Source organism: Gossypium raimondii, chromosome 6 (assembly GCF_025698545.1).
Source record: "Gossypium raimondii isolate GPD5lz chromosome 6, ASM2569854v1, whole genome shotgun sequence".
Classification (NCBI taxonomy): Eukaryota; Viridiplantae; Streptophyta; class Magnoliopsida; order Malvales; family Malvaceae; genus Gossypium; species Gossypium raimondii.
The window spans coordinates 1,931,475-1,983,285 of NC_068570.1; the positions used below are offsets into that span (position 1 = coordinate 1,931,475).

General features: G+C 30.2%; 3 protein-coding genes and 1 long non-coding RNA gene across 4 annotated transcripts; 1 reads left to right on the forward strand and 3 right to left on the reverse strand.

The window, feature by feature from the left end:
- Positions 1–26,827: 26,827 nt before the first annotated feature.
- LOC128041645 (uncharacterized) lies at positions 26,828–27,682 on the reverse strand. The gene is made up of 2 exons (XR_008196564.1): positions 27,517–27,682; positions 26,828–27,374 (listed from the first exon to the last, which is right to left on the reverse strand). It is a non-coding gene; the product is annotated as an uncharacterized LOC128041645 (long non-coding RNA).
- A 5,032-nt stretch (positions 27,683–32,714) lies between these two features.
- Positions 32,715–33,738, forward strand: LOC105774187 (transcriptional regulator TAC1). The gene has a single exon (XM_012596580.2). It carries the CDS (start codon positions 32,817–32,819, stop codon positions 33,321–33,323), a length of 507 nt encoding a protein of 168 aa, XP_012452034.1. The 5' UTR covers positions 32,715–32,816; the 3' UTR covers positions 33,324–33,738.
- A 20-nt stretch (positions 33,739–33,758) lies between these two features.
- LOC105774186 (putative cyclin-A3-1) lies at positions 33,759–36,189 on the reverse strand. The gene is made up of 7 exons (XM_012596578.2): positions 35,481–36,189; positions 35,160–35,392; positions 34,998–35,073; positions 34,794–34,904; positions 34,550–34,699; positions 34,330–34,464; positions 33,759–34,240 (listed from the first exon to the last, which is right to left on the reverse strand). Exons 1-7 carry the CDS (start codon positions 35,838–35,840, stop codon positions 34,127–34,129), a joined length of 1,179 nt encoding a protein of 392 aa, XP_012452032.1. The 5' UTR covers positions 35,841–36,189; the 3' UTR covers positions 33,759–34,126.
- A 2,446-nt stretch (positions 36,190–38,635) lies between these two features.
- LOC105774703 (peamaclein) lies at positions 38,636–39,344 on the reverse strand. The gene is made up of 2 exons (XM_012597265.2): positions 39,176–39,344; positions 38,636–38,973 (listed from the first exon to the last, which is right to left on the reverse strand). The coding sequence occupies exons 1-2, from the start codon at positions 39,255–39,257 to the stop codon at positions 38,789–38,791; spliced, it is 267 nt and encodes an 88-aa protein (XP_012452719.1). The 5' UTR covers positions 39,258–39,344; the 3' UTR covers positions 38,636–38,788.
- Positions 39,345–51,811: the final 12,467 nt, after the last annotated feature.

Sequence of the window (51,811 nt, forward strand, 5' to 3'; positions counted from 1 at the left end):
CTACAATTAAAATTGTAGATGAACCTTTAGTTATTGTTGTTGGAATAGGTTCAATATAAATCTTCAAAGATCTTACCCTTCATTTTGTTTCACATGTCCTAGCTTTAAAATGTAGTCCATTGTCCCTTGGTAAACTCATGTTTTACAATAATTATAAGGTTAATTTTTTGGGGTTGGTATGTTTGTTGTCTAAGTTAGTTTTGGCACTTTTGGCAAGTGACTCATAATGTTTTTAAGGTTGGATTTTATCTTTTGACTATTAGTTAATTATTCTTGCTTATGCTAGTTTGATTACGTGAATTGGTTGATTAAGTGTTGATGCATGAAATGTTATGATTCAGTGATGTTTGAATGTGTTTAGATGGTTCAATTTGATGATTATATTTTGAGGTAAGTTTGGGTTTAATTTAGTAAGGTTTTGGACACTTAGAAGTGCAAAATTTTAACCATTTGGTCAGTCTTGAGACCGCTAGAACAAATTTCATTTAAATTTTGCATTCAAGTGCATAAGGTCTCGAGACATGTTCCAAAATCTCGAGACAAGTGGTCATTATCTCGAGACAATTGTTCCTAAGTCTCGAAACAGAAGAACATCAAAGCTAAATATATATTTCCTTGCTCCAATTCTCGAGATAGGAATCATTTGTCTCGAGACATTTAAACATCGAAGCAAAAATAGGAGAACGGGAAGACTGGTGTCACATCCTGAAAATTGGGCTAGATGAAATTGGAATAGCAGACCAAGAGATTGTCACTTTTTGACCTTTTATTTATAAACTCGTAAAATTATTTTAAGGATGAGTAATTGGCTTAATGATTAAAAACTAGTGTAATTCTCATTGAAACCTAAGTTCAAATCCCTTTGTGTGCGAAAATCTTATTTTTGTAAATTTTTGCTCCCTTCCTTAGGAGTGTCGTCCAAGCCTATAAAACCTCTAGGTTTAAATATCAATTTTTATCACAGAAATCAACCTTTTTCATTTTATTCTTTTCTCCTTGCCACCCAACCTTTCTTCCCCTCTATTCATCTCTGGTTTTCTTTCATAATTTCTTTCCGTTTTTCTGCCACTATTGTTGCCGCCCCTACATTCTTTTTTTTTTTGCATTCTTCACGAATCCATTGTCACATAATTGAATTGGAAAGGGTAAGTTAATTAGGGTAAATCTGATTTTACGTTTTTTATTCCTTTCATTCTCTGTTTCCTTGTGCTGGCAGAATAAGTAATCTTATAAATTAACTTTTGGCAAAGGCTCAGATCTGGATCTCTCGGATCTTCAGTGAAGAAAGTGGTCATCTGCATCTTTCGAGCGATCAAAAGTAGAGCAAGTGAAATTAGTTAGTTTTTATTCTTCTGTTTAAGTCGAATTCTATAGAATATCCTAGGATTGTTGCTAAACGATTTGGACTTGGTGTTAGGTACAAATCTAAACTAGTTGTAGTCGAATTTGGGGCTTTAGAGCGATGAATAACATCAGTTATTCGGAGTGTGGATTTTTCAGGTGTGTGTTCTAGCTAAAAGATGGAAAATCTAATGTGGATATTAGACCACACGACATGCCCACATGGGCGTGCGTCGCACACGGGAAGATGGCACGGTCGTGTGCCACTGTTTCGTTAAGGTTAAAGTAGGGCCACTGTAACAGCCTATTTTCAGTGAAATCAGAATAGTGATTACGAGACCACAAATCTGTAGTTGGAAATTTTAGTTTAATATTATTATATAGTCTATAGTATGATAGAAATATTGTATAAAAAATTTGTTAAAATTTTATAAAAAGGACTAAATTGCATAAAGTGCAAAGGTTGTGTTCTAATAGATAAAGGTATTAAATAACTATAAAATCTTAAATTGGAGGTCCTTATATAGTAATTAGCCATTAAGTTTGATTTGTGGTTAAGCATGAGTAGTCATCATTGGAAATTGAATAAATTATTAAGGTTAATTTTGGAAATTAGTGATTAAAGTTATAATAAATAAAATAAAATAAACTATTATCATCATCTTCCACCAAAAGAAGAAGAAGAAGAAGAAGAAAACCTAGCCATGGAAGCTAGAATTTGGGCAAGCTTATTTTGCTCAATTAGGTATGTATTTTCGTTCTGTTTTTGATGATTTCTATGTTTCCGGGATCGTAGTATCTTAATCTAGCTAAATCGTGGATTAATTTACAAAACTATTAAAGTATTTGAGTTTTTCTATTGATGAACATGTTTGAGTTTTGAAGTTTAATGATAGAAAATGAATGGTTGTTGTTAGATAAACAACTTTTGTAAAGAGATTTTTAGTGAAATTATCAATTAGTGGCTAAATTAAGAAAGATGATAAATTTATGGTAAAATTTATAAATTTGTGAAATATATGGGCTGCTATTAATATGTATAAAAATCAGCTAGGCTTGGGTAAGGATTAAATTGCATAAAATTCATTTTTCGAGCCTAGGGACTAAATTACAAAGAAATTAAAAGTATAGGGAAAAATGGTAAATTTTGCCAAAATTCCATGTTGGATTAAATTGAATGAGAATTATATTGAAATGAGTTAAATTCATTCGTATAGATCCTGTAAGACCTCGTACAGAGTTAGATTGAGGCAAAGAGAAAATATCTTATTAGTCGCCTTCGTATCTACGTACACTTGTCGAGATAAGTTCATGTAATTAAGTTGTACATTTATATGTTTTAAATTGAATTATTTGTTTGCGAATTGTATAATTGCCATGAATAAATACCGGTTGTATATTTAACAATTATCGAGCCCCGTTTGAATCTTAGGAATCTGTAGGATACAAATGACATGTCATTAGGGTCACCGATTTCAACTCTTATGAGCTTCCCGATACTTATCTCGTATGAGCTTTCCGTTATTCAGCTCAGAGGAGCTTACCGTTTACAACTCGTATGAGCATACATGTACATTAATTGACATATTACAATTCAGTACACTTCGTGTGTACTACTCGTCTATTGAACGATATTCTAAATGGTTCAATGGGCAAAGTTCTGTTACGAGATTATATAAGTTTGATATGAACTATTACTGATATTTACATGAAATACTGGAAACGTCAGTACTTGATGAATTCATCTGTGTGTGTTGGATCTTATATGTGATTTTCTTGGCTAATATGTTGGTGATCATGTGTTTAGGCTTTTGGCCAAATTGGTTGAGATATGCAATGTTTACTTACTTATTTCATGGATATATGGTAAGTTAAATTTTGTGTTATACGAACTTACTAAGCTTAAATGCTTACTCTGTGTTATTTTTTTCGTGTTTTATAGTAATTTGGAAGCTCATTTAGTTTGGAAGCTTGTTGGAGCTATATCACACTATCCATCGGCTCTTTTGGTACTTTCGATTATTTAAGTTAGGTTATAATATCATGTATAGGTTAATTTGGCCAATGTTGGCATATAATTGTTTTGTTGAGATTAGCCACTTATATGACTTGTGTTTGGTATATTTTGAAGTACATATATATGTGGCCTTACCATATTTGATGTATATTAAATATGATAAAATGATGAAAAGTAAAATGTGGTTTGAATATGCATATATGTATTTGGTCATTTAGGTAAGTTTGGATACTTGGTTGACATGTTTTTAAGTTTTCATTTGAGGTGCCTAAGGGCATATTGGTTGTATGTGGTGATATTTATTGTTTAAGACTTGATTTCTTGTTTTGAATGCCTTGTTATGGCTTGTTGATGTGCAAAAATGTTGAGTTAGTTTGGTGTCAAATTGGGTGAGAAAGTAGTTTGAAAAATGACCTATTTTAAATCGCGCAAGTCAATATGCTCACACAGCCTAGTACACGGGCGTTTGGCTTGGCCGTGTGGCTCACGTCAGGAGTTACACAGGCTGGGACACGACTGTGTGTCCCTATTTCGAATGTCCACACAGTTTAAGACACGGGCGTGTCTCTTGGCCGTGTGATTCACACGGCCTGGCTACACAGTCATGTGACCTCTACAGCTTTGAAAAATTTTAATGTTTTCTAAAAAATTCTTTGATTTGAGTACCTGATTTAGTCTCGACTTATTTTTAATGCGTATTTTGGGCCCCGAGGGCTCGTATAAGGGACAATATGTTTAATTTCGATTGGTTTCTGACATGAATGTTATATGATATGAAATGTCTATTTAATTGATCTGTAAACTCTGATAATGCTCCGTAACCTTGTTCCGGCGATGGATATGGGTTAGGGGTGTTATAGCCACACGACCTAGGGTAGGTTACACGACCTGACACACAACCATGTGACCATTGTTGGGAAAAAATATCATTTTGTACATGGTCACAGCGATTTACATGACCATGTACCTTAGTAACAAGTTTATACCTCCTCACACGACCGTGTGACCCCTATTTCACTATTTTTTTCTGTTTTATAATATACTTTGATTTAGTCCCTGTGGGATTCCCTATATGTTAGAGCCCCTTGTATGTATGATTGAGATTTCATTAATTGGTTGTATGATTGTGATTGATATGAAATTGCTTTTACGTAAGCATGTTTTGATTGCTACTATTAATATTGTTTTCATGAAAATCATGTCTTTGAAATTGCTAAATCGAAGCATGTTGACTATGCAATTGATATTGTTACTATTATTGTATTAACTAGCATGTTGTGCTAAATGATTGATATGATACTGTTACTGTTACCATATTGTTTAGCCTGATATGCTACATGAGTGGTATGCCATTATGCACTACGTGAGTTAAGGTTTGTGGGATGACGGTGGAGTTTCGTGAAGTATCGAAGGCAGTTAAAGTTCGCATTATTGTTGTCAATGCATTGTACCAAAGTACTGAGGAGACTGGACAATTTATTCGCATTATTGGCAGCTTTTATTTGCAAAAATCGTTGTGTGTTCACAACTATTGGTAGTGTATTATCCTACTTTACTGGTGGCTTGACCACAACATTGGTAGCAATGTTTGCACTTATACTGGCAGTTTATCTGTATTATTATTACTAGTGGTATATCCACATCAAGCGTTAGCTCGCATTGTTTGGAGTTTATGAGTTCTGGGGAACTCGTGGTGTGTAACGGATAAATGGGTAGGATTATTTCACCAATTCATTGAGCATGCCATATACAAATATTGTTGTGCCTTGATAAACTATATGAGTTGTATACAACGCCTTTTGTTATTTTGACTGTTTGTACATCTACTTTGTTTAGACTCATACTGAGCTTTCCTAAGCTCACCCTTTTAGTTTCCTACTTCTCAAGAAATACTCAAAACTAGGATCGAACTTGGCATGCGGACGATTCTCAAACATCGGACTATTTTTAAAATAAATAATTTCTCTTTATAAGTTTTCTACTAGTTTTTGGATTGTAATTTATTAGACTGGACTCTGGCTTGGTGATTTTGTTTTGGGGGAGTATTTTATCCATGCATCATATATTTGAATAGTTCTGACATAAAAATCGGTAAATGCATGCTATTTGGACTAAGTAAGATCTAAAATGGTTTATTTATACTGTAATATGTGTGTTCATGGTTTTACGAAAAGAGTCGTTGACGATATGATTTTGCAAAGACATTTACTTTTATTAAAATAATAAATTCTAAAGATGGAATGATCTATAAAATGAACGTTTTAGCCTAACCTAATAAACAACTGTGTTTTCCAAAGGTTAGATGAGTTAGGAGTTTTCTTCAAAAAGCGTTTAGAGTTTGTTAGCCATTCCGGTGGCTAATGTAGCCTTCATGATTCGATCATAACGTTTAGGCCAGGTTGGAGAGGTTACAACTGGTCTCGAGACCTTGTTTGGAGACATAAATGACCTTGTCTCAAGACACGACATGTAGCATCTCGAGACATGTTAAAATTGAAGCTAAAAATCCCAAAGTTATTTATGACTTGTTTTAAGACATGGAGACCTCTGTCTCGAAACATGAAGACGCCTTTTTGGAGACATAAATTTGAAATTTGACATTTGAGTTTAGATTTGAGTCCTAACTTTGAAATTAACCTATATAATCCCCGTAAAGTGATGAAATGAAATCAATGTGTATAAATGCATACATATGAATTATTTTGATGATTGAATTAAATGTATTTGTGTTATAATAGCTTGATTTGCTTTGGCGACATAATGTGACACCACACTCTTGGGTCTAACGATCGAGTAGGGTATGGGGTGTTACATATTTACTTAAAAGAGAAATACATAACTAGCCAAAATTTTCAAACTTTTCACAATATGGTTCAAGCACAATTTCATATTGAAAATTTCAATTTTAACATTGTTCCAATGTTCTTGTTCACATTCATTCTTAACATTGTTCCAAACTTTATCCTTAAGCCATAAAAAAAAATCTTCTTTGGATATTCTATAACCAAAAAAGGCATCAAAGCTTTTCTCATAAAACAAAATAGTTTTTGTTACTAGTGGTGTCACTTTTCTTAAAGAAATGTCATATTATGACCACACTTCTCTTCAGGGAAGAGTAGTAACAAAGAAGCTCATTTGTGGGAGTGAGACACTATTATTGAAGGAATGTCGCCACAGTGACCATTCATAGTTGAGGTTCCAACTTTAGTCGCAATACCACAACCATTGCAAACAACTTTGGTCCCAACACTACAATTGTTTATCTCATCTCGTGCATCTCAAAAATATGTAAACTTGAAGACCAAGACTTATTCGCAAGTGTACGAAATCAAGTAATAGTATACTTTATTAGAAAAAATAATTTTCGGAATTCTTTCAAAGATCATACCCTTGGGAAGAATTATTTGTTAAATCCTTTGGTAATTTGAAGACTTTGACACTAGTAAAACAAAGTACCAACCTAGTAGAATTGAGAGCTATCTATGCTATAAAAAAAAAAAACATTGTCATGAAATCAAACCTAAACACTTAGATAACTCTAATGCTAATAATCAAACTCTCAACTAACAATTTCACTAACAAGCTTTAATAATGATTGATTGATCGGTTTAATAACTATGAAACAAAATACTAAATTGATTCGATTTATGGTTACTAACACTAGGTCCTTTTGATCACTCAACTCACCTTGAATCTTAAAGTTTGTCACTAAATCACATCTTTCCCTATTAATTCAACATATACCAAGTCTCTCAACTTAAAGGACACTCGACAAGGTTAAATTGGTCTATTTTTTACTAAGGTCAGTCTTTGTTTTTCTTAGTCTAAATGCGTACCTTAAGTTAAATTATGTTAATAAATTCAATGGTCGTTAATATTTTTTAATAAGGATATGGGATGAGATTGCTTGGGATTGAAGCTAGACTCTCATGCCTCACAGCCTAATACTCTTGCCACCAAATTAAGAGGTTACCGACAGATTGTTAAAATATTAATCTACAAATAGGAAATTATATAAAATTACTTTAATTTTATATAAATGATAAAATATAATATTTTAAAAAATAACATAAGGACCAATTTGAAAACAAATATCTATAATATTGACGCAATAATCAATCTTTTCTCATAACAATGATGGACTTAAATCCTTATAATTTTGCTCACATTAGGAGTTGCATATTTCAACACCAATTATAAATTCATAAATATCTCACAAACTATGGTCAATATCTTATATTATGAAAAATATTTACATTTTAATATACTATTTTTACCAAATTATTGGAAAGATAACATTAATTAAATTACTACATTTCTTAATATTATCATAACCCAGACCGTTAGACTTAAAAATCATAATAATACCCTCACAATTTTACTAATGTCTTAATCATTGATTTAAATATATATTAAAAACTCTTTATTGGCCTGATAGTTAGGATGTTCACCGTCTCAAGTGAGTGTGATTCGAGTTTAAAATTCAATTAGGGCAATGTCCTCTTCTTATATAATTCACCAAAAAATCATTTAACACAAATCTTTAGCTTTTTGTCAATCTTTAGTAGTTTCGACTCGATCCAATTTGTTTATTAAAAAGAATAAGTTTAAATAAATTCTTTTATTTTTAAATAGAAAAGCTGACTATTTGAGCATGAATTTATTTTAACTTTGACTCTAAAAAATTTTTAATTTTATTTTGACCCCTCCCCAAATAAATTTCCTAATTTCGCTATGGGTATTTTTTTTTTTTATAATTGTAGTGTCTTTATTTGTTGTACAAATTGAAACTAGTCCTTCAAGTGAGGTGTGGATATAAGTAAAAACCTTTTAATAATGAGAATTTCAGAATTAGAGGGAGCAAAGTCATCTCAATTCTTAATGAAAGTCAAGCACATGTAAAAGTGAAAGGTAAAAAGCAATTTTCATGGTTAGGAGTAAACCACGACTTTGATTTATTTATTTTTATTTGGATTTCGTGTAATGGATGGAACTTTGTTTTGTTGCCAAGATTCGGAGCATGATATTTTGAGAAATCCCCCATGAAAATGATGTTTTTGTCTCTCACTACCATTACCTTATACCCGACCGGATCTTCATCCGGTCCAAATATACTCTTATGGTTTTCAATCTCCAAATGTAGAACAAGTCATGGCTTGGCGCTTCATCTCATTACAGATTTTGACTAATTTATATGTTATTGTATAAAAAGAAAAGGAGCTACCAACTTGTCATATATAGAAGTGTCGTTGTCCGAAAACAAACAAAGATTGTGGTTGCTTTGCAATTTGATGCTGACTCCATGTATTGGGCTATAATGGACCTTGGGTCGATGATGGTTGATTACCATTCCGACTATGAAAACCTGACTACAACCCCTGCCCTAGCCAATGAAAGTTCACTCATATTTGGGCTATATAATGGGGCCGAACTTCGACAAAGTTAATAAGGATTTTCCTAGTGAATTAAAGTTGTTTTAGTTTCACATTGTTTAAAGTTTGGATTGTCGATACCATTTTTAAATTAGAAAAAAGGGGATCGACTTTGAAAATGAAAAGGGGAGTCGCCACCGATCTTTTATTGAGGTGTGACCGGTTCACCATTAAAATGATTTTGGTCTGCGAAATTTGAGAAAACAAGTTCGGGAGTCGGTTACGCACGAGGAAATGTTAGCACCCTCGTAACACCCAAAATTGGTACCAAATTGATTGTTCAAGGTCTTATTATCCAAATTTTGAAAAGATTTTAAAATATGATTCTTTGAAGTTTAAATTTGAATAAACCAAATAAGACGCACTCATTTTGAAGAAATAAATTACCACACTCAGTGAGTTAGAGTGCAACAATTCAATCATCAAAATTAAGTATGTCTTTTTAATTTTTTAAATTTTAAAATTCATGTGTTTGGTCATTTGGGTCAATCGAGAAATCAAAATCCAGTAAGTTAGGGTTCAATTTCTCAAAATTCCTAAACACCAAATATTACCTTTATTGTAAAATCAAGACAACAAAATGTCATATCCAGTAAGTTAGGATCCGACATCTCGAAATCTACAAAGTTTTATTTTGAAATTATAAGGTTTTAACAAAATAAGCACTCGGCTATTTAAATTCACTGAGAAGAATTGAAGCCCTGTAAGTTAGGGCACAATTTTCTCGTGAATTATGAATATTGAGTATTGTAATATCTAGAAAAAGATTTCGAAACTTAAACCATATTAAATGCAAATTTTTTTTAACGAATGAAACACAGTGGAATAATATACAATACTAAGCGATAATTTGTAACCAAAATGCATTCTAATGAACTACGAATAATTAGCAAATACAAACAAGCAATACAATACACCTAAGAGCAATTCTCACATCATATATTATGTTAACATTTAAAAGCTAATGAATCTAAAGTCAATCAAAACACCAAATAAATTAACACACATGCAAATTTACAAGATTTTAAAATAACTTAAGATGTATGAAAGAAAGGAAATTATAATTCAAATAAATTTAAAATAAATAACATATACATATATAAGAATTTGAAATAAATCAAAATTATAGTTAAAAATAAATATCAAATGAAATAATAGTATCCAAATAAATTTAAAAATAAATATTATAATTAAAGAAAATAACATATATTTATTAATTTAAATAAATAATACTTGTAGAAATAAAAAAATTCAAAATGGATAGTAACATATAATAATACATAAAAATGAAATAATTAAGTGAAATATAACAAAGTAGTTTTAAAATGAAATAAATTACGTATGTATTAAAATAAGTGGAAAAATATAATAATATGAGATCAATAATATACATTTATATATAAAATAAACATAATTTGATATAAATTATATATACATATGTATATAAAATAGTATTATATTATATAAAACAAATTAAGCAGTACTAATGATGATACATTGATTTTTTAAAAAATAATATATATAATTTTAGAAGAAACTTAAAACTAATAATGTATAGAATGAAATACTGTAAAAAGAAGAAAAGTAAATATATAAACAAACCTTAATAATAATAATAATAATAATAATAATAATAATAATAATAATAAAAAGTTAAAAATGAAATTGGAATTTAAATAAATTAAAAATAAAACACTGCAAGTATAAATAAAAGGGAATATAAAGATAAACCAAATTGGTAATCGACTTAAAAAAAGGAGGGACTAAAAAAGTAATTAAACGCATGACCTGGGCATTCAATCCTAACAATGAAAACAATACCGCATAACTGTGGATCAAATTGAAAACAAAATAAAATATGCAATTCAAATTAAAAAATTGAAGAAAATCAAATCAAAACACCACAAAACAAGAGGGACTCGTCATGCAAATTGACCAATGAACAGAAGCATGTGGATCCTGCTCCGGGTCGGGTCACCAGGCGGGTCTGAGCTTCCAAACGGCGTCGTTTTTCAATGCATATATAACCTAAAACTAATGCATTAAGCCATTTTGATAGATTTGCTAAACCTAAACAACCCTCCTCTGTGCGCCACTCTGCGTTCTGAGAGCATTAGAATGGTCTTCGATCTCAGCCCCTTCTCCGATGATGACGGAGAGAACCAGGATCGCGCCATCAGGTAACTCCTTTCTCTAATTTTACTTTCTCTTTTATTTTACACTAGCTATAAACAAAAGAATAAAAGGAAAATAGAAAGAAAAAAAAACTAAGAGAAACTTAAAAAAAAAAACTTTGCGAAACTTAGTTTTCTTTGAATCTTTTTTCCTTGTTTCTGTATTCAATCTGTGTAAAAAAGGAAGAAGAGGCCCCTGTTACAGAAAATGAATCGGCTTTTTATAGCCAAAGCCAAAAGAAAAGAAAAATACATAATAAAAAAACAAAAATCCCTTCTCCTCTCTGTTCTTTTTTTTCTTTTTGCTCTTTTTTTTTGTTTTCTTTTTGTTGTTGGTTGTTTGTTTGTTTGCTGTGCAGGTACGGCGTACGGAGGCCAGCTAGAGGCGCGTGGAGGCACTGCATGCGTGGAGAGTGGCTCGGCACGCGCAGAGGATGGCCTTGGTGGCTGCGGCGCTGGAAGCTGTTGCTGCTAGGGTTTCTTTGAAACTGTTTTGGGCTTGTATTGGGCTAACGGTTTGGGTAGTTTAGGTTAAATGATTTGGGGTTATTGGGCTAGGCTAGTGAGTTAAAACGATTTGGGCCACGTTGGGCCCATGTATTTGGACTGTGGACTTTTAGATTTTGGTTTGGTTTATTTTATTTTTTTATATTTTTGTTTATTTATTTCTTATTTGGGCCTGGCAATATTGGGCCATTACATGGATGGTTGGATTTTGAGGCATATTGATTTCTTTGTGTAGGGTGATTTCAGATTCAAATCATTTTGAGTTTTACTCCTTATAGATACATGTCTTATTTGTTTGGGTCATGTTGAGTTTATGCTGTGTTAGGTTCAAATTGTTTTCAGTTTGGATTAAACAAGTCAAGGTTGTTGACTTTTTATGATCAAATAAGTTGCACTAGGTTTAGGTTCGAGGTAGTCAAGTTGGATTTTTGGATTTGGGTTAGAATTGGCAATTCTAGATACTAGTATATGTTAAATGAATTAATGTAGAGGTGTTCATGGGTCGAGCCTAGTTCGAGCAGAGCTTAAGTATGACATTAATATATTTTATGATTACCCAAGTCCGACTTGACTTGAAATGAGTTTAAAATTTTGCCCAAGCCCGTCCATATTTGTAAATGACTAACCAAATTATTTATATTATTTATTAAAAAATTATATATAAACAACTTGACATTTTTTAATGTTTTTTTATACAATGCCTATAACTATCCATTACCCCTCCCTAACCCTTAAACAAAAGGATAAACACGCTTCAACGCGCTCGAATCTATATTCTCTTACACTAGCAACAATATCGATGTCAATTGAATTAAGACTCAATCGACCATTTTTTAATGTTTATATGATATAGTATTATATATTACTATACTATCAAAAACTCTTCTCTATATATGTTTTTGAAATCATGAGGGTTCGCCTTTTATAATACAGTCTTTTGGTGAGACTAGTCGAAGTCACAAATCACAAGATTCGATGGTTGTTGAAAGGATGATAGAGCAAGGGTATAACAAGTCTCAACAATTTTTTTTTCTTGGAAAAATGCATTTTAAATATCTAATTTTAAATTTACATAATTACCCTTCTTTCAATCTTTAAGAACATAGCTGATTTGACAAAATCGTAACTATCTTCAATGCTGAATATAGCGTTGGGATAGCTTTTATACACTGTTATAGGTACATTTTTCTTGCATTTTTTTCTTTAAACGACAGCTAGGTCAAATGAAAATTCTGTGAACTCGTTGAAAATGAAAGCAATCTTAGTTTTACATTAACCTCTCACCAACTTTTACTCCCACAGGAAGAAAAGTTATTCAAAAGTGGCTGTCGTTGGCTACTCTTTCAAAACTTATGATTCGGATCAATTTTATATTTAAGTTAGTTCCAAGTTCTAATAGTTTGAAGTCCAGTCATTTGAATTCAATGCTTGAGGTTTTTGGATATGTAGAGTTATCGCAGATTCGAATCATTTTTAGTTCTCATCATTGCGGGTTTGTGTTATTTCAGATTACTTATTTGGGTCATTTTATGTTCCAGTTATTTTTAATTTAGGTTGTTTTGTATTCAACTTAAACGGATTTCAAGTTGTTGACTTTTTATGACCAAATAGATAAGATCAAATTTGGGTTTAAATTGATCGAGTCGAATTTTATAGTTTAGATCAAATTTGATCATTCTAGATACTGGTATATATTTTATGTATTTAGACAAAATATACTCATAATTATGTTTAAATATATGTATTAAATCCATGAGGTGGATACAACTAGTTTAAGGGGGAAAAAACACACATGCACGAATTTGGAGTCTCAAAAACACCATGGAGATTTCATCTTCTTGAATAAATTACAAGTTTCTTTAATTTTTTTTACCCTACTTCCGAGACCACTCCGCTTTACGGCTCTCTGCCCAGGGATAGCACCAAGGGGGCAGGCAGGGCCCTAGCCCCACCCCTCAAATGACAAATTGTTATTTTAGTCCATTAAAATTTTTAAAAGTATAAGTTAATTTAAAAATAAAAATACACTTTGGCCCTTTGAAGGTGAATTTTTTTTAGTTTAATTCCTTTAAAATTCTAAAATAATTATCATATACAATGATAAAATTATACTTTAAGCTTTTTAAAAGTTTATAATTTAATTTTGATCCCCAAAGATAAATTTTTAGTTTCGTCTCTGCATCCATACTCTCAACCCAAAACTTATATAGATAATAATCTCGTGAAGTTGAAATGAAGATGTAGAACAGCTATCGGTATAGCAACACATTCATGTTGAATATGGAAATAAGAAAGTAAGACTTAAAAAGTAAGAAGAGCTAGCTAGCAATAGCATGCTATATATTTGACTACCAAGGCTATATTGATTCCATTCACCGCCAAACATCAATAAAAACATGATCTTATACCATATAATTTTCTTGCATGTTTTCCTTCAACAAAGGCCAGGAACAATAGTGTTACATGCCAAATACAACCAATAAAATGTTCATTAGATAAATTAAAGATAAAAACAAAAAACAAAAACATATATTATTAATCATGCAATACTCATTCAGTAATAATAAGTTTAACATAAAATCATAAGAAATTTAAGGTTGATGAATATAAATCGTCAATAAATGATATTGTGACCGACCCCACTTCTACTAGGTCCAGAATAAGCTCGAACAACCTTCAATGTCTCCACTGTAGTAGGAGTAAATCGATGCTTGAGAGGCCTAGAAGCCTCCACCTCCATTATAAGTGAGAGTATGAGAACAATAATGGCGACCACGAAAACGATACGTTGAAAATTCTTCATCGTTTTTCTTTGATTAATCACTGCTAGCTCTTGTGGTTGCTACTGCTAAATCGGTGCTTGGGCTAGTTTGTTACAATTGCTCTCTTGGGGGGTATAAATAGGGGTAGAAGGCAACAAAAAGGACTTGCCCTTTTCTGCCTCTTGTTTGAATTATTGAAGAATACTTGAATTTTTATGGATTATTATTAATATTAAGAAAGAATGTCTAACATTCTTTTGATTTTTTCATGCAACTTGGCGATTTCATATGTAACGGAACTTCAACTCAAATCTTCTTTTCTATATTAAATTATAGCTTCATCGTCAAATTTTTCTTTTTAAGGTCTATTTAGTTTTAATTCCTATATTACGTTGAAATTTAGGATTTAATCCTTTTATTTAATTTAATATAAATTTACTTTTATAATGTTATTAGTAAATTTAAATTGATAACATTGTTAGTTCTTGTAGTTAAAGTGATTATGTGAATTTTTTTTTAAATATGTAAATTTATTATTGTATATAATTAAAAAGAGTTTACGTTATCACTTTAATTGTAGCAACTAATACAGTTTTCAATTTAGACCTACTAATAACATTACAAAAGTAAAGTAATCAAATTATGCTAAATTAAGGTAAATAGGTTGTTGGTAAAGGTTAAGGCCTTGGACCTTGAAGGCTTGAGTTTGAGTCCCAACATTTGTGTTTGTGATGTGTGGGTCTTTTTCTATCTTGTACATATTCCTTGTGTAAGTTTTATCTAGTTCCTTTTTGGATTTTTTTGGTTTTTCGTTCGTTATATATTATATTGGTTAATTCTACATACTATTGTAATTGCTCGGACATGTATTTGTACTTGCAATTGTACCATCTTGTATTAGTGAAACTTTTAAAAAAAAAGTAAGCCAAATCACCAACATCTTTTGGGTGTAGTCATAAGATGCATTGCACTCCCAATGAGAACGAAAACTTGAACCTTGGGGACAACATTATTAGAAGGAACAATCACGAATCCTAAACATATATCGTAAAGCAGACATGAAAGATACCAAAAAATAAATGGATTAAATCTCAAATTTTAATATATTATAGGATTAAAACCATAATTAGGTCTCTTTTTAATATAAGATAAATAGGTTGAAGAATTATTCCCCCATACAACAAGCAGGCACCCAAGATTATGGCTAAACCTCATAGATTTTGTTTCACATTTTTAATATTGCATCAATCTTCTCACATTACACTTTGGGTAAAGACCAAATTTTACAATAAAATAATATATGGTTATGGATTTGATCCCGTGACCACCAAGGCAAGATGTCAACTGCCGCTGCTGCCTATAGCTATAGTTTTGGTATAATGGTATATCATTACGTGTGAAACCGCATGTATGAGCCATGTTTTCCAATCCGGCAACTACGGCATGTGGTCAGCTCAGCCGAGGGGGTGGTCCAATCATTCTCTGATAGTCTCCGAAGGTTTATTTAATGTGGGATTGTTGCTATTGCAGCTCACAAGCTCTGTTGAGAATGTTGAAATCTATTGTTTATTAAGAGACATGATTCGTGATCTACTTTATATTAGATTTTAGCATCGAATTAACTGAGATTGGAGAATAGTGGCTTACATTTAACAACCTCATGAGTCACGATGGAGGAATAGTAGGTTGAGGCAACATGCAAAATAATATTGGTAACCTGTATAAATAGTCACTCAATTATTAGTGTGTTTTTTATTTTTGTCATTTAGGTTTAAAAAATATTTTTTAGTCACTAATGTTGTCGAAATTTAATATTTTAGTCATTCATCCATTAAATCACTAACGAAGTCTTGACATGACCCTTTTTCATTGGTATAATAACAAATTTAGCTCTCCAATATTTACATATTCTATAATTTGGTTGTAATTCTAAAAAATCAACAAATTTAATCATCAATTTTTTACATTATGTCAACTTAGCCTTGATTTTTAAAAATTCTAAAATAAATATTAAGAAAAATTCAACAATAAAACAATATTTTTAAAAAATCAAGACTAAATTGGCATAATGTAAAGTCGAGGGCTAAATTTTGATTTAAAATTTTAATAGTCAAGTATGACTGTATATGTACATGAGTCGAGATATGGATTTTCTCATCGAAATTGATATGCTAAGAATGAATGTAACTTGAGATAGTTTATGAATTTACATTGACATTTTGACATGTTGTGACCGAGGAGTAAGGATATGAAATTTGAAACTTATAGACAAGAAGCTTATGCTTTGTGTTGACATTAATATGAGAAACTTTGAGTATATGAATTTGTTATGATACACGTCATTAATATGTTATATGTGCTTAATTATGATAAAATGACCTTGTAAATTTGGTAGAATGGTTAAGATACATTTAGTATGTCAATAAAAGTTGTTTAATGTTGTACGCGTTATATGGAGATTTGGAGCTTGATTTTCTACCCCGGTTTGGCATTCCTACGTGGACCAAAGGGAACATTCTCTTTTGAGAACTTTGGTTGTGTTTAGTTGGAGCACTTCTAGTGCAACATTTTTGGTTGTGCTTGGTTAGAACGCACATATAGTGTATTGTATGTATATATATGGTTGTGTTTGGGTGGATCCTCCAGTGTCCTAGTTCCATTTTACTAAGATTACGGAGGGCCAAAAGTAAGATTTTAAATCCATAAGATGATAAGAATGACAAAATTATGAATATATATATATATATATATGCAAAAAGGGAAGTGTAATCTTATAAGATTACATTTATGTTTGAATTGCTTGCTATTTCACCTTTAATATTCCTATGCTATTCATTTATTTTGATCTTGTCCATTGGATAAATTACGAACTTGCTAGCTTCCTCAATAGGCAAGGTAAGTATGATATTTTTCATTTGGACTTATTAAGTATTTATGCTTATCCTAATTTGTTATTTTTGTGCGTAGATTTTGTACAATTCGTGAAGCCTCACTCAACCTTCGAATCACTACACCATCTTCAAGACTATAAGAATATGAAACTAGGGTATATTTAGATGTGGCATGTACCTAAAGAGTCTATTATGCCATGATTGTAAGTATATATATATATATATGCTTCATGTTACTTTGATCTTTATGTTTGATGTTATTTATGATTGAGCTTGGAAGCTTTGCTTAATGTTTGACTACTCTATCCTCTTTTGATCACTAGTGGGTATCCATGCCTACTCTTCTATTGTCATTGATGATTATGAATTGAAGTGTTTTAAGATGGTTCTAAAGTCATTAACAATTCTTTTGAGTTCATTAAGAAATTTCTATGTTTGAAGTAAGTTGAGAATGGATTTTCGATGTTGCCAAGCACGTGCTTGCATGTTAATGAGATGTTTTGGGAGTCTTTTGGTGTGTTTTCATCTTGTTTTTAGGGTCTCCTGCTTTAAGTATCGAGACTTGCATGTTTTTAGACATATTATTTGCTCCAAGAATATAAGATCTCGAGACACATACCTTATGTTTCAAGACATAAAACATCGAACCTAAAAAGTTACAATAAAATAATTAAATCCCGAGACTAACAAATTAAATTTACATTCTACAAGCTAAGTCGGATCGTGACAACTTAATTAACAGGTTTATTTATTTGTATATATCCTATTAATTTACTTCACATATCTTATTCCAAATTAACTAGTGAGATATTGTAAAGAAAGTAAATCAAGTGTAGAAACTGTTTGTGACACACATTTTTGTCATATAACATATTCAATATAATATATTAATTAAGACAACCTATTGACAAGTGCCACTCCAACTTGCCAGGATTATCCAAGTATTAGTGAAGCCAATCCATCATCCATATAAATCAGGCTGATTTGATTAGCCTATAGGGTTGATTTTTGGTGATATATGTTGGGAAAGATACTCTCCGTACGTATCCATGTTACAATTGAATGTGAGTTTATGGTTCCATGTGATATTGGTGATTCTATAGGGTGGACTTTGAACTTTGAAGCAAGCATTCATTTTCCTCACTTAGCCCTTTCACAAGATGATGATCAGTCCATGTGTTTACTTGGGCCATTGTCAAACATTCCACAATTAGATAAAATCGTTTATGTTATATGCCATAAATGCACATATATCATGTTTTTCTCTCTCTCTTTTTCATTGTTTAAATATAAAGATAACACAATTTTAAATAATAATATAAGTTCTTCAAAAATAAAAATACAGTAGTATTGTTGATTAAGTCTTAACTCGATTGGTACTGGTATTGTTGCCAATATGCCAGTGCAGGAGGACATGGGTTCGAGTGCACTGAAGTGCATTACCCTCCTATTTAAGGGTTGGGAGAAGCTATGGGTAGTTTTAGGTATTGTATCAAAAAGAGAAGATGTGATAAGAACCTATAATGAGATTAATAAGGACTAAATTCACCAACAGGCATAGCACAGGAACTTTATATCCTATTATGGTCGGTAACATTGATTTTATACGAGGGTATAAAATTCCAACATGAAAAATGTTTATTCAACTTTAGCATCAATTTACACAATATTTGGCCACGAATAAACCCTATATGTGGTACATGTTGACAGCCAATATTGATTACAAAGAGATTTTGAAGAACCTGAATTTGCTACTCTATAATATTATTGCATATTCAATGTGAAGAAGAACAACTTTTTTAATGTCCATTTTTGTTGAATTCTCTATAAAACGAGACAGCAAAAAAATTTGAAATGCTTAGCCAATAAATCCTAGTGGTCGGCCATAAATTCAAAATAATTATTAATATATTCTCAAGTAAAAGGGGGAATGTTTGAAAATTTTGACCAAGCTCGTGCATTTGTTTGAAAATGTCCCATATCTAGTTGGATTTGTTTAATGTTTTACTTTGGAAAAAACCCTTGTAATAAAACCATTTTTCAAACCAATTTGAAAAATATGACATAGAGAATTACCCTGATAATTATACTTTCATTCAATTACTTTATCTTATCCAAACAGACCTTTCATTCAATAAAATGTTATCGTGTTGTTAACTATCAATGTATCAATTTATATACGGACAATGTATTAAACAGGCTAAATTATGATTTTGGGTCTTCTACTATACTTAAATTTAGAATTTGATCCATGTGCTTTAATTCGCTTAATGTGATTTCATTATTTATATAATATCATTAGTTAGTAATTAAAATGTTTATGTTGATTTTCTCATTCTAACACAAAAAGAAATCATGTTGGCATGGTTAGTTAAAATGGGTATTGACTAATGATATCATAAAAGGAGAAGGATAAAATTATGCTAAATCAAAGTTTAGTGTCTAAATCTCAAATTTGAGATTAGTGAAGGGACTAAAATCAAAATTGGACCTATTAAATACAATCTTTATAAATTGACAAATGATAACGGCCGGCGATTTCATTTGAGCTTATACACATAAATTAACTAAACCCATAGTTTCAAAATAAATAAATAAATAAATAAAAAGTAAAGCTCCTACAATACATGTTCGTATCCACCGTCTATTACTCGGAGAAAGACAGTTCAACAAAGTCCAATTTTTCATCAAAAGTCAACAACAAATGCATCAAAAAACTCACTCTAGCATTAAATGTTATACAATATACTCTTCTTTTTTTAATGAAAGGTCTCATTCTTGCATTACTACCTCAACTATGTTGAAATTTGAAGTTCTCAAAGCATCCTCGTCTAAGCAATCGATCAAACCCTTAATAATGTCAAAGTATTGTCCTTGTGGTCTAGGTTTTATCTCCCACCTCAACTGAGAGTAGAGGTGCTCATGGGCTCGTTCGAGTTTGGGTTGGACCCATGCAAGGTGTTTAGATCAATTATTCAAGCCTGGGCCCGGCTCGGTCCGAAAAATGGGCTTACTTTTTTGCCTAAGCTCGTCCCAATTTAAGAAAGGTAAACCCGAGCCCGACCCAATCCTCCCATATTTTATTTTTTTAGATTAATTTTTATTTAAAAATATTTTTCTTAAAAAAAGCATAATACACTGAATGCACTAAAAAACGCTAAAATAAAAGTATTCTCACATTTTAAAAATACATTAAAAAGTATTTATATTAAAAAACACTACCATAAATATAATAAATATTTTATTATATTAAAAAATAAATAAATATAATAAATATATTATTGTATTAAATATAATTTTAAAATTTTATATTTTTGGGTTGGGTTATTAGTTGGGTAAGTTTTTTTTTTAGGTTTTGGATAATGGGTTTAATTATTATTAGGTTAACGATTTAATATAAGTATAAATATGTATATAACTATTATTTAACATATATAATTAATATAATATTTTTTATAACATAATATATTCGAGTCAGACCAAGCTCGAGCCAAAAACATCTTACCCAAAGCTCGGCCTTTATAGAAAAATGGGCCTTAAATTTTACCCAAGCCCATTTTTCGAGTCTCATATTTTGTCCAAACTCTTCCATTTTTCAAGTGAACCTTCAAGCCTAGATAGGTGGCCCATCACATAAGCAAGTCTAATCGAGAGTCGTGTACAGTTCACGGAAGGCACGTGCCTCGGTCGGTGGATATTTTGCATAACATAATTATATAAATACCTACATGCAGGCATACTCGAACCACCAACCTAGGGCATATAGGCAACTTACTTACAAGTACAGTACCACTTAAGCCACCTAGCAAACAACACTTTGAAGACTTCTCTTGAAGGAGTCCTTCCACAACAAGTATTATTAGTTTATAAAAATTGATGACACTATTAGTTATTTCTATTAAGGAAATAACATGATTTTTTTTTATTCAGTTACACAATAAGGGTCAATCACATGTCAGTGTAATGCTTGAAGGTTTTTTTTTAAAGAAAAGAAAAGAAAAGGAATAGTCGATTGAGTCTTAGCTTTTAGGGATTGTGTCAAAAAGATCAGATATGATCACTTAAACTGTATCAATTTGAACCTATTAATAACATTAAAAAGGTAAAAGTATCAAATTATATATATCAAAAGTTAAAGTAAGAGGATCAAAACCGAAATTAGACCAAAACTGCAAAATATAAAAATTCAATCAACCCAACCGCGTACCAGATGTGTAAACACACGCGTCGTGTACGAAAAAAGGCGTGTGAAACCAACCATGCAAACCAAAAAGGCTTATACACTTCGTTTAATAAAATGTTAGCTTAGCCTTGGATTTTCTTCCCAATTTAGAAATTTTCTTGCATTATTTTCCCTGTGATTTCATGTAATATAATCTAACAGTACCGGATTTGTAAAGTCAAATTCCAACAACACTCAAATTTCAAAGTAAAGCCCCTCTTTTTTTCTTATACCAAAATGTGTTAGAATTCAGAGTCTGCTTGTAAAGGTCCCCACTTTCACAAAGCTCTTCACCGTCATGGCTTGGAGAAGATCCCTTATATATAGCTAGCTAGCAATACCATTTGCAATAATTCAACAATTACACAAGTTCAAAACAAATCAATAGAGATACAATCATGTCGATGAAGAAGAACAGCTCAACATCATGTTCATCAATGAACCGTGTTCTTTTGGTGCTGGTTCTTTCGGTGGTGTTGGTTTCATCGGAGTTCGCTGCCGTCAATGGCCGACCCCTTCGATCGATGTCGGGCAATGCCGGTATTAAACAAGGTGGAGGTGATGATGGAGTGGTTGTGTCAGCAAACAAGTCTAGGACTAGTCGTGTTTCGTTTAGGGGTTTGGCTGTTATATTAGCCTCAGGGCCAAGCGGAAAGGGACGTGGACATTGATTTTTTAAGCATTTATTTCACATGCACAGATTTGCAAGCTGTAGCTTCTTCTTTTTTTGTTCTTTATCTAGGACATCATATATTCTTTTAGAAGAGATGTCATGAAATTATACTTGTAATTTTTATGTTTAAAAATGTAGAAATCATTTACTTCTTTAATCACGATTTCCTTTTCAGCTTGTATGGTTGAAGTCCCTGAGTTCATGTTGCTGCCAGTTTAACTCAATATTGATACTGAAATCTATTTGATAAAATGATGTTTTAAGAGAAAGAAGACTGCAAATGAGCCATCGGTAGTTAGTGGTTGCAATGAAGCGGAATGAATTGACATACTTCATATATATCGGATGCATCTACTCCATTCTGTTCTTATCCAAATCAATTCAATATCTATCGAGTAGTTCCTAATTTAATTTTAAACCATTGATGTAAGCTTAAAAAAGAAAAATTCTATCCTGTTCCCTCCGAGAAAGCAAGAAGTCAAGTATTTGTATTTGAAAGGAGAGGCCGCAAGAGATATACAAATTGAATTTTTTTATCCACCCCAAACCACCATTGAAGTCAAATATTATGTCATCACCTCTTAGCTTTGACGTCGCCAATGTATATTTCACTGCTTCCATCCTTTGACCATGTATTATTTTAGACTTTGTTAATCAGATTATTTATTAGATTAGAAAGAAAACCGGTCCTTTCTATTTAAAGTTTCATCTATTTTTATTGTTAAAAATTAGCACGGCTAAAAAATTAACTAAACTGTTACATGTAACACCATGTGTACATCATTCTAACCTATAGAACCAATTTTTTACAAAAGAATCGGTTTACTCTTTCTAATGTACAAAGACTAATTTACCTATTTTTTTAATAAAAGAAGTAAAATGCAATATGACTTCTCCTACAAAAACTTCTATAGTGCTTTTACCACAAAAAAAAATTATTTGTTATCTATATAATAATTGTATATAAAAGAATCTCCTTTTGCAAAATCCTATTTTTTTTTTAACATTATAGGAAAGCAGTTAAATTTTTATTTTGATCTCTTTACTATGCTTAAATTGGATTTAATTGTTATATTTTAATTTCTATCATAATATGGTTCCTATATTTATATTATACATTAAGTATTTGACTGAGTTGGTGTCATGAGTCAATCAGCACCAGCTCAATTGGGTAATTACAAAATATATACTTACTTTACAGAGTTATATTATTTTGACAATTTTTTTTCATTTTGTATCTATTATATAGAAAAATAATATATATATATATATATATATAATAAGATTTAAATCAAGTCATTGTAGTTTTAAATTTTATACTTTTCCATTCAACCAAAACCTTAATTATAATTTATAACAATTTTATAAATATATTTATTATATAATTTTATTTTTACTCATAACATGGATATATTATAATATAATTTTATAATATTATTAATTAATTTGGTTAACTATGTTTGTTTAAAGGCTGTAGAAGCTACATGGAAGGGCCTATTGAGGCTTTGGCTTTAAGCATTACGCTTTTCTCTAATGCCAAGATTCCATAATATTAATTCCTGCAAACCTTGGGGTATGAGATTTGGGTATGGAGACCCTATTTGTTGTTTCTGCTAATGTAGTATTACAATTATATTAATAGTTTAATCAGAATTAATCATTATAAGTATTAAATAATTACAAAAAAAAATTATGCATGAATTATATATAGTAAAATTGGAGTTGGAATATTCGAAAGTCTTAAAACGTAAGCTATATACTAACATAAGCAAAGCCTCATTCACCTGTAAATGTTACACCTGTAGGTAATAAGGTAAAAAGTTTTGGCAAAGCCCATGGCAGCAGCACCTTGATAACTGGTCCTATCAAATCCAAATGGAGCATATTTAGATCCTTCTTGCAAGGTCCTCGGGGACTTGACCAATGCTTGATCATAGGAGTTATTATTTTGGTATAGTTTTGGTATTAATCTCTATACTATGTATATCTTCAAAATGATTAATTTTAGTTTTTATTTTATTTTAAAATTTCAGTTCTTATCAAAAGGTAATTATCAAATTCATTAAGTTTTACTATTTCTAAAATTTAATTTAGGAAACATATTATTACATGTGTAATCTCGTATCGAATCTTTGGATTTAATGGCTGTCATTTGCATCAAGACTAAAATCTCAAATTTTGAAAAAGTAAAGAAACTAAGAATGATTTAATTGAAAAATAAAGACTAAAATCTACAATTTTATACATAATACAAAAATTAATTGTTACGATTTGAGCCGAGACTTAAATTTTAAATTTCTAAAAATACAAAAATTAAATTCAGAGCAGGAACACAGTTATTTTAGCCAAAACAAAGGCGCAATTCGGGGTTAAGTAGACATACTGTTGGGAGGCAAATATTGGTTAGAAGTGAAGCCAAAAATGCTGTAAAACCCAATTAAAGAAGCAAGTTTTGTCTCTCATGCCATCAAACACGTCTTAAAAGGGTAAACATTGCACTGCTAATGCACGCCTAAGCCTAAGGAAACAAAATGAAAAGAAACCCACTAATGAGTAACAGTAAAAAATTTATACTCAACTACCATTATAATATTATGTATATATAACACGCCTGAGACATTTGCTTTCATGCCAAAGTCCCCCATGTTATGTAATTTTAAAATAAAGAAATGAAGTCCCAGAAAGGAGGTCTGATAAATGTGCATTGCTTTCAGCAGACATTAAGAAGTTCTTGGTTTTGAGATTTTAAAATTTCTGGGGAAAATACAAAAAAGGGGGTGTGGGGTAAGGGGGTAAAGATGTGAAGAAATGATTAGGCCAATTGGAATCTCTAAAGCTTTGGCCCTCATTCACAGTGTCATATTATCCATGTCCGTACTGCTTTTGGATGGTCAATAAAGATGGAAAACATATTTGGTTCTCGATGCAACGGCCATAAGGGTGGGTTTTTCTCTCTCACCGCAAAAATCTATGCATTCGCCATGCCTTTGCGTACCGTCAGCTCTACCAAATGGATTCCCTTTTAAGGCAGAGAGGTTCTCCCTATTAACTTCTCAGTTTTCTGATCGTAGCTTCAATGCAGATTGATTGATTGATTGCATCACTTCCTCTACTTTAATGCTCGCTTCTCTATAACAAAAAATGATGGCCTTTTTATATATCTATATATAAAATAATTAAATTTAAATCAAAAGAAAAACCCATCTAATATTATTAGTTTGAAGTTATATTCATTTTATAATCTATAGAGATCACTTTTGGGTTTGTGTATTCCTTCTTATAAGGACCCGAGTTAATAAATTTTAAAAGAAGTTATATATTTTACAAAAGTTAAAATGTAATTGTAATTAATTGTATATTTTTATCAGAATTAGCATAGCAATATGAGTAATAGAAGAACTTTTCGTACTAAGATTCACTACTAAATACGTTAAGTGTTTGGTTTGATATCAATTGTTTCTACCTGTCGTAATTTGATTGCTTAAAATGAAAATTGCAATGGAAGTGCTTGATTGCAGTCGCCACTACAATTTGGCACTGCGAAGACTATGCAAACAAAATAAAGAACACCAAAGATTTGTTTACGCAATTCAAATTTCTTACATTTGTGGCCTAGTTCAGTGAGTAATTTCACTATCTTTAATCCACAATACAAGTGATTCACACTCTATCACTCCACGAGTATAAAGATCGTACTTTTGTACCTAAAGACTAGAACACTCACCTCCAAATCATCCTCCTAAGAACTTGGACAATAAATACTTAACAATGTTTACAATTTAATTTGCACTCTCTTACAAAATAGTTCCGCAATTAATATATTAGAATGCACTCAATAAGCTCTCATACAAAACTTAAACAAGTCTCAATGCATATATCAATTTCGATTTGCTAACATAGAATCATAGCGAATACAAAGTAACTCCTTGAAAATAGCTATTACATCATTAACAATAAAAGCATAATCAATTTGAAGATATGGTTTCTAAAACATGCAATATTGAACAATCCTCCACATTCCAATAGTTGATTTGCTTCACTGAAATCTAATCCAAGCTTCAAACTCTAAGGATTGATTTCCATAAATGAACTAAAGTATCTTCAGTATAACAGCACATAATCAGGCCTAAAGATTTTCTTCATTATATTGTCAACTCAAATATGACAAGTATTTAAACTACCTTAATGTCAACTTGCAATGGGCACTACCGAATGTCACTCAACGACAATCAGTTTATTTTACCTCACCAACTTATATCTATATAATTCTTTTAAAGGGTTAAATAAAAAATTTATCATTTTACGGTATACTAACTTAAAATTTTATATTTTATTAAAGGACGAAAATTTATAGAGTTCAAAATTTGTAAGAAATTAAAATTCCTGACAATTCTACTGAATTTTAGTGGGGTAAGTGATTCTTTTGTACGCAAGAAAATAGCATAATTGCATGCCTCTACATAGTCATTAATTCTTCAATTTTATCTTACCATTGCAATAGCACCACTGGTTGGTAAGAATTTCTGTAACTTAAAATATACATAGACGCATACATGTATATACCAAATAGTAATGGTTACATCAGTTTGGCTTTGCAAATTAGATGAAATTTTGATTAATACTTATGAAATCGTACAAGTTCAATATGTTCATATATACTAAAATCATTAATTTAATTAGCTTAATTACGTAATTAGAAAAATACAGTCCAATAAACCTTGTATTAGTGTCAACAAGTTCCTTCATCGCCTATAAAAGAAAACGAAAGAAACTCCAAAATTCTCTGTAAAAATATTCAACGAGGAAGAAGAACAAATAGTAGATATAATAAAACAAACAGATACCAACAAATTCTTTTAATGGTGGCACAAGAGATTATAAAGATTATTCTCTGGTACTACCAAATCTCTGAACCCTACTAAAAGTGACCTCTCAAGCTTTTGATATTATGAGGTACTACAAAAAATTAAAAGTTGAATAAAAAAGCCAAAAGTTTCTTCATTTACAGTACACATATATTGCAGTATAGACAAATACAAAGATGATAGTCATGAAAATCCAACAAAATTTTTGAAAAACATGGATGCAAAATGCAATTCATAATAACCCCAGAAAAGATCAAACAAAACCCAACATTATGAAAGCTTTAAAATTCATGTTCCTCCCATGGCTTTCAACGATTGTGAAGTGGATCAGCAGCATTTGGAACCTTCCTCTTGCTTGAAAAGAACACACCAAATGAACCCCTCAAACGTTGTGGCTGCTGCTGCTTGTCCATAGGTATCTTCTCATTGGAAACTGGTGAATGAGCATTGGTGGTGGTGCCAACAAGTAATGGCTCATCTTTAGAATCAGCTGAGATTAACATAGAAGAAAGCAACATTACCACCATTAGTATCCGCAACAGCCTCAACATGCTGTTGGCACCTAGAGAAATCCTGAGTTTTTTTTTTCTTTTTCTTCTATGGTGGATAAATGAAAGAGAGAAGAACCCTACCTCTTCAAGTGTAAGAACAAAATGCAAATAAATGGGTCCAAAAAGCACCAAAAGATAAGTGGACTGGTTTGGAAAATGTAAGAAAAAGGTGAAGAAAGTTGATGTAAATGGTATTGAGTATACCCTGCAAACAAGGGACACACTTCACGAAGAACCATTTTTTTTTTTTTTGCTTTTTTCTTCTTTTATAATATAATAGATTGTGTTTTCCAAAGACTTTCTTCTTTTTCTCTTCACAATCTGTTTTTTTCTTTATGGCATTCAGTCCCTGAAACAAGGGTAATTTTACATGTCCAAAATTATACTAATGGCTCATAGATAGTACTATAGTAGGCATAGATATTGGCTCTTGTGCTTTTAACTTTGTCTGGGTTTTATTTGTATGGTTTGGCAAGTAGTCAATTTTCGCTTTTATAGCTGCTGCTGCTGCTGCTGCTGCTGCTGCTTTCGAGTATCTGAATTCTGAACTTATCAGCTATAAGCTACGCCCATTCTTCTTTCAAGGAACCCTTTTTCCTTTTGCATATAAAAAGCCTTTAAGCTAAACAAAGTCCAAAGAACACGCACATACATATACGTATATACATAAAGCTTGTGTGGTATAAACAAATATTTGCTTAAAGTACACGTTCTGAATTGTCTTATCATGCGATTAAACAGCTACTGCTTGTTCCCGATATATATTTGGCATCCCAGTTTTGAATGTTTAAATATTTAATTTTAGCGAAGGGCTAATATGTGTATTTAATTGATACATTGTCCCAATTTATTAAGAACTTTAATTTTTTAAGGGTTAACATCCCCTGAATTTGTAATATTCTTATAGAAACAAATAATTTTATACACAAAAATAGTAAATTAACATAGTATTACAAATTGGATAATATATTTATCGCATAATATTTTAGAAATAATAGAACCTAATGAATTTAATTATGTCATTTGGTTGAAATTAAAATTTTAAATTTTAAAAAGTATAAAACTAAAATAACTAAATTAAAGTATGGGGAATAAATGCATAATTTACTCATAATACAGAGACTAATAACAACTTCAATTTACAACAATTGTTGTACAAAAATAATTGTCGAAATCATTTTTTGAAAAACAAAAATTTTAGGTCGTCGACTTTAAAAAATGAAAATTGGAAGTCGCCACCAATCTTTTATTGAGGTGTGATTGGATCACCTAAAAAAACGGCTTTGGTCTACGAGTTTTAGAAAAACGGATTCGGGAGTCGGTTACGTACGAGGAAGGATTAGCACCCTCGTAACGCCCAAAATTGGTACCTAGTTAATTAATTAGTGTCTTAATGTCGAAAATTTGAAAATATAATCCTTAGCAAAAACTTAAAAACGTTACTTGTTAAGACCCTTATCATTTCGGAGAAAGAAAATGTCACACCCAATGCGTTAAGGCACAACATTCTAATTTCCTCAAAAATGAATTAGTCTAAAACTCGTGTAATAAAAATTTAAAAGAATATTCATTTGTTTAAGATTTAAGAAATCGCGGCCCAATACGTTAGGGCACAATTCCTCAAAATCTCAAACTTGAAATATTTCCTTTATTTTTTTTTTCAAAAAATCTTTGTCTCGAGAAATCAATACGTCACATCAAATGCGTTAGGATACAACATATTTAACTCCCCAACAACAAGCTTTTTATTTTATATATTTTTTATTAATGAGCAACCCTCGATCGTTGGATTTAAGGAAGAAAATCAGAACCCAATACGTTAGGGCTCAATTTCCTTGAAAATCCTAAATACGAGTGTTATCTCAATTTTGAAAATTTTAAAATCGAAAAAAAAATGATGTGATGCTACATTAAATATAAAATGTAATAATAAATACAACAATGGCATAGAAATAAACGAAATTAATGTACATAAACAATGACATGTAAAATATCAAATGAATATAAATGAAAACATAAATCAATAAGCAAATGAAGGAAATAAACAAAAAATATAAAGAGAAAAAGGTACAAAATATATATACATTTGAACTATGAAGAATAAAAGACATAAAGATAATTTACTCATAAAATTTTGGGTTATAAAACTTATATATATATATAAAATACATAATGCATTTATGAAAACAAGGAAAATATAAATATATACATATAAAATATATTCATGCATTTACAAAAAATGAAATATATAAGTATAATATAAAACGTGGAAAATATTCATAATAAGCTTTGAATGGAGTATAAATGTATGTGTATATATTACAAAATGTATAAACATATAAAAATCATAGAATATGGGCAAACGTATAAATATTATAAAATAAAATGTATATATATATATATGTATAAAAATTATGAAAATAAAATAATAATAAAGTATGTATATAATATGTATATATATTAAAACGTTTAAAATATATATGTATATATATTAACATGCATATGCGCACATATATGTAGGTATAATAATATATAATATAATATAATAATAATAACAAAATTAATAAAAATAGACTAAAAACCTAAAATGAAAAATTAAGGATTAAATTGAAAATCAACAGAATTTAAAAAAAATTGAAGGGCCCAATTAAAAGGCGCGAATAACTCATAGGGCTCGAATGGGAAAATATCTCCATCCTTTTAAACTCGTCACTTTATTAGGGCTAAATAAAATAAATAAATAAAATCCGCAGTGGTATCACCTTCTCCCTTTTTTAAAATCGTAAATAAATAAAAAATAATCGAAAAAGAAAAAAAAGAAAACAGTAAGCCACCTTTAAAAAACTGCCAATCGTTCTCCCTTTTTTATTGATTCTTTTTTTCTACAATGAAGGGAGAGGCCTCAATTTATAGCTGAGCCTCCCCAGATCCAACGCGTTATAGATCAATTACATCAACGGCGAAGATTAAAGGGTATCTACAAATTAAATCTCTAAGATTACAAAATCATATCTTCTAAGATTACATATCATATCTAAGATTACATATCCTCGAAGATTATGTTTCCATATATGAGTCCGGGCTAAAATTGGGTATTACAATAATTATATTCAGACCAACTCTTATTTAAAGCAATGTTCTTCAAGAATAGCCATTGTTTGGGATAGGCTGTATGAAATAAGATTATTCAAGGAAATACATTTTGCGAGTAATTTACCATTGAAATATGAAAGAAATTTACCAAGGTAGTTAAAAGATTTATTGTTAATCTTTCTCTCTAAATTGAGTACTTCTCCCTGCATTCTTGTTCACTATTCATTGTTACCAACAACTTAAAGGTACTATTTTTGTTAATTTAAGTATTTTTAACACTATATTTAGCTTTGCTTTCCGAATTTTACAATTTTATCCTAGTTCCCCTAAACAAAATTACTAATCACCACCTTTTGTATACTATCCGCTTTACGGCCCATGAAAACTAATTCTTTCGGGGTTCCTGATTGTCTCTTCTAATAATGTCGTCTCGAAGATTCGAGCTAAGTTCTTTCACTAGGGCTGCAAATGTGTTTTACTACAACAACCAGTACTTATTGATATCTGTCGTTGCATTCACTGTTACAAAGTTTTCTCTAATCTTCCTTTCTATTATTTTTCAGTATATTCTGTCTCATTTGTTTGCAAAACCTTTAAACTAAGGACGAATCTAATGGGACAGGTAATGACCTAGACTCTCTTAAATGAAAAAATTACTTCTAAATCTTTTTGAAAATGATATAAATTAATATAACGATTGAATTTAAACTCCTAAAACTTTTTTCTTCCTTTTCCTCTGTCTACAAATAAAGAAAATCTACTTTATTACAGTCAAATTAAGTATACTAAATTTTCCTTTTCATGGCTGGTGGATTCTCATAGGAACACATGGATTTGATTAATTTGGCCTAAGTGTTGCCGTAAGACAATGTTCAGTTCCAACAAATATATTTGAAAAGATGAATTGAAATATAAATTATATGTATAATTTATTTTTGGGAGAATATATGATATACATAAATTACATATACAGTTACTAAATAATAACAAGACACGTCATCGTTATATAAAATTAAAAATAATGAAGGATTTATAAATAAATAATAATTAATTATAAATAAATGTTAAAATCCTGAAATTTAAATTTGAGACTTTAAACCCTAAATCAAATGCTCTAAACCCTTAAATTCAATATCATAAATTCGAGAGTTGTTAATTATTTATTTATAATAATTATAATTAATGTTTAATTATGTTTAAATAAAAATATTAGTATTTATTGATAAGTTCTCTATATTTTTGTTTAATTTAATAATAGCATGCCATATTATTATTCACTAATGAAATATAAGACTTATGCATTCGGGTGCAAATTTTTTATTTAGAAAAAAACATGATTGAACATTATTGTTACAGTAAAAGGCAACTTTAAACCTGAAAAATCGTTGCAATGATGGTAAAGACAACCTTAGCCATGCTTTAGGTAAACTTTTGAGAAGATTAAAATTAGGAACTATATTAATGATACATTGTTTACAATAAAATACACTAAAAATAAATATAATAATATTTTTTTTAATGTGGCATGATACTAGGAGTGGAAATAACAATCAAAGCTGCTAACCCAAAGGGCATAATCCAATTGCTAAAAAGGAAGTGCAGTAACCACATGGAAAACAACTACATAGGAATGACCGAACTGATGTTTCTTTATGGAAAGACAAAGAACATGGAAACATATGATAAAAAAAGAAAAAAACCCAGCTTAGTGTTACAACTATCAATCACAATCAACCCAAAACAAAGCCACATGATGGAGAACAAAGAATGTTGACTTATTTCATTAATATGTTTACAATGTCATGATTTTACACCAAGAATACATGTGTTGTCATAAGTAGGAAACAATGGTGAATATAACTAAACCTTGCATTTGATCAAAACGTACAATGCTTGCATTGATATCGATCTGGACTATGCAGTATGGCTCCCCCAGTCAACCAAAATGATATGTTGAAAGTTATGGACTGATGTGGATGGATAAGTGTAGTGTGAACTGCAGACAACTTGAAAGACGAACAATCTCTATAATGGCAGGCAATTCGTACAAGTTTTAAGATTGTGATACCATTGTGTTGTAATTGTTATCGTGACACATCGATCATTGAGTTGCTAGGAATCTAAGTGTTTATAAGACATAAGCAGTGTCCCAAGCAAGCAATACCGGTAAGTAATAAATGGATCTATTCTCTCATCTATTGCTGCTGTAGTTAGTTGTTTCTAGTTGATCCTATAGTTCATCTAATTCTTACAAAGTTTTCATTTTTCGGTATCAAAAAGTAGTAGAAATGTCAGTTAATTACCTGATTAACGAAGGGCATGATGATGGATGCTATGAAGGCAACTCAATGGAGTGGCTGAACTTGAGTCTTGGCAGGCACAGGGATATTGTTGCATCGAAAAGTGGATTACGATCAAATTATGCCTCTAACAAGATCTTCTCGTGCAACTTCTGCAGACGAAAGTTCTATAGTTCGCAAGCACTTGGTGGCCACCAGAATGCACACAAAAGGGAGAGGGGTCGATGCCAGTCAGAAAGGATGATGCCAATGGTTAGTTTGCCAATGACACAATCACTTGGTCTTCAGCCCCATTCACTAGTGTGCCAACTGAACAAAAAACAGAGACGTTCAGTTGCACGATTCAACAATTCAAAGAAAGAGATTATGAAGGCGTGGATAGGATCAATTGACAACAAAACAACATCAAAGTGGATAGGAAGTTATCAAGTGGATTTCCAACCATATAAACCACCACCAGAGTCGCTAAAAGTTGACTTGGAACTTCGACTTTAATCTCTCTATTCCTATATAGGATCAAACTAAAAGCACTTCTAATGTACGAATCTGCTTATAATGATTGGCAAATTGGCAGTATCATTTCATACTTCTCTTAGTGCAGCACAGGCCGACTGATTCTCAACCAGAAATCACTACCTGAAAAAGAAATTTCAGAAGTTAATGGAACACGCACACGAAGAAGCATAATTCGGGTCACAGATCTTTCTACAACAGTTTCATTTCAGCCACATCACCAGAAACAGGAACCATGCCAACTTGCAGATTACCATGTAGCAAAAACAAGATAGCCTCTTTGTTTTTTGTACAAATGAAGAGTTGATATTACAGTATAAACATCCATGAAAAATCAGAGAGCTTAACACCATGAACACATGTTGCATCAAGGTTAAGTCCTGGTATAATTTATCAACTAAATTGAAAGGTAAAAACTTTTACAAATAGGTATGAGCTTTGATTATTTAATGCTACCAAGTAGTGAAATCAACTTGTCAACAATATTTTACATCATTCAACCATAAGGCTTGAAAAATCAATTAAAAGAACATCTATTGACATAGCAAAAAGAACCACTTATAATCAATCAGTCATAATTAAATATGGTTGTTCCGAAAATCACTAATACACTTAAGTTCTATCCGTGTTAGTTGGTAGCACACTACCACCAGCAATGACATATACATCTCCAAGCAACCAAGTGCATCATAGGTGCTGCATCAGCAAGAGTCCCATCTTGTTCTCATATACATTTCACCCACGTTCAAGCCTTGAATTACAAAAATCAGACCATAAATCATGTGTCAAACTTCCACCACTTGAACATCTTCAACATCAATAATCTCAACTTCTTGAACATCTTTGAAATAAGAAGCTGGAATCTCCGGAGAAGCCGGAATTGTTGCCACATATTTGAACTGTTTCAAGAGAAATCAACATTATTTCAATACAACAAGACTATATAAATTATAACCACATCAATGGCTAGTGTTACATGAACACACACCTTATGTTGCTTGTATTTTACTCTAACTGCATGAAGTGAATCTCCTCTTCTACTCAAATACAAGTCATGTAAGATAAGGACACACTCTTTTAGATCAGATGCTTTGTAACCCAAGTTTCGTTGCAAGGCAGAGCTCTATAGAACACAAATGACAAGTTAATATTTCCTAACCATAAACAAAAACCAAAGACAAAAAATTGTAACGAGGACAAAACCATACCCAAGGATGACACTTTGGTCTAATTATAAACCTTGTAAGAAAGATAACAGACGCAGCAACCATGGAAGGTAAAAATTTTACACATCCATAATCCAACAAACTCAACTCTGCAAGATAACACCCAAGGAATTCTAGCTGCAAGCTTGATGCCTATAAAGGATCAAAAGAAACCATACATTCAATAACACATAAAAAATAATAGACATTTAGAATCAATGCAAAAATGTATAGGCACTTTTCTTACTTTGTAATATTCTTGAGCAACTCTAGTGAATCTCCTCAAAAATGTTTTAACTGTAGGATTGCCCAATTCAAACTTCAAGGACTTAAGTATATCTGCTTCCATTTTGACCACCTTCATATATACCCAAAACAATGTTTAATGAAATGAAGCAAAGTCGTACACAAATAAAAGGAGATAAACAAGTGGAATGAAGGTAAGGGTTACCTCATCTTTAGTGTATGTATCATCAGTTATATTGCAAAAATCTTCCACATTTGGAGGAGTGATTTCCTCATACTTTCTGCTTAAAAAAGGACAAAATGTAAGTACAAACAGATTTACAATGATTTCAAACAAAACAACCCATCAAAGAAATTAGAATCTTACGAGGCAATGAGCATTGAAGATACACCCAATAATTGAAGCCTTTGTCTATTGAGAGGATTTAAAGATAAGAATCTATCAATGTATGAAACAGTCATATATAAAGTATCTGAAACAAGCTTGTATTCCTCTGCAACTTCAACTAACCAATCCACTAAAACCCCCCTCATACTCATCCTAACATCCTTTTGCACCTTCTCGATATAATCAGGTAAAGGTCTTCTCTTTGGATCAACCTAATGTCAATCACGTAATAAAAAAATTAACCCTTTAGTCATTCCAGCAGATTAAATAGATATAATAAGTGAGAAACAGGGGAAATACCTCCATTTGATGAAGATATCCATAAATATCAGAAGCATAATACCCACACATTTGTGGGTCATTAGACATAGCATCAAAATCCTCCTTTTTTTCATCTCCACCTTCCAAAAGAACCCGTCTTACCACTTTAGACTTTGCTTTCACCTTCCCTTTACATTGCAATTTCTGGGCTGTTGTTGTTGTTGGTGGTTTCTTCCCTTGAACCTTACTCACCGACCCAGCAACGTTATTAGAAAGCTCACCTAAAACAACCCTTTTCTTATTGGTCACATTCTCATCTGTTATCCCAGCCAATTCAGCTGTTCTCTTCTTAGCAACAGTAGACCTTGTTAGTCTCACACAATTCTCCTGACCCGCCATTGCTTCTTTGCTTTAGGTTTTACCCTTTGGGGTGCAAAGAGAGAAAGGGGTTGGAGAGAAGAGAAGAGAAGAGAGAGATGGAGTGAAAGGAAAGGAAAGAGAAGGGGGTGAATAAAAGGGGGGTGAAATGAAAAGCGCCATTTTGGGATTTTGTTTTCAAAACATGGGGGATTGGCGGTATACTTGGGAGGTAACTCTGTGCTCATATTTTGGGTTCTTTTAGTTTATTTTTTTCAAGTTTTTGGGAGGGTTTTTGCGGCCTCCATAAATTTCAATCCTCCTTTTTGGGGTTTCAAATTTTGAAAACCAGAGATAAAAATTATATTTTTTTGGTGGATTGGGGGGGATTTTGGGAATAGGGAGCGCGGGTTGGCTCCTTCACACTCTCTTATCTATTTCTATTGGTTAAAATCAGTCATAGGTCCCTTTACTCTTTACAATTTTAGAGTTTAGTCTTTTTACTTTTCAAATTTTAAAATTTTAAGTCCAATTGTTAACGCTGTTAAAATTATTTCGTTAAAACCATATTTATTACAACATCATTTTTTTATTTTTATCACTACCAAGTGAATATTTTTCTTTTACTTTTAGAATACTACATCAACAAATTTAACAAAAAATTTACCAAGATTAACAATTTGATTTGAATGTTGAAATCGAAAACTAGAGAAATTATGATTATATCATAATCTAATTATAAAATTATTTTTAGTGGTAATCATCTATCATGATAGATGAAAAATTTTAGTGGGTAATTTTAACTATGTATTCACTTAATTAATGGTCTCAAGACTTTCATAACATTAATGAATCACAAACTTAGATTTTCTTAGATAATTTTGTTAATTTAGCAAATAAGAGTTCGCGTATAATGATCGCGGAGATAATTTTTTGTAATGCTTATATTCTTGTTTTACCAAATTTTGATAAGAATTTTGAGGTTGAGCGTAATACTTTTAGTGTAGATATCAGTACAACCAGTGAAATTTAATGTAACATGCGTTTGAACTACTTGACCTGTGATAAAAGAATTGTATGCCTTTAAGGGCATTGGAAGCTTGGCAACATTATCTATTGTCAATGGAATTTGTGGTTCACATTGACTATTAATCCTTTCCTTATGTGATAAGGTATAAGAAAGGTAAAGAATAATATAGTGGTTGACACGTATACATTGCATGTTAAACTTTTTAAGAATTGAGTATATCAAAGATTTTGCATGCTATTGATGCCCATTGTTCAAGTAGTTTTTAAGCATGTGAACATGGTGCATTTGACAAGTTTTATAAGCACAAAAGATATATCTATATTGAAACAATAAACTTTTGTGGATTGTTAGTTTGATAGGCTCGTAGTTGTGGGTTTACGAGTCATGTTGGTGCCACAAAGACTTCTGACATCTTCGATTAGCATTACGTGCAAACTTGTTGAGAAATATCGCTCTAATTGCACATCCTATTGGTGTATGAAGTTATTAAATCATTGCTAGCAAATTAAACAAAGTGCTTGCAACAAGTGACAAGAAAATGGGCACTTCTTTGACATCAAATCTGAAAGCCAAAAAAATAAAACGAACATGCATGAGGATTTTTTACGCAGCTCGGTTTTTCTATGTCTAATGAGCCTAGCTCAGTGAGAAATACTTACTATCTTCAGTACTTACAACAAGTGATCATAATCTATCACACACCCGTGACAATTTCCTCACCTTTGCACCTTGAAGAATGATACTCTCACCACTAAATTCACCACACGACACCAAAGGTTTTACTAACAATATGCACTTATACAATAAGATTCCTCACTTAGAACATAATTAAATTCTCAATTCTCCCCGTACATGAATCTATACAATAAATTGTGTACATTATAATAATAGAGAACGAAACAAACGTGGACTCTTGCCAACTAATCTCATAGAGTTTCAATCTAATCCAACTCCCTTGATTTAAGGGTTACATAAGGGTGATCTGATTCGATCCAATCTCTAAATATGTTTCTCCAAATGATAAGATCTTCATTAAAGGTAAAGGAGTGTTCGAAATATTTAAGAAAATTAAGGATAGTGTTTATTGTATTATTCCACCTATTGGAATATCCAAAAACCAATCATAAGATGATTATAATACATACTTTTACCTTATTTTATTAATAAAGACATTTCTATTATTATGTTTAATCTATATTTTATATAGTAAATAAATTAAATAATAACAACGCCTAAAATAATGTGACTATTCTTAAATTGTCCTTAATCAAATATTATTATGGATCAGGACAACAATAATACATTGATATGCCGAGTCAAACGCATAAAGAAATTAAATATTTATTTTACTTTAAAATAATATAAATTTAATTATTATTTAAATTAAGATAATTTTAACATGTAATCAATATGATTGTATCTTTAATTATTTTAATACAATTATAATGCTAATAATTTATCATTATTATTTATCATAAATGTTACTTTTTATTTATAATATTTTATTTTGGTATAATATTAATTTTACTAAAATTTAATTTTTACTATAATTATGCACATATTTTATTTTAATCTTCTTGATGATCAATTTTTAGTCACAAACATATATTTCTAAAATAACTGGCGGAATATTTTAAAATTTTGAACCAACAAAATTTCAACTTATTTAAAAATAATATGATGACTAAATTCTAATTTTTGTTACCTTTTGAATTGTTTTACGCTAATTATTATAATTAAAATTAATTGAATATTAAATACGTAAAATTACGCGTAATATATATAAATAACCAACAACAAGAGCATATTCATAAATCATATATCTAAGGACCCAATTTATTCATTTAGGATATTTTACATATTTAACATTAAGGGTCCTCCCACAACATCATTTGTTAAATCTTTATAAGGGTATCAAGGCAAAATAAATACATACAAGTAATTATGGGGAAAAAAACATCTAAGGGCACTTGGATTTGCCCTTAGAGTTCTTCATGTCCCTATAACAAGGGCACTCATCTTTATGCCCAAATGTCCCAGATGGAACACAATGACATTTCTCACAACAAATCCCACAATATTTCAAACACCTGTCTTGAACCCCTGCCTTTGAGCACCTCACCGCACACTTTGAGTCACAAAAATCTGCAATACCATATAGTCCATGAACCAACAAAGCTACACATATATAAATCAACACGAACCCCCATGGGTGTTCACTGTTCACCCTATAGCTCAAGTTGCAGGTTTGAGTCGTGGTGCGTATGTGACGGTGATGGTATGTGAATTATACTAATATATATATATATATAAATCAACCTAAAGCTTAACTTTGTTTTTAACTTACCCGAACCGGCAATCGAGACCTCGAAGAAACAAGAGCTGAGAGCAAGAGAAACAAGCAAGAAAAGCACCAATACCATCTTCATTTTTCTTGATCTTTGTTTATAAATAAGCACAAAGAGATATAAAGAAAAAATGGTAATATATATTGGCAATGGAAAAGAGCTTGGGGCAGGAGCTTGTTTATATAGCCATGGTGGAGAGAGGTAGTGGTAGGTAAAAAAAGAGAGTAATGGAAATCGTTTATTAAAAGTACTTAGTAACAACAAGAAATTAGTGAATTACAGACTGTTTCGTAGGTTTTTTGGTTTGGTGGGGTTGCTTTATGGCTTTAGCTACATTACCTCTTCGGTTACATGACTATAATGTTCAAAGGAACATCATGTACCAAGTTCATTGCATGTATTAATGGCTTTAAGTTATTGCCAACTCAATTTGTCTCATGAATTTTGCATTCATTCGTTTTAAATGTGAGTTTTTTTTTTTTAACTAAAATATGAGAAGAGTGGATTTGATTTGTATATAAATATATATAATTATAGATTTTGATTATATATTCTCATTTTGACCCAATGTTTAAAACTACCCATAGCCCCTTTTCAACCCGTAAATAGGAGGATAATGCGCTTCAGCACACTTAAACCCACGTCCTCTTGCATTGCCAATAATGCTCACGCCAATCATACTAAGATTCAATCAGCCGAGTGGTATATTTTTCTTATATTATTAAAATATCTTTTTATATACAACATAAGTTATATTATTATAAGAATATTTTTATTTTTTCATAATTTTATATAAAATCAATTACGAGGAGATTTTAACATTTGGGACAATAAATTTTAAATATCTAACTAATGCATCATTTAATTTTTATATTAATTTTTAATAAATATATTTGTTATTTTAAAATTATACATATCAACCCATTCAGATTTGTTGGGACTTATTTCGATTTGGTGACATTCATTTGTAATTGGCCATTTACGTGACACGAGTAAAAGAGTTTTCTAGATTGATCATTACGTGAAGCTTAAATTTGCCTTCAGATCAGCATTTTTTACTTGAAGCTTCGTGTTCTTTCCTCTCCTTATATTTCCCCAAAAAAACAAACTTTCCTTTAAATTTAATAAAATTAAAACTTGAATAAATCTTTGCGACTAGTTAAAGTAATAATACATATAGATATGGGAAATTAAAGCTAGCAACTTGCTTACTTATCTATCTTCATTTATTTTTAGATCAGTAATTAATCTTTCGCGTTCTGTCGGTCCATTAAGTGGGTAATGGACCATAAGTTTTAAAGCAACTTCATATCTGAGATGATGATCGAATTCTCGACCACTAATTAAGGTAGGAAAGGATTTTGTCATCTGAAATATTTATATGGAATATATAATATTGGCTATCCATGAATGCTGCAATGGCATGCAAAGGGAAATGGTTGGACGAGTCATGTGCTCTCTTGGGATCCATTAGGAAATGTTGGGACCAATTTCTTTAATTATAAGACTTTTTACATTTTCTGCAAAATTCCAAAACAAATAATTTATTAGGTAAATTTAATGTGGTTAAGCTTTAGTATATGTAAGCATTAACATATACGTAGACGATATGTTGGTTTGTTGGGAGTAATAATTACATGATTTAGTCTACAAATAATATATTAATTAAAAGGTTTCACATGAATTTTAATCGTTTGAATTTTATTATGTTGAGAAAATACAGGACCAATTTTCTAAAAGTGACGATAGTATTTTTAAAATACGATGAACTTAAAAATAAAAGGATAAAGAAAGAAATACATCACTAGAGTATGCTTGGTGAAGCTATAACTAAACGTGTATAACAAGATCTACAATGGAATTTGAGTTCGATATTCTCATGATGATATCTATTACAATCAAACATATTACTCATAGTATTTGTGTACAATTCTCGAGTTTAGAGATTATATTCAAGTGTTTTGTACTTTCACTTTTGTATGATTTATCTTTCGCCTTTAGTAAAATGAGTGAGGAGATTGTATATTAAATATATTGGGTGAGCTTACAGTTATTCGAGTATTAATGTAGATTGAGTTTGAATCATTATTTGTAACATAAAATTTAACATTGGATCTGCGTATTTTCTCGCAGACCTAAATTAAAGTTGAATTGTATTAGCATCTTTTGTGTTATGTTCTCTAATTTTATATTTGTGTGTCAAACTGTGTGATAAAATATGTGTCCACTTATCATACCTTATTATCAGACTATTAATTCCAGTGGTGAATTTTAAGGGGCAAGCAAGAGCCTTGGTTTCCCAAAATGGAAATTTTGCTATGTAGGCTCCTTAAGAAATGTTTAAATTATAAACTAATGTATGGTCAAATTGCATTTTGATTCCCAAAATAAAAAAAAATACTAAATCCCTTTATAAGATAATAAAATCATAAATAAATACATGATAAAATTATATTTTAATTTTTCAAAAATTTATAATTCAATTCTATACTTAAAAGAAAATTTGGATTCCCCCTGCCAATAAGTCCGAAATATGGGAGGGTTTGGGTAAAAATATAGGCCCGAAATATGGGCTTGGTCAAAAATTTAGGCCCGTTTAAAAAATGGGCCAGGCCTCGGGCAAGATTTTTTGGCCCGGGCCCGGCCCGGCCCGAAAAATATTTAATATATATGTTTTTTATTTTTAAAATATAATAGTTTTTCATTCTAAGTTTATTTACTTTCATTTCCTTGACTAGTGTTACAAAATAATAATAATAAAACATCAAGTTTGTTTTACTAATCAAATGTTAGATTTTGTTACAACAATTAATACAATTAATAATTTGATAAATTTACTAATTAAATGTTAGATTTTATTACAACAATTAATACAATTAATAATTTGATAAATTTATTAATCAAATGTTAGATTTTATTACAACAATTAATACAATTAACAATTAATAATTTGATTATTTTACTAACAATTAATTTTAATAACAATTAGTTCTAATTTTATTAAAAAAATAATTTTAATTTTAATTAAAAACGGGCTGGGCTGGGCCGGGCTCGGGCCCCATTTTTTTTCTCTAGGCCGGGCCTGGGCAAAATCTCAGGCCCATATTTTGGGTCGGGCCAGGCCCGGGCCTAGTAAACAGGCTAAAATTTTTTCGTGGGCCCGGCCCATGGACAGGTCTACAACCAAAGAAAGGAAATAAATTCTTTTTTTATGTACAATTCGGCCAGGGAAAATTAATTATGCTATTGTAATTTCCATTTTTTTTGGGTAAATTATAATAATAAGGTAAAGTTCGAACAACAAATGTAATTAACGTGACTTAAACTTAGGCCACGCCTAAGACGGTAAACATCCTTAGCCATCAAACTATCCCATTAGATTTCATAATTTCCATATTTAGTGTGTAAAATGATAAAGATGAACATATCCAGCATAAATGTATATCTAATTATTATTACCTTGAATCTTAGAATAGTTATAACACGTAGAAGGGAAGCATACCTAAATAAAGGCTCCAACGAAGGAATTGATAGCGTGTAAAGCTAAACAAGAGTTCCCTTCTCTGCTTGATCATGTTAAATCGATGATTCATATCACCTCATGCGCATGGAATTGGAAATTGAATAATTGAAATTTGAAACTAACCCTTTAATTGAGTGTAACTCTAATTGCAATAAAATTTAATTCGAATTTTACTATTTAAAATTCGGTTTAAGTTGAATTGAATTTCGTTATATGAGTATAAGTTAGACTCAACTATTTACGTAATTTACATATCCGGCTCGAGTGCAAACTCGTTTCATATGTAATTTTTTTATATAACAAAATTTAAGATTTAAGGTTTTAAGTGTATAGTTATTAAAGATATAATAATGATATGATATATTCTTGTTATACTATACATTGATGATGGCAGTAGTAATGATCGTAAATAAATAAGAAGGAAAAATAAGAACACACAAATTTTACATGTAAAACCCTTATTGGGAAAAACCACGGGCAGAGAAGGAGAAATTCGCTGATGTTGAAAAACGAAAATACAAGAGGTTTTCGGCTACACACTTTTAAGGATTAAACAACTCTATTATAATAATGTCTAATAGAAGAAGTATAATCCTATCGGATTCAACTTGTGCGGCATGGTCCGTGGATGGGGATCTGTAGCAGGCTAGGGTCTCAATCCTATACCACCACAGATCCCTTGTTTTGCCTATCTATTTTATTTCTTTAACAAGTAAGTTGCACCTCAAACTTCTCAAGTCAGATTTAATGGGGTTCGGGTCACACAACTCTAACAATTATAAATAAAAATATATATTATAAGTTACTCAAATTTTAAGAACTTGCAAGTACAAATTGAGAACTATTTACCTAGGACACCAAACCAACACAACCACCTTAACTCCAAGACCCATCCACATGGGAAACCATCATATATCTCAAGAATCTTTTGGATCTTGTGGCCCATAATAGGTTTGGGTAAGATATACAATTTGGGCTCACAACTTAAAGTTTGGTTTTAAGGGCTCTAAAATATAACCCATTTAACTCAATCAAATCCAGGGACTAGGACTCCCTTTGAGTTGTAGCTAAATATTAAATATTAAAATAATACAAAAATCAGGTTTGAATATTAATATTAATTATTATAATTTAAATACTTTTATTATACATATATTATTAAATTAATTTATTTTATTGTTAAATAATTTAAATAATTTTATTATACATATATTATTAAATTAATTTATTTTAATGTTAAAATTGTTAATATTCAATTTTTTATAATATTATAATGATCTTTACTCTACTTTAAATAACGAAGGTAAGTTAATTGTAGAATAAAATCCAACTTGTATGAAAATTTGTGTAATGTTTGATTACCTTTGATTAATTTAAGCTTAATCTTCCTTTTTTTCTTTTATTTTAATAAATATTGTAATATTTGATTACATTTGGTTAAGGGTGTATTTGAGAAACAAAAATTCAAGTGTTAAAAATTAAGTACTAAATCTTTATCGCTAAATTTTATAAGTGTTGATTTATATTAGAAATTTGTTTGGTTAATTATGTTGTTTGATAAATGTAAATATTCATTTTAAAAGATTGTCTATTTTTTTCAGTTTTAGTCTTATTAATATAATATTTTATATTATTCTACATAGTTTTACAGATGCTAATTTGAATATCTCGTTTTTTTAAAAGTAATTTATTTTAATTTTAATAAAATAAAAATCAACTTACCATTTTCTACATTTAAGTGATAAACAACTACATACCTACTTATCTTATTAAACATTTTATTATTATTTCAATATGGGAATTTGTGTTTAGGTAACTTATAATATTTTTAATGAAACCTATTAATTAAAGTTGTTATAATCTATTACCAGACATGAAAATTATTATTTTCATTTGTAGTTCAATTCCAAATAAAATATTTTATTTGTAGAATCATAAACAACGCTTTCAAAAGATTAACTCATTAACTGTAATTATCATTTTAAATGGTAAATGTTAACTCCGTTGAAATTTAAATTTATTTTATTATTTTTAATAATATAAGAAATATTTTAATTTAATTCAATTCTTATGTATACAAATATCTTACTATTATAATAGGTAATTACCACCAACATCTACCTAACTAAATAATCCTCTTTTGTCAGCAATAATATTATTGACCATGACAAATATTCTGTTTGTATTTTAATTAGCTCTCACTAGACTAGTGGGTTTTAATTTTGTCATTATTGTCATATCACCAACCATGTTTGAACTATATCTAGGCAGCTAGAATATATTAAACCGGTTAGATTAAGAATTAATACGAGTTGATTGAATAATTTAAAAATCAATTAAATCGAAAATTAAATTATATTTTTAATTTTTACAAATTTTAATAAGTTTTTAATCGAATTGACTGGACCAATGAATCAATGACCTGATTCAACGACTTGTTTGATTCTAAGAACAGTATTTATAACTCTCTTTTTTTTAGTTTAGATTATTTTTTCTTTTTTCAATTAAACTTTTATACCTCTAAGAAATCTTTTCTTTGTTTGATGATAACTAAAAATTAAGGGTCTGTTTGATTGACATAATTGATTTTCCGGAAAATCATTTCTAACTTTTCCAGCGTTTGATTGGCAGAAAACATTTTCCATTTGGAAAATGAACTCCAAAACAAGGGAAAATGGGTTACATTTTAGGGAAAATGTCTTACCCTTTCAATTTTCGTAAGACATTTTCCGTGCTCTCCTCTCTATCGCCTCCTTCATTCCTTCCTTCATTTCTGGTAGAAAACTGCTTCTGTTTATCGATTTTCCAGCAATTTTTTTAATTATTCAATACTTGTTTTTTTAACACAATTACAAATAATTTATTTGATATTAGTTTTTTTCAATTTATAATGATTAACATTGTAGCTTAATAATTGAGTATTATTATAAATAAATCATTGCAATATATGTAAAAATAATTTAAAATATAAAATTTATTAATATATATTAATATATGTAAAACAACTTTTTGAAAAATATTTTCAAAAATCGCCAAGCAAGCAGAAAATATTTTATCTGATTCAATCAAACACGAGAAAATATTTTCCAATAAATCATTTTACGAAAAGTAAAACATTTTCCGAAATCATTTTACGAAAAATATTTTACTGGCAATCAAACAGAACCCTAAAATTGAAATATTTCAAAATAATAAGATAAAATACATGAAGAATGTCGTAAGATATAAGCTATTTTTGGCACTTGATTATAAGATAAGTTTAAATTAAGTTTCATCCTCTACATTTACAAGTAATGTCAATATAAAAATATACAAAACATTAACCTTCATTGCCAATCATAGTCTCAATATGAAATTGGAGATATGAACATGATTGCAATTAGATCCTTCATTCTAAAAAAAAAAGGTTATGTATTAGTTAAATAGTTGGGATATTTAAGGTCGGGTTATTGATTTAAGTCTAAAGGTTTATATGACATAATTTTAGAAAGTTTTGATAAAAAAGATTGCTTGAAATATGAGATTAAAGAAAAAAAAATGGATTTGTTTAAAATATGACTCATTTTCTAATTTTCTAATATGTTTTTTTTTTTATATTTTGTAGTTAGAGTTGTGTGACCCGAATCCTGTTTGATCCGGTCTGAAAAGTTTGAAGTGCAACTCACTTGTTAAAAAAATAGAATAGAGAGGCAAAATTGGGGATCTGTGAGGGCAAAGTTTGAGGCACGGACCTTGTTGCACAAATTGAATCCGTATAAGACTATACTTCTTTTATTAGACATTAATTAAAAAAAGGGTAAACTACCAAAATAGTCACTTTTGTTTGCCTTAGATTACATTTTAGTCACTTATGTTTGAAATATTATATTTTAGTCACTTATGTTATCATGTTGTAACATTTTAGTCACTGAGTCGTTAATTGCCAACAATGGTGTAACAGTTAGCTGATGTGGCATGTTAAATCATCATTTCAAACAAAAAATTTAGGTTAAATTCTACAATTGGTCCCTATATTTTTTCATTTTAAACAATTTTAAAATTTTCTTTTAAGTTCTTTTAACTTTTTTTCCCATTCTCTTCTGCTTCTCCCTCTATTTTCCTCCCTTCTTCATTTCTTTTAACATAGTTTTTCTATGTTTTCCATTTGTAACTAGTCCAAAAGCTCGCCTCACTCGAAAAAATTAAATTGTTCAAAAAAATAAAACATAGCAAAACTACGTTGAAAGAAATGGAGAAAGGAGGGGAACAAAAAGAGAAGCATAAGAGAATGGAAAAGAAAGAAAGTTAAAAAAACATAAAAGAAAAAAAATTAAATTGCACCAAACGAAAAAATATGGGGATCGATTGTATAAATCAACCTAGAATTTTTGTTTGAAATGATGATTTAATGTGCCACATCAGCTTATTGTTACACAGTTAACAGAATTAATGGCTCAGTGACTAAAATGTTACAACATTTCAAACATAAGTGACTAAAACGTAACCTGAACCAAACAAAAGTGACTATTTTAGTAGTTTACCCTTAAAAAAAAGTTGTTTAACCTTTAAAAACTATGTGTAGCAGCAAACCTCTTATATTATTATTTTTCAACATTATTAAATCTCTTCTCTTCTGCCCGTAATTTTTCCCGATAAGAGTTTTTCACATAAAATCGGTGTGTTCTTATTTTTATTTCTTTTTACTTTTCTATCATTCCTATTATCATTATTGACGATATTATAACAAATACTTAATATTATAATATAAATACTAAAAATACATTAAGTCATTTATGTTTTAAAATAATAAAAAGACTAAAGTACTAAATATTAAATCAAATTTAACATATATACACTTTAAATAATGTAGATCGTTTTAAGGAGGTTTTGATTAATTATTTACAAATAAAGATAATTTAAAGTAATATTTCAAGCTAAACTAAAACAAATATGTATGGTATTTTTATATAATTAAAGTATCGTATTTTATAGTTTATGAAAATTAATGCTTTCGAGATTAACGATTATCCCTATTAATAAGGTTATATTTAAAAAAAAATGGTTTTGAATGAAATATACCGTAATATTAATGGTGTTGACACCATATCGTGAACTCCTATAGGAAATCATAGTGCCTGCTTATTCTTTTTCTTGAAAAAAAATGATGGCATTTGATGGCTGAAATTATTTTCTAGAGATTGGGAAATAGATAAAAAAGAAAATATTGAAAAAACAAAATTTTGGATAGCAAGTAGGGTGCAGCCAAGGAGGCATAGTTTTTAAGAAGAGTCCATGAACCCACCAATGATAAACTAAAGGGCTAAACAAAGGTCCCACACCCCAACGACAATGGTGTCTTGAAGGGTGGTTGTTGTTGCCTTGTTTCAGACCTGAGATAAAATGATGACCCTAAAAACCAATCTCTATGATTGGCAACTGAGATTTTATTGATTCAGAATATCAAAACAAAGAATCCCACTTTATTGGTAGAGAATAAGGGAACTGAGAGGATTTTGTTTAAATATACTGGGATTCTCGGGATGTTTTCTTATGAATTGGAACATTTTGCAGTTAGCTGATGCCAAACATACCATCTTTAAACTTACAATTCCTGTTTTGTTTGGTATCTGACTAAAACCAGATTACAATAAATTATTACTTTATTTATAATATTCCAACTTAAAACTTTATTTAGAAAACAATAATTTTCTTGTTTTTTGACTTAGGGTTTTGATTTTTTTTTTACTTGGAATTTATAATTTCGCGATTAAATTTAAGGTCAAATCCCATTTTAAGGAACAAGTTGGTCTAGCGTTACCTTCTTTATTCATAAAACTCAAACTCAAAACTTTATTTAAAGAACATGGAACTTCTTGCTATTTGACCCAACATGGGTTTTTATTTTTTTTTATTTTATTTTTGTTATTTGAAGGTCATAAAACTCAATTTTAAGGAGCATCTCTTCATTCATAAAACTCAAACTCAAGGCATTTCTTGAAGAACATTGAGTTTCTTGTTAATCGACCCAATAGGGATTTAAAGCCAATTATGTCTTAACTTTTGACTTAGGGTTGTTTTGATTTTTTTTGGTATAAGTCACATTCGTCAAAATTAAATCTAACGTCAAGTCAAGTTAAATTTCGTTTCGAGGAGCAATTTTTCATTCATAATATTCAAACTCGAGACTTTCCTTAAAAAACATCAAATTTCTTGCTATTCAACCCAACAGGGTTTTCAAACTCGATTATGTCTCGTCTTTTGACTTAGGTTTGTTTTGATTTTTTTTCTTTTATCTGAAAGTTACATGGATTACAATTAAATCCAGAATCAAGTCATGTCAAACTAATTTCAAGAAACAATTCTTCGTTCATAATACACAAACTCGAGATCTTCTTTAAAGAATTCCAAATTTCTTATTATTCGACTTTTGACTTAGGACTGTTTTGAATTTTTGGTTCCTATTGAAACCCAATTCCATCCTAGTTTAAGGTGGTTGGATATAGCACTCAACTAACCCAGGCGAAACTCACGCTTTGATTAAATCATTCTAAGCAAACACATAGAATAAAGAGAGAGAAAGTGGGAAAATGGAAAATTGAGAAAAGCAAAAGATAGAGTTGTCTTGTTTGATTCATATTGTCTTTTTCTTTTGCCCAAAAGATCTTTGTCTAGGGTTCGTTTTTCTAGTTTATCAACCAAATCAAAGATTACTTGTTGCATATGCAACATAGATTTGTAGTTGGAACTCCATTTTTTAATCTATTTCTTTATTTGTTTAGTGTAATTAAATATTTTTTAATCTATATTCAATCACAATTTCTTTTAGAGAAAATTACATTCTAAGCCCATTCCAACATGTAACTTTTATAAATTTACAATTTCATCCATATTAATTGAATTATTTAATTTGTTATGTGATTATTGTTAATTAATACAATTTCATCGATACTTTTGAAGCTCAACATCTTTTTCCATATTTAAAACGAGCTTATTTTATTTCGACCAAGTCTTTTTGACTCTTTTTTTTAATTCTCCCAAATATTTGATGGTACTTGAGGTTTGATAAATAATTTGACCATTGGTCAAATTTAATATTTATAATATATTAAAAATAAAACTAACAAAAAAATGAGATAATAAACTTTTAAACTAAATTGTAAAGTTTCCATTTATATTACTTAACTAATTTAAATGCACTATTAAAAAATAAACCCTACTTAAGATAATACTAATAACAATACCATCTGTGCTATTAGTACTGTGTTTGGGAATGCTTTAGCTAGTGGTTTAACCAGTGACCAACATGATAATTGGATTGCTGGTTTTTCTAAAAATATTTGCCGTTGTTCTGTACTAAATGTCGAGCTTTGGGGTGCTCTTGAGAGGCTACAAGTAGCTTGGAATTTAGAGTTAAAAAGGGTGGTGCTTGAGATGGATAGTACTGCAGTTATTCATTTGATTCAAGCAATTTCAGTAGAACAGCATCACTCAGTTGTGTTATGAGCTATTAAAGGTCTATTCCTACTATCTTGGCTGGTTCGAGTTACATATGTATTTAGAGAGGGTAACTGAGTAACCAATAGTTTGGCATCAATGACGTCTTCAAGACCTCTGAGTAGATATATCTACATGTAACTACCGGATGAAGTTCTTCAATTGTTATACAATGATTGCTCTGGAATAGCTTGACCTCGCCTAGCCTAATTATGGTTTTTATCGTTCTTCTTGTAAAAAAAAGAAGCCATCCCTCTATAGTCTATTCCTCTTGCAGAATAGCCCCTCCACTCAATTAATTTTCATTTCCCTATTCTATCTCACCCAACTCCTAAAGGCTAAAACTCGTTTCTTCATTAAATTAGATTCTCAGGATCTTTGAAGGTATGATTATTGGTAAAGTTTGATTTTAGGGTGTTAAGAAAATTGTCATTGAGAATTTAACTTTAAACATGATTGCATTTGGCTTTTCTCTATCAAGAATGCTAATTAAGTGCTACTTCAGCTAATCATAACCAACAATTTAATGGGAGTTATTGCATATGAATTTTCACCTTAAAAGAAATTGCATAATTTGTTAAATACTAAAGAGCACCTTAAATATGAGTAGGGCTTGCGTTTATATATAGATGTAGCAGGATTTGATTGGAAAGTGAGAAGTTTCTTTTACATCGGATTTCAAATTAATTGGTTTATCCGGGGAAAAAACTTTATTTTTTTAAAAGATTTATCTCATATATGATACTATATGATTTCACTCTGTAAGAACGTGAATCATTCTCTTGAAATTCATTCTTTATCATAAATGATCCATTAGTTCTAAAATGACTCGACCAATAAGGAAATCACAATTCATTGAATCAAGATATTTTTACTGTTTATGATTCTTAAGTTAAATCTTTGTGGTTAATTGAATTTGATCAAATTATATATTTTTAATTTATAATTAATTTAAAATTTATATGATGTAAAATAATTGTTTTATTTTTAAAACAATTGAGTTGACTTAATAATACTATATACAATTGTTTTTTAACATTATGATTATTTTTGTTTAATTTAAAATTATTATTTTAAAATGTTTATGAATTTTTTAAACTATTTCAAATAATGTTCAAAAGTCATAAAACAAAACATCTTTTGTCAAAATAAAGATTAAAAAAACCTAAGATCCAATTTCAAGATGAAAACCAAGAAACGTGTTATAATAGATGATTCAAAAATCTAAAAAATTTGGCAAATCGAATTGAACTCAACCCTAAATACGAGAATGGTTATTAGTGATTTACTCGAATTAATCAAAATTTAATATTTGAATTATAATTTGACAAACGATTAATAATATAAAATTCTAATTGATTCAATTAAGAAAAAATCAATTAAATTATTAATCGACTCAATACCTTAAGCCTATAAAATGTGTGTGTTTTTGTCATTACATCAAATCACAATAGTTGCAACTTTAAAATGCTTCTTTTTCTTTTCTTTTTTTTGTACTTTATCGATGAGAAAAAAGAAAAACAGAAGAATATGAAATAAAATATTTATTAAACTGTTATGTATTTATGATCATCAACTCGAAATCCAGATAACATTCGAATTGTTTACCTGTGAGCCGGTTGGGTGCTACCAATTGGGT

Coding starts and splice junctions, on each gene's coding strand:
- LOC105774187 (XM_012596580.2), top strand. CDS start 32,817: ATGTCAGTTAATTACCTGATTAACGAAGGGCATGATGATGGATGCTAT.
- LOC105774186 (XM_012596578.2), bottom strand. CDS start 35,840: ATGGCGGGTCAGGAGAATTGTGTGAGACTAACAAGGTCTACTGTTGCT. Junction 34,905..34,997: donor ATACATACACTAAAGATGAG/GTAACCCTTACC, acceptor GTATATATGAAG/GTGGTCAAAATGGAAGCAGA. Junction 34,700..34,793: donor TTGCTCAAGAATATTACAAA/GTAAGAAAAGTG, acceptor GATCCTTTATAG/GCATCAAGCTTGCAGCTAGA.
- LOC105774703 (XM_012597265.2), bottom strand. CDS start 39,257: ATGAAGATGGTATTGGTGCTTTTCTTGCTTGTTTCTCTTGCTCTCAGC. Junction 38,974..39,175: donor GGTCTCGATTGCCGGTTCGG/GTAAGTTAAAAA, acceptor ATGGTATTGCAG/ATTTTTGTGACTCAAAGTGT.